Source organism: Chrysoperla carnea, chromosome X, assembly GCF_905475395.1.
Source record: "Chrysoperla carnea chromosome X, inChrCarn1.1, whole genome shotgun sequence".
NCBI lineage: Eukaryota > Metazoa > Arthropoda > Insecta > Neuroptera > Chrysopidae > Chrysoperla > Chrysoperla carnea.
This window is the reverse complement of record NC_058342.1, coordinates 38,500,128-38,561,639: the sequence shown is the minus strand read 5'-3', so window position 1 is coordinate 38,561,639 and position 61,512 is coordinate 38,500,128. Positions and strand designations below refer to the sequence as shown.

The following is a 61,512-nucleotide window of genomic DNA, read 5'->3' as shown; positions in this document are numbered from 1 at the left end:
AAATTACTCTAGAAAATGATTTTCATCCAAATCGGAGCGAATCTGTTTACTCGATTTTTTTAATTTTCTGAGGCCGACCCCCCCTTTGAAAAAATTCGAAAAATCGAAAGTAATTTTATGTCTCCAATTTCGCTCAAACTTTGTATAAAAGGTAATTTTGAGCCAAAAAATACAAAATTCGTATTCATTTGATGATTCGAATATTAGTTTCTGAGAAAATCGACCTTATGGTATAATTTTTGCCGATATTGTTGAAACTAAGCATCGAATCGTCAAATGAACACGATTTTTGTATTTTCCAGGTTGAAATTACTCTAGAAAATGATTTTCATCCAAATCGGAGCGAATCTGTTTACTCGATTTTTTTAATTTTCTGAGGCCGACCCCCCCTTTGAAAAAATTCGAAAAATCGAAAGTAATTTTATGTCTCCAATTTCGCTCAAACTTTGTATAAAAGGTAATTTTGAGCCAAAAAATACAAAATTCGTATTCATTTGATGATTCGAATATTAGTTTCTGAGAAAATCGACCTTATGGTATAATTTTTGCCGATATTGTTGAAACTAAGCATCGAATCGTCAAATGAACACGATTTTTGTATTTTCCAGGTTGAAATTACTCTAGAAAATGATTTTCATCCAAATCGGAGCGAATCTGTTTACTCGATTTTTTTAATTTTCTGAGGCCGACCCCCCCTTTGAAAAAATTCGAAAAATCGAAAGTAATTTTATGTCTCCAATTTCGCTCAAACTTTGTATAAAAGGTAATTTTGAGCCAAAAAATACAAAATTCGTATTCATTTGATGATTCGAATATTAGTTTCTGAGAAAATCGACCTTATGGTATAATTTTTGCCGATATTGTTGAAACTAAGCATCGAATCGTCAAATGAACACGATTTTTGTATTTTCCAGGTTGAAATTACTCTAGAAAATGATTTTCATCCAAATCGGAGCGAATCTGTTTACTCGATTTTTTTAATTTTCTGAGGCCGACCCCCCCTTTGAAAAAATTCGAAAAATCGAAAGTAATTTTATGTCTCCAATTTCGCTCAAACTTTGTATAAAAGGTAATTTTGAGCCAAAAAATACAAAATTCGTATTCATTTGATGATTCGAATATTAGTTTCTGAGAAAATCGACCTTATGGTATAATTTTTGCCGATATTGTTGAAACTAAGCATCGAATCGTCAAATGAACACGATTTTTGTATTTTCCAGGTTGAAATTACTCTAGAAAATGATTTTCATCCAAATCGGAGCGAATCTGTTTACTCGATTTTTTTAATTTTCTGAGGCCGACCCCCCCTTTGAAAAAATTCGAAAAATCGAAAGTAATTTTATGTCTCCAATTTCGCTCAAACTTTGTATAAAAGGTAATTTTGAGCCAAAAAATACAAAATTCGTATTCATTTGATGATTCGAATATTAGTTTCTGAGAAAATCGACCTTATGGTATAATTTTTGCCGATATTGTTGAAACTAAGCATCGAATCGTCAAATGAACACGATTTTTGTATTTTCCAGGTTGAAATTACTCTAGAAAATGATTTTCATCCAAATCGGAGCGAATCTGTTTACTCGATTTTTTTAATTTTCTGAGGCCGACCCCCCCTTTGAAAAAATTCGAAAAATCGAAAGTAATTTTATGTCTCCAATTTCGCTCAAACTTTGTATAAAAGGTAATTTTGAGCCAAAAAATACAAAATTCGTATTCATTTGATGATTCGAATATTAGTTTCTGAGAAAATCGACCTTATGGTATAATTTTTGCCGATATTGTTGAAACTAAGCATCGAATCGTCAAATGAACACGATTTTTGTATTTTCCAGGTTGAAATTACTCTAGAAAATGATTTTCATCCAAATCGGAGCGAATCTGTTTACTCGATTTTTTTAATTTTCTGAGGCCGACCCCCCCTTTGAAAAAATTCGAAAAATCGAAAGTAATTTTATGTCTCCAATTTCGCTCAAACTTTGTATAAAAGGTAATTTTGAGCCAAAAAATACAAAATTCGTATTCATTTGATGATTCGAATATTAGTTTCTGAGAAAATCGACCTTATGGTATAATTTTTGCCGATATTGTTGAAACTAAGCATCGAATCGTCAAATGAACACGATTTTTGTATTTTCCAGGTTGAAATTACTCTAGAAAATGATTTTCATCCAAATCGGAGCGAATCTGTTTACTCGATTTTTTTAATTTTCTGAGGCCGACCCCCCCTTTGAAAAAATTCGAAAAATCGAAAGTAATTTTATGTCTCCAATTTCGCTCAAACTTTGTATAAAAGGTAATTTTGAGCCAAAAAATACAAAATTCGTATTCATTTGATGATTCGAATATTAGTTTCTGAGAAAATCGACCTTATGGTATAATTTTTGCCGATATTGTTGAAACTAAGCATCGAATCGTCAAATGAACACGATTTTTGTATTTTCCAGGTTGAAATTACTCTAGAAAATGATTTTCATCCAAATGGGAGCGAATCTGTTTACTCGATTTTTTTAATTTTCTGAGGCCGACCCCCCCTTTGAAAAAATTCGAAAAATCGAAAGTAATTTTATGTCTCCAATTTCGCTCAAACTTTGTATAAAAGGTAATTTTGAGCCAAAAAATACAAAATTCGTATTCATTTGATGATTCGAATATTAGTTTCTGAGAAAATCGACCTTATGGTATAATTTTTGCCGATATTGTTGAAACTAAGCATCGAATCGTCAAATGAACACGATTTTTGTATTTTCCAGGTTGAAATTACTCTAGAAAATGATTTTCATCCAAATCGGAGCGAATCTGTTTACTCGATTTTTTTAATTTTCTGAGGCCGACCCCCCCTTTGAAAAAATTCGAAAAATCGAAAGTAATTTTATGTCTCCAATTTCGCTCAAACTTTGTATAAAAGGTAATTTTGAGCCAAAAAATACAAAATTCGTATTCATTTGATGATTCGAATATTAGTTTCTGAGAAAATCGACCTTATGGTATAATTTTTGCCGATATTGTTGAAACTAAGCATCGAATCGTCAAATGAACACGATTTTTGTATTTTCCAGGTTGAAATTACTCTAGAAAATGATTTTCATCCAAATCGGAGCGAATCTGTTTACTCGATTTTTTTAATTTTCTGAGGCCGACCCCCCCTTTGAAAAAATTCGAAAAATCGAAAGTAATTTTATGTCTCCAATTTCGCTCAAACTTTGTATAAAAGGTAATTTTGAGCCAAAAAATACAAAATTCGTATTCATTTGATGATTCGAATATTAGTTTCTGAGAAAATCGACCTTATGGTATAATTTTTGCCGATATTGTTGAAACTAAGCATCGAATCGTCAAATGAACACGATTTTTGTATTTTCCAGGTTGAAATTACTCTAGAAAATGATTTTCATCCAAATCGGAGCGAATCTGTTTACTCGATTTTTTTAATTTTCTGAGGCCGACCCCCCCTTTGAAAAAATTCGAAAAATCGAAAGTAATTTTATGTCTCCAATTTCGCTCAAACTTTGTATAAAAGGTAATTTTGAGCCAAAAAATACAAAATTCGTATTCATTTGATGATTCGAATATTAGTTTCTGAGAAAATCGACCTTATGGTATAATTTTTGCCGATATTGTTGAAACTAAGCATCGAATCGTCAAATGAACACGATTTTTGTATTTTCCAGGTTGAAATTACTCTAGAAAATGATTTTCATCCAAATCGGAGCGAATCTGTTTACTCGATTTTTTTAATTTTCTGAGGCCGACCCCCCCTTTGAAAAAATTCGAAAAATCGAAAGTAATTTTATGTCTCCAATTTCGCTCAAACTTTGTATAAAAGGTAATTTTGAGCCAAAAAATACAAAATTCGTATTCATTTGATGATTCGAATATTAGTTTCTGAGAAAATCGACCTTATGGTATAATTTTTGCCGATATTGTTGAAACTAAGCATCGAATCGTCAAATGAACACGATTTTTGTATTTTCCAGGTTGAAATTACTCTAGAAAATGATTTTCATCCAAATCGGAGCGAATCTGTTTACTCGATTTTTTTAATTTTCTGAGGCCGACCCCCCCTTTGAAAAAATTCGAAAAATCGAAAGTAATTTTATGTCTCCAATTTCGCTCAAACTTTGTATAAAAGGTAATTTTGAGCCAAAAAATACAAAATTCGTATTCATTTGATGATTCGAATATTAGTTTCTGAGAAAATCGACCTTATGGTATAATTTTTGCCGATATTGTTGAAACTAAGCATCGAATCGTCAAATGAACACGATTTTTGTATTTTCCAGGTTGAAATTACTCTAGAAAATGATTTTCATCCAAATCGGAGCGAATCTGTTTACTCGATTTTTTTAATTTTCTGAGGCCGACCCCCCCTTTGAAAAAATTCGAAAAATCGAAAGTAATTTTATGTCTCCAATTTCGCTCAAACTTTGTATAAAAGGTAATTTTGAGCCAAAAAATACAAAATTCGTATTCATTTGATGATTCGAATATTAGTTTCTGAGAAAATCGACCTTATGGTATAATTTTTGCCGATATTGTTGAAACTAAGCATCGAATCGTCAAATGAACACGATTTTTGTATTTTCCAGGTTGAAATTACTCTAGAAAATGATTTTCATCCAAATCGGAGCGAATCTGTTTACTCGATTTTTTTAATTTTCTGAGGCCGACCCCCCCTTTGAAAAAATTCGAAAAATCGAAAGTAATTTTATGTCTCCAATTTCGCTCAAACTTTGTATAAAAGGTAATTTTGAGCCAAAAAATACAAAATTCGTATTCATTTGATGATTCGAATATTAGTTTCTGAGAAAATCGACCTTATGGTATAATTTTTGCCGATATTGTTGAAACTAAGCATCGAATCGTCAAATGAACACGATTTTTGTATTTTCCAGGTTGAAATTACTCTAGAAAATGATTTTCATCCAAATCGGAGCGAATCTGTTTACTCGATTTTTTTAATTTTCTGAGGCCGACCCCCCCTTTGAAAAAATTCGAAAAATCGAAAGTAATTTTATGTCTCCAATTTCGCTCAAACTTTGTATAAAAGGTAATTTTGAGCCAAAAAATACAAAATTCGTATTCATTTGATGATTCGAATATTAGTTTCTGAGAAAATCGACCTTATGGTATAATTTTTGTCGATATTGTTGAAACTAAGCATCGAATCGTCAAATGAACACGATTTTTGTATTTTCCAGGTTGAAATTACTCAAATGATTTTCATCCAAATCGGAGCGAATCTGTTTACTCGATTTTTTTAATTTTCTGAGGCCGACCCCCCCTTTGAAAAAATTCGAAAAATCGAAAGTAATTTTATGTCTCCAATTTCGCTCAAACTTTGTATAAAAGGTAATTTTGAGCCAAAAAATACAAAATTCGTATTCATTTGATGATTCGAATATTAGTTTCTGAGAAAATCGACCTTATGGTATAATTTTTGCCGATATTGTTGAAACTAAGCATCGAATCGTCAAATGAACACGATTTTTGTATTTTCCAGGTTGAAATTACTCTAGAAAATGATTTTCATCCAAATCGGAGCGAATCTGTTTACTCGATTTTTTTAATTTTCTGAGGCCGACCCCCCCTTTGAAAAAATTCGAAAAATCGAAAGTAATTTTATGTCTCCAATTTCGCTCAAACTTTGTATAAAAGGTAATTTTGAGCCAAAAAATACAAAATTCGTATTCATTTGATGATTCGAATATTAGTTTCTGAGAAAATCGACCTTATGGTATAATTTTTGCCGATATTGTTGAAACTAAGCATCGAATCGTCAAATGAACACGATTTTTGTATTTTCCAGGTTGAAATTACTCTAGAAAATGATTTTCATCCAAATCGGAGCGAATCTGTTTACTCGATTTTTTTAATTTTCTGAGGCCGACCCCCCCTTTGAAAAAATTCGAAAAATCGAAAGTAATTTTATGTCTCCAATTTCGCTCAAACTTTGTATAAAAGGTAATTTTGAGCCAAAAAATACAAAATTCGTATTCATTTGATGATTCGAATATTAGTTTCTGAGAAAATCGACCTTATGGTATAATTTTTGCCGATATTGTTGAAACTAAGCATCGAATCGTCAAATGAACACGATTTTTGTATTTTCCAGGTTGAAATTACTCTAGAAAATGATTTTCATCCAAATCGGAGCGAATCTGTTTACTCGATTTTTTTAATTTTCTGAGGCCGACCCCCCCTTTGAAAAAATTCGAAAAATCGAAAGTAATTTTATGTCTCCAATTTCGCTCAAACTTTGTATAAAAGGTAATTTTGAGCCAAAAAATACAAAATTCGTATTCATTTGATGATTCGAATATTAGTTTCTGAGAAAATCGACCTTATGGTATAATTTTTGCCGATATTGTTGAAACTAAGCATCGAATCGTCAAATGAACACGATTTTTGTATTTTCCAGGTTGAAATTACTCTAGAAAATGATTTTCATCCAAATCGGAGCGAATCTGTTTACTCGATTTTTTTAATTTTCTGAGGCCGACCCCCCCTTTGAAAAAATTCGAAAAATCGAAAGTAATTTTATGTCTCCAATTTCGCTCAAACTTTGTATAAAAGGTAATTTTGAGCCAAAAAATACAAAATTCGTATTCATTTGATGATTCGAATATTAGTTTCTGAGAAAATCGACCTTATGGTATAATTTTTGCCGATATTGTTGAAACTAAGCATCGAATCGTCAAATGAACACGATTTTTGTATTTTCCAGGTTGAAATTACTCTAGAAAATGATTTTCATCCAAATCGGAGCGAATCTGTTTACTCGATTTTTTTAATTTTCTGAGGCCGACCCCCCCTTTGAAAAAATTCGAAAAATCGAAAGTAATTTTATGTCTCCAATTTCGCTCAAACTTTGTATAAAAGGTAATTTTGAGCCAAAAAATACAAAATTCGTATTCATTTGATGATTCGAATATTAGTTTCTGAGAAAATCGACCTTATGGTATAATTTTTGCCGATATTGTTGAAACTAAGCATCGAATCGTCAAATGAACACGATTTTTGTATTTTCCAGGTTGAAATTACTCTAGAAAATGATTTTCATCCAAATCGGAGCGAATCTGCTTACTCGATTTTTTTAATTTTCTGAGGCCGACCCCCCCTTTGAAAAAATTCGAAAAATCGAAAGTAATTTTATGTCTCCAATTTCGCTCAAACTTTGTATAAAAGGTAATTTTGAGCCAAAAAATACAAAATTCGTATTCATTTGATGATTCGAATATTAGTTTCTGAGAAAATCGACCTTATGGTATAATTTTTGCCGATATTGTTGAAACTAAGCATCGAATCGTCAAATGAACACGATTTTTGTATTTTCCAGGTTGAAATTACTCTAGAAAATGATTTTCATCCAAATCGGAGCGAATCTGTTTACTCGATTTTTTTAATTTTCTGAGGCCGACCCCCCCTTTGAAAAAATTCGAAAAATCGAAAGTAATTTTATGTCTCCAATTTCGCTCAAACTTTGTATAAAAGGTAATTTTGAGCCAAAAAATACAAAATTCGTATTCATTTGATGATTCGAATATTAGTTTCTGAGAAAATCGACCTTATGGTATAATTTTTGCCGATATTGTTGAAACTAAGCATCGAATCGTCAAATGAACACGATTTTTGTATTTTCCAGGTTGAAATTACTCTAGAAAATGATTTTCATCCAAATCGGAGCGAATCTGTTTACTCGATTTTTTTAATTTTCTGAGGCCGACCCCCCCTTTGAAAAAATTCGAAAAATCGAAAGTAATTTTATGTCTCCAATTTCGCTCAAACTTTGTATAAAAGGTAATTTTGAGCCAAAAAATACAAAATTCGTATTCATTTGATGATTCGAATATTAGTTTCTGAGAAAATCGACCTTATGGTATAATTTTTGCCGATATTGTTGAAACTAAGCATCGAATCGTCAAATGAACACGATTTTTGTATTTTCCAGGTTGAAATTACTCTAGAAAATGATTTTCATCCAAATCGGAGCGAATCTGTTTACTCGATTTTTTTAATTTTCTGAGGCCGACCCCCCCTTTGAAAAAATTCGAAAAATCGAAAGTAATTTTATGTCTCCAATTTCGCTCAAACTTTGTATAAAAGGTAATTTTGAGCCAAAAAATACAAAATTCGTATTCATTTGATGATTCGAATATTAGTTTCTGAGAAAATCGACCTTATGGTATAATTTTTGCCGATATTGTTGAAACTAAGCATCGAATCGTCAAATGAACACGATTTTTGTATTTTCCAGGTTGAAATTACTCTAGAAAATGATTTTTATCCAAATCGGAGCGAATCTGTTTACTCGATTTTTTTAATTTTCTGAGGCCGACCCCCCCTTTGAAAAAATTCGAAAAATCGAAAGTAATTTTATGTCTCCAATTTCGCTCAAACTTTGTATAAAAGGTAATTTTGAGCCAAAAAATACAAAATTCGTATTCATTTGATGATTCGAATATTAGTTTCTGAGAAAATCGACCTTATGGTATAATTTTTGCCGATATTGTTGAAACTAAGCATCGAATCGTCAAATGAACACGATTTTTGTATTTTCCAGGTTGAAATTACTCTAGAAAATGATTTTCATCCAAATCGGAGCGAATCTGTTTACTCGATTTTTTTAATTTTCTGAGGCCGACCCCCCCTTTGAAAAAATTCGAAAAATCGAAAGTAATTTTATGTCTCCAATTTCGCTCAAACTTTGTATAAAAGGTAATTTTGAGCCAAAAAATACAAAATTCGTATTCATTTGATGATTCGAATATTAGTTTCTGAGAAAATCGACCTTATGGTATAATTTTTGCCGATATTGTTGAAACTAAGCATCGAATCGTCAAATGAACACGATTTTTGTATTTTCCAGGTTGAAATTACTCTAGAAAATGATTTTCATCCAAATCGGAGCGAATCTGTTTACTCGATTTTTTTAATTTTCTGAGGCCGACCCCCCCTTTGAAAAAATTCGAAAAATCGAAAGTAATTTTATGTCTCCAATTTCACTCAAACTTTGTATAAAAGGTAATTTTGAGCCAAAAAATACAAAATTCGTATTCATTTGATGATTCGAATATTAGTTTCTGAGAAAATCGACCTTATGGTATAATTTTTGCCGATATTGTTGAAACTAAGCATCGAATCGTCAAATGAACACGATTTTTGTATTTTCCAGGTTGAAATTACTCTAGAAAATGATTTTCATCCAAATCGGAGCGAATCTGTTTACTCGATTTTTTTAATTTTCTGAGGCCACTCTTTGAAAAAATTCGAAAAATCGAAAGTAATTTTATGTCTCCAATTTCGCTCAAACTTTGTATAAAAGGTAATTTTGAGCCAAAAAATACAAAATTCGTATTCATTTGATGATTCGAATATTAGTTTCTGAGAAAATCGACCTTATGGTATAATTTTTGCCGATATTGTTGAAACTAAGCATCGAATCGTCAAATGAACACGATTTTTGTATTTTCCAGGTTGAAATTACTCTAGAAAATGATTTTCATCCAAATCGGAGCGAATCTGTTTACTCGATTTTTTTAATTTTCTGAGGCCGACCCCCCCTTTGAAAAAATTCGAAAAATCGAAAGTAATTTTATGTCTCCAATTTCGCTCAAACTTTGTATAAAAGGTAATTTTGAGCCAAAAAATACAAAATTCGTATTCATTTGATGATTCGAATATTAGTTTCTGAGAAAATCGACCTTATGGTATAATTTTTGTCGATATTGTTGAAACTAAGCATCGAATCGTCAAATGAACACGATTTTTGTATTTTCCAGGTTGAAATTACTCTAGAAAATGATTTTCATCCAAATCGGAGCGAATCTGTTTACTCGATTTTTTTAATTTTCTGAGGCCGACCCCCCCTTTGAAAAAATTCGAAAAATCGAAAGTAATTTTATGTCTCCAATTTCGCTCAAACTTTGTATAAAAGGTAATTTTGAGCCAAAAAATACAAAATTCGTATTCATTTGATGATTCGAATATTAGTTTCTGAGAAAATCGACCTTATGGTATAGGGTGATAGGGAAATGGTAAGTTAGTGTTTTCACCCTAAAAACCTTTTTCTTTTTTGGGTTGGGTTGGGTTTGGTTGGGTTGGGTTGGGTTGGGTTGGGTTGGGTTGGGTTGGGTTGGGTTGGGTTGATAAGGGAAAAAGTAGTACCTGATAGGGAAATGGTAAGTAAGTGTTTTCACCCTGAAAACCTTTTTCTTTTTTCTTTTTTCTGGTATTTTTTTATAAGTATAAATAAAACAATTTTAACTATTTATTTTGTTCGTTTCGTTTCGTTCCATTTACATAGCGAATTATTTGCACCTTATGTGCAAATAAAAAAGAAAATGAAAATCTTTTTATGAAAATCTTAGTGTACTAACCTGGCATTATATTCTCCTATTACAAATTGAAGAAAATTGAAGTAATTTTGGCCAAAAAACACAAAAAAATGAGAAAAAATCCATCAATTTTTAAACAAAATTTTCCATTTTCACGAATTTCCCGGAAATTTTTCATCGATGTTATTTGGAAAAACATTTTAAGCAAGAGGTTCAGGAGTGGCACAAAATTTTCGTCCTTTTTGCCCTAGGACCAACCGTTTTCGAGATATAGCCAATTTTCCAACCATTTCCATTTTCACGAATTTCCCGGAAATTTTTCATCGATGTTATTTGGAAAAACATTCTAAGCTAAAGGTTCCGGAGTGGCACAAAATTTTCGTCCTTTTTGCCCTAGGACCAACCGTTTTCGAGATATAGCCAATTTTCCAACCATTTCCATTTTCACGAATTTCCCGGAAATTTTTTATCGATGTTATTTAGAAAAACTTTCTAAGCAAGAGGTTCAGGAGTGGCACAAAATTTTCGTCCTTTTTGCCCTAGGACCAACCGTTTTCGAGATATAGCCAATTTTCCAACCATTTCCATTTTCACGAATTTCCCGGAAATTTTTTATCGATGTTATTTGGAAAAACATTCTAAGCAAGAGGTTCCGGAGTGGCACAAAATTTTCGTCCTTTTTGCCCTAGGACCAACCGTTTTCGAGATATAGCCAATTTTCCAACCATTTCCATTTTCACGAATTTCCCGGAAATTTTTTATCGATGTTATTTGGAAAAACTTGCTAAGCAAGAGGTTCAGGAGTGGCACAAAATTTTCGTCCTTTTTGCCCTAGGACCAACCGTTTTCGAGATATAGCCAATTTTCCATTTTCACATGTAACAATTTCAAGACAAATTTCACCAAAAATTATGAAAATTTTTAACCTTTGTATTAGGAGAATATAAGTTAGAACCCAACCCAACCCAACCCAACCCAACCCAACCCAATCCAACCCAACCCAACCCAACCCAACCCAACCCAACCCAACCCAACCCAACCCAACCCAACCCAACCATTTCCATTTTCACGAATTTCCCGGAAATTTTTTATCGATGTTATTTGGAAAAACATTCTAAGCAAGAGGTTCCGGAGTGGCACAAAATTTTCGTCCTTTTTGCCCTAGGACCAACCGTTTTCGAGATATAGCCAATTTTCCAACCATTTCCATTTTCACGAATTTCCCGGAAATTTTTTATCGATGTTATTTGGAAAAACTTTCTAAGCAAGAAGTTCAGGAGTGGCACAAAATTTTCGTCCTTTTTGCCCTAGGACCAACCGTTTTCGAGATATAGCCAATTTTCCAACCATTTCCATTTTCACGAATTTCCCGGAAATTTTTTATCGATGTTATTTGGAAAAACATTCTAAGCAAGAGGTTCCGGAGTGGCACAAAATTTTCGTCCTTTTTGCCCTAGGACCAACCGTTTTCGAGATATAGCCAATTTTCCAACCATTTCCATTTTCACGAATTTCCCGGAAATATTTTATCGATGTTATTTGGAAAAACTTTCTAAGCAAGAGGTTCAGGAGTGGCACAAAATTTTCGTCCTTTTTGCCCTAGGACCAACCGTTTTCGAGATATAGCCAATTTTCCATTTTCACATGTAACAATTTCAAGACAAATTTCACCAAAAATTATGAAAATTTTTAACCTTTGTATTAGGAGAATATAAGTTGAAAACCCAACCCAACCCAACCCAACCCAACCCAACCCAATCCAACCCAACCCAACCCAACCCAACCCAACCCAACCCAACCCAACCCAACCCAACCCAACCCAACCATTTCCATTTTCACGAATTTCCCGGAAATTTTTTATCGATGTTATTTGGAAAAACATTCTAAGCAAGAGGTTCCGGAGTGGCACAAAATTTTCGTCCTTTTTGCCCTAGGACCAACCGTTTTCGAGATATAGCCAATTTTCCAACCATTTCCATTTTCACGAATTTCCCGGAAATTTTTTATCGATGTTATTTGGAAAAACTTTCTAAGCAAGAGGTTCAGGAGTGGCACAAAATTTTCGTCCTTTTTGCCCTAGGACCAACCGTTTTCGAGATATAGCCAATTTTCCATTTTCACATGTAACAATTTCAAGACAAATTTCACCAAAAATTATGAAAATTTTTAACATTTGTATTAGGAGAATATAAGTTGAAAACCCAACCCAACCCAACCCAACCCAACCCAACCCAACCCAACCCAACCCAACCCAACCCAACCCAACCCAACCATTTCCATTTTCACGAATTTCCCGGAAATTTTTTATCGATGTTATTTGGAAAAACTTTCTAAGCAAGAGGTTCAGGAGTGGCACAAAATTTTCGTCCTTTTTGCCCTAGGACCAACCGTTTTCGAGATATAGCGATTTTACATTTTCAAAACGTAAATTTTTCAAGAGAAATTTCACCAAAAATTATGAAAATTTTTAACATTTGTATTAGGAGAATATAAGTTGAAAGGGGAAAAAGTAGTACCTGATAGGGAAATGGTAAGTTAGTGTTTTCACCCTAAAAACCTTTTTCTTTTTTGGGTTGGGTTGGGTTGGGTTGGGTTGGGTTGGGTTGGGTTGGGTTGATAAGGGAAAAAGTAGTACCTGATAGGGAAATGGTAAGTAAGTGTTTTCACCCTGAAAACCTTTTTCTTTTTTCTTTTTTCTGGTATTTTTTTATAAGTATAAATAAAACAATTTTAACTATTTATTTTGTTCGTTTCGTTTCGTTCCATTTACATAGCGAATTATTTGCACCTTATGTGCAAATAAAAAAGAAAATGAAAATCTTTTTATGAAAATCTTAGTGTACTAACCTGGCATTATATTCTCCTATTACAAATTGAAGAAAATTGAAGTAATTTTGGCCAAAAAACACAAAAAAATGAGAAAAAATCCATCAATTTTTAAACAAAATTTTCCATTTTCACGAATTTCCCGGAAATTTTTCATCGATGTTATTTGGAAAAACATTTTAAGCAAGAGGTTCAGGAGTGGCACAAAATTTTCGTCCTTTTTGCCCTAGGACCAACCGTTTTCGAGATATAGCGATTTTACATTTTCAAAACGTAAATTTTTCAAGACAAATTTCACCAAAAATTATGAAAATTTTTAACATTTGTATTAGGAGAATATTAGTTGAAAAGGGAAAAAGTAGTACCATTTTTAACCATAAATCGAGGTAAAATGTTAGTTTAGTTAGTTTATAATAAAAATTATTACATTTGTATTTAATGTAAATAATTATTAATAAAAAAATAAATAAATATATTTATTATTTTTAAATTTGTACCAGTTAACAAAAAACAATGAAGTATAAATATTAAAAATCATTTCTATTAACAAACTTAAGATTTATTTAATTTGATGCATTGAAAACAATGTAAATTATCAAATGAAACTAGTAGTTCCATCTATAGAAAACATATTGAACTAAAAATAATTACAAAAGCAGAGCCATCTATGCCAAATAGTTTGAACTATTTATTTACTGCTAGTTCAAAATATTCACCAAAGATGGCACCACCGTTGTTTACAGTTAGTTCAAAATATTACCCATAGATGTCACTATAGTCGGATCATGTTAGTTCAAACTGTTTGCTATAGATGGCATTACTATGGCAGTTAATAAATAGTTCAAACTATTTGCCATAGATGGCTCTGCTTTTGTAATTATTTTTAGTTCAATATGTTTCCTATAGATGGCACTACTAGTTTCATTTGATAATTTATATTGTTTTCATTGCATCAAATTAAATAAATCTTAAGTTTGTTAATATAATAATTTTTAAAATTCATACTTTACTCTGTTATGTTTTCTTTACTACAAATTATCAAATTGATTTTTCCAATCCTTTCTTATCATTTTAAAATAAATACTTGATTTATCAGCTTATGTCGGTAAAACCGTTTCAATTTATTATTTAGTCAAACTGACAGTTGTAGAGTTTGACATATTATTCATAAACATAACTAATTGATTAATGATTAATTAAATAATTATTTAAATAAAAGTTTAATATTTATTTTTTAAATAATATATTTTTAAAGTTTACTTTGTATTCGTTAAAATGGTTGAAGTAAGTAACGTCTTCCCGTCAATAAATGTAGTTAAATTAATTAATTTTGTATTAAATTTATTGAACAGGAATTAAAGAAGTACATGAACACGTTACTAAACAGGTACTTTTATTACTTGTTTTATTTAATAATAAATAATTAATTAATGATTTTTATTAAATTTAGAGTTCATGGATTGCATTGCATATTAATTTCGGATAGGGATGGTGTCCCAGTTGTTAAAGGTATAAATAAAGGTCGATCGATTGATTTGTATGATTGATTGATTGAATGTTGAATGTTTTTTAGTAACAAGTGATAAAGTTCCTGAACTAGCGCAACGTCCAACATTTCTCTCAACATTTGCGTTAGCTTCGGATCAAGGCAGTAAACTTGGTTTAGGTAAAAATAAAACATTGATTTGTATGTATTCCCAATATCAAGTGATTCAATTCAATAAATTACCGCTTGTGATCAATTTGATTGCAAGTAGTGAAGCTAACACAGGTCATTGTCTTGCTTTAGAAGAATATCTTGAACCGATTTTAAATGATTTAAAAACTGCTGTTATTGAACCTTAAAACTAAACTAAATTGTAATATAATTATGGATCTGGATCTGGATCTGGATCGTAGAACACACCATGATCTATGATCTATTTAAAACAAAAACACAAGTGAACTAAGAATATCAATCAAATACTTTTTAAAATAAAGTGCAGGTCTTGAAGTCACTTTGATTTACTTCTAAATAAGATAAATATTATTTAGATCGTTCGATGTTGTGTTCTAAGGATCCAGGATCCAGGATCCACATTCATCCTGTTATAATTATTAATAATTAATTGTTTTATATAATTTTATTAAAAAACATTTTACTTACATTTTATTATTTATTTGCTTCAAACCATTTCCTACAATTGTACAAATATTCGATACCTAAACTTCCTTTTCAACCTTCACCCTGCCGAAGATCAAAAATAGATAAATACAAAGTTTGTAGCTGCTGTTGGTATAACTAGACTAAATAATAAGTCTGAATTAGACAATTGAAAAACGTTGAGAAATTCAGAGTTCCAAACACTTATTCGTTTTTCAAATATTTTTTCCAACAGGATCGTTAGACATCAAATTGACTTTTGATCAGACTGAACGAAGACTTTTACATTCCTTAAAGAAAAGTTATTAATGAAATTGAAAATTGAAAGGAAAGAATGAGATTTAAAAATTTTAAAGATTAGGGATGGATAAAATTTAGGTTATTTGTTTTTGTTTTTATTATTAAAATTTATAAACATTAAATTAATATTTTTGTACAGTTTTACAGTTTTACAGTATTTGATTATTTGGTCTTTTGACCTGGACCTGATGATGATGTATCGGTATCGGTAACATCACTTGACGTGGATGCTGTGGATGGTTTTGATTCATGATTCATCATCGTACTTGATACAAACATATTTGGTATACTATTACCAAAATAAATTTTACTATTTTGTGCTAGAGTCTCATATTTTCTTAATTCTAGATATTCTGGTGTTAATAACAATTGATTCGCTTCAGCATGTCGTTGTGCTTGATAGAATTCAGCATCTGTTCGACTTTTCTGTCGCGCCAGATGCATTTCATCTTCAATAAGTGCTATGCGTTGTAATGATTCTTTTTCCATTACTTTCTGTTCGTATTGAATTTTCGCTACTTGAGCGACTTTTTCAGCTTCGATTATTGCTTTTTTCCGTTCGGTTTCTGCGTCTTTTTCGACAACCTGTAATAAATAATTGTATGTTATCTTTAAATTGTAATCCTATCAGTGCTCTATAAGGAATAATAAATAGAAGGGAAATGAACGGGAACTTGAACTTTAAAAGAGGGATGAAATCGTTAATTTTTATATTTTGATAAATAAAAAAGAAAATGAAAATCTTTTTATGAAAATCTTAGAGTACTAACCTGGCATTATATTCTCCTAATACAAATTGAAGAAAATTGAAGTAATTTTGGCCAAAAAACACAAAAAAATGAGAAAAAATCCATCAATTTTTAAACAAAATTTTCCATTTTCACGAATTTCCCGGAAATTTTTCATCGATGTTTTTTGGGAAAAACACATTCTAAGCAAGAGGTTCAGGAGTGGCACAAAATTTTCGTCCTTTTTGCCCTAGGACCAACCGTTTTCGAGATATAGCGATTTTTCATTTTCAAAAGGTAAATTTTTCAAGACAAATTTCACCAAAAATTATGAAAATTTTTAACATTTGTATTAGGAGAATATAAGTTGACAAGGGAAATAGTATTACCTGATAGGGAAGTGGTAAGTTAGTGTTTTCACCCTAAAAACCCTTTTCTTTTTTCTGGTATTAATTAGTATAAATAAAACTTTTACCTTCTTTGTTCGTTTCGTTTGTTCCATTTACATAGCGAATTATTTGCACCTTATGTGCAAATAAAAAAGAAAGGATTGGAAAAATCAATTTGATAATTTGTAGTAAAGAAAACATAACATAGTAAAGTATGAATTTTAAAAATTATTTCAGTGAAAAAACTTATTACAAAAACAAAATACATTTAAATGCCATTTATGGTAAACTTGCTGAACTAATCTTAATTTCGATGGTGGGTGCTGTCTATGGTCATGTTTACCATAATTTGTAATCTGCCCACTATCATTAAAAAAATTGACATTTTACAGAGGGTAATCCAACTGACATTTAATACAACTTATTAACCACAAATTTAAACATGAACAAATGAAAACTTTTAACTTTTAGGTCAATTTGAGTTTGTACCTCGATGTAATTATAAGTATTATAGATTTATCAAAACTGACGGAATCTAATTTGGTGTAGGTTGATTAAAAAAAAAAAAACAAAACAAAATTGGAAAATCATGATTATTTATTATGTAAAAAAGTAGCTAAATTATACTATGAAAATAAATATATAATTAATTAATATAATCAATAATTATAATATAACACTATTTGTTTATTTATATTTTCGACATGCCTATTTATTATGTAAACTTTTTATTAAATTAATGAATATAAATAAACTATATTTATAAATACACATTACACATAAATATATTTAATACCGATACATTGAATTTATTTATTAATTTTTATTAAATTTATCTATGTAATTTAAAAAAATGCAAAAAGTAGCATCACATTTAAGAACATGAAACAAATTTGACATTTCTAACATAACAAAATAAAATGATACACTGCGCGCCATCTATCTACATAATAAGAAAACTATGCTTAAATTTTAAATTACCGACTGAAAAATAAATACAAATATGGTCTGAGCTAAAATGTGTAGCTATTTGAATAAAAAAAATTACTTTGTAAAAATGTCTAATTATAAAATATAAATAATTAATTAATATAATCAATAATTATAATAAAATATAATATAAATATTTTTTCACTTACCTTTTCGTCATATTTATCATGTAAACTTTTTTTTATTAAATAAATTAGGATACATTTCACACAAGCTTTATAAATATATATTTATATAAACAAATAAATATATTTAGAACCGATAAATTAAATTTATATTTTAATTTTTATTAAAATTAAAACTAAAATTATCACTTTTCGTAAAATGTCAAAATAAAATGATACACTGCGCGCCATCTATGCACATAATAGAAAAGCTATACTTATATTATAAATTATTGTAAAATAAAATACAACCACAATAATTGAATACTAATGTTAATAAAAAATCGAATAGATTTAAATTAAAATAATTATCATATTTGTCTAATTAATATAAATCACTTACCTAGATGAAATTCATTCACGTTCGATATTCTAATTCATAGGTTATATGTATGACAGCTGATTATTTGTAATAGCAAAACATTGACAGACTATGCGTTATCAAACCTGCCATTTTGAAACACACATATTAAGTAGGCGTAGCAAAATATCAAACCCCTTTTAAACTTAAAAATTTATTTTAAAAAATAAACCATAAAACCACTTTTTTCTAGGAAGAACACTCACCATTAAATTACCTTTCAAATAAAACCAAAGAAACCATTAAAAAATAAACCATAAAACCCCTTTTTTCTAGTAAGAACACTCACCATTAAATTACCTTTCAAACAAAACCAAAGAAACAATTAAAAAATAAACCATAAAACCCCTTTTTTCTAGGAAGAACACTCACCATTAAATTACCTTTCAAACAAAACCAAAGAAACCATTAAAAAATAAACCATAAAACCCCTTTTTTCTAGTAAGAACACTCACCATTAAGTTACCTTTCAAACAAAACCAAAGAAACCATTAAAAAATAAACCATAAAACCCCTTTTTTCTAGTAAGAACACTCACCATTAAGTTACCTTTCAAACAAAACCAAAGAAACCATTAAAAAATAAACCATAAAACCCCTTTTTTTCTAGTAAGAACACTCACCATTAAATTACCTTTCAAACAAAACCAAAGAAAAAAATTAAAAAATAAACCATAAAACCCCTTTTTTCTAGTTCGAGGGTTAAAAAATATGATGACTGGCGGGGAGGGAGCCTAAATATATGTTGATGAATATTATTTTTAGTGGATTTATCAAACAATTCTTCGTCGTCTGGTTGATGAAATCGATTGTTTGAATGAAGCATTACATCGTCATAACTTTGTTGGTGTACAAATCGGTGCAGTTGGATTAGAACGTTTACGTAAAACAGCTCAAACACAATTAGCTCAACAATATGTACCAACTTTATGTTCATTAATACCATTCTTAGAAGTGAATTCGAATCAAGAGTATTTAGTAAAATGGATTCAAGAACTAGCAAAAGGTGGTTCGATGAGTAAATATCGTTGGAATTCTGGTTCAACTTTCAATGGTAAACAATGGGAGGATCATTTACCAACCGATGCTGCTGTAAGTACCTGTACCTAAACTTTATTTATTTTATTTATTATTCATCAAATTAAAATAAGAAAATTATTTAAAAAATACATTTTTCTCATTATGTCGTCTGGTGGTAGCCATCCATATTGAATTTTCTTGATTGCCATGTCTTCAGTACAAATCGATTGACGTCCAAATCATCCAAATCGATACACATACATTTACTGGATTGTTTTTATCAATTAAATGATGGTGGAGGAACAGCCTGTACTGTAATATAAAAATGTTAATTATTTTAATTTTAGATTGTAATGCATTTGATGGCTACTTATTTGGATACACAATTGGTTCCATTACCACATCAACCAGATGCAAGAAAGTTTGTTGTGGATAATGGGTATGTTGTTAACCTGCGAACAGAAAAATTAAAAACAGTCATTTTGTGGCTCTAATAATAAAAAGAGTCCTTTGGAATGAACCCATCCACATTTGTCAGCTTCCGGTAAATGTTTATTAACGTCAGCTTGTCTCTATTTTTGGATATCTCTAAATCCAAAAATGGTAAGTTTTCATCCAGCTTCTCTTCGACGAATTCCTTCAAATTCCTTCTTGAAGTTTGTTGTGGATAATGGGTATGTTGTTAACCTGTGAACAGAAAAATTAAAAACAGTCATTTTGTGGCTCTAATAATAAAAAGAGTCCTTTGGAATGAACCCATCCACATTTGTCAGCTTCCGGTAAATGTTTATTAACGTCAGCTTGTCTCTATCTTTGGATATTTTTAAATCCAAAAATGGTAAGTTTTCATCCAGCTCCTCTTCGACGGTGATTTTGATGTTGGGTTCCGCTTTGTTCAGAAATTCCAAAAAATCTTGTACGCTCGTTTTCTTAGTATTTATAATTGTAAATATGTCATCTACGTAACGATACCAATGTTGTGGGAAATACTTGTTTTACGCTGCTTGTTTTAAATTCCTTTCCAATCTTGACATGAAGACATATTGGTTTCAGGTACCTGTTAATAAAATTTTTTATTAAATTGAAAATAAATTTGTTCAATGCATAATCTCGTTAACCGGAGATATTCTCCTTTATCCACTTCAGGCACATTGTTCTCCGTCCGCCATTCCTCCAAGTGGTCCAACGCTTTATTAATTGGCACACTAGGAACAAGGGCCGTTACGTTAAAAGATTCAAACTTATCCCCATCTAATAAATTGACACCCTTAAGTTTTTCTATGAGTTCCATAGAATTCGTGACACTATTACCTGTTGGCTTGTTGAATTTATTAAATTCTGACACAAGCCATTTTGCGATCTTGTATGTTGGTGAGCTGATTCCGGATATAATATGCCGCATACCATCTCTTTCCTTGTGAATTTTTGGCAATCAGTAGCTGACATTGTTTGATTGCCTCTTTTATTTTTTTGATGTTCTTTTGGACTGAATCCTTCTCGACACGTTGATATGGTCCTTCCCTTAATAGCTTTTATTTACAAGAGAGTTAAATAAATAATAATGGGTCATAGTAAAGCCACTACTTACGTCATATCGAAAACTCGTTATTTACTTTCAAGTTTTCTAAGTTACAATCCAGTCCAGTCCAGTCCAGTCCATCAACAAAACTAGGTACTAGGTATTCAATGTTGGTTGACCATGCCATTCATACAAATTACTTATCTCTCAATCCATTATTGTGATTCTTTTAAATTCATACCAATCATAACAAATCGGAATAAATCTAAGGGGGAAACAAACTCATAAAAAAACTAAAGTTTTCCTATTCGTTGTGTGCGTAGTCATGGTGGGGATAATAAAATCGATGCCAGCGCTTTAAGTGAAAAATTTTGGAGATAAAGTGGGCTGTTATGACTAATTTGCAATTATTTACATGTTAATGATATAGAAACTGTCAAATTAAAATGATTGAAAAACACTAATTAATTAAACTTAATGCATTAAAAATTGTGAAAATAAGAAATCAAATTGTACAAATATTATTTTTCAAATGTTAATTATCGTAATTATTTATTTAAATTTGTGAAACAAGAATATTAAATTTTAAATGTAAGTTTTCAATGCAATCCACACAATTATATATGCATCCATTAATTCTATAATTAAAGTAGTGTATCGTTGTCATGGAAACGAAATTCACGCTCGGAGCGAATAATAATTACTGTCTAAACTATTCGCTTTGCAAAAAAAAGCTTTCAAATAAAAAGTTTTTTCGTATTTATAGAGAAGAACAACTCTCTAATTTAAAGTTTTCTTTGTCAGTTATAAAATTCGAGTGAGCTTTTAATTGGACCTGAAAAGTTAACAATTTTAAACAAATATTTGTTTGTTTGAAGCATATGTTCCTTAATTAAATTTATTTATTTATACTGATCTCTTCTAAAGCGTTGCGTTAAATAAACCACTGCACTAGAACTGTAGATAGCTTTGGCTTCGTATAAACATTTTAAAGGAATGACTTGAACACATTCCTTATTTGATCAACAACTTTATTTAGTCAAATTAGATGATCCAGTTGTTTGTTCCAGTTCATCACAACATCAAAATCTATTTAAAAAAAAAAAAAAAAAAAAAAAAAAAAAAAAAGTATTAAAATCTGTTGATTCTTACCTGCCCTGCGTTACAAAATACTATTTTTAATTAATAATATTTTGTGTTTTATGCAGAACCTCCACCTCCACCTCCATCCATAAATATATTTTTATTTTTAAGTTTAAAATATAAACTTGAATGATTTAATTAATTTTAATTGCAGGTTCACCACCTTTAATTAATAATAATTATTGATTGAATCATTCAAATTTATCTGCAACATTTGATATGATATCAAACATTTTAAGCTAATCTAACATTAGATCCCATAACTACACCCGCACCCACACCCACACTCATTTAATTTAATAAAACAAACAATGCAATCAATGTGTTTAAGTTGAACTCTAGAAGGCCCGGCTTACTAAAATCAATAAAATTATTTAAAAAAATCAAAAAAACCGATTAAGTTAAATATCAATTGAGAAGAAACAAAAACAAGTACAGTAGTTTACATTACAGTAGCGACTTTAACAGTCGCCACCCATTCAAATTTACAATGGCTTGAATTTTCGCAATAATGGGTCTCGACCGTTAAAGTCATAATTAAGTTTTTTGAATTTTCATTCTTGTCATATTTTCAGTAGCATTCAATTGACTTAAGAATCATTAAAATTAAGGAACGTGTTTGGCGGGTCTTCTAGTGTGCCATACAGGAACACACTTATATAGATTGATTGATTTGAACATATTATTATTTCTTTGCGTTGCTCAGTCGGGTAAAAATAATAAGTTTAAAGGTCACACTCACGTCGCGTCGATCTAATGTTAGCTAGCTCTAGTTAATTAATGTAAATCAATATAGCTTTGGACCATATCATATCTATTTGATCTGCTGATCAATTGATTGATTATAAATCAATTTAATTGAATAAAGGAATTAGGTAACACCAAATAAAGATCACTTTTATTAATATTTTCACAAATTTAGGATAAATTATAGGTTTTGGTTTGTGATCCAAAGTTATTCAATAGTTTATTTATTTATCTGTAAAAAAATAGATTTTATTTTATTTGAATAAAAATAACAATTTACATAATTAGGTACGGAACCATTCAATTAATATTCTAACAAATATTTATAAATTGAACTAGAATTTAATAATAAATCTATCGTTATCGCTATCGTTATCGTTATCGTAGAACAGATGCTGTAAAAATTTGTTTTAAAATCTGTGGCAATTCACTGCAATCTGTACAAACAAAACCACGTCCTGCACCCAAAGTTCGCACCAAGCTGAAAACAAATTAAAACATTCATTTTAAAATTATTTTATAATCCACTTGATAATTATTTAAGAACTTTTAAAACGTGTTGGAACGGAACGGAACGGAATCAACAAATTATTTTACAAAATCATTAAAAATACTCGAAAGCTTGTTTTCAAATTCATTGTAAAATAAAATACATTTTTATGCATTTTGAATCCCTCGTACGTGCTGTACTCATCCACGTACAAGGGATACCGAACAGCCAAACCCCGTTCAAGATCGAGTAAAAAATGTTATATTACAAATATTGATGAGACCACCAAAATTTTGGTATAGGTCTTCATAAAATCACTTAATAAATCTATTTACGGTTTTCCGTCTGTCTGTAAACATGATAACTCAAAAACGAAAAAAAATATCAAGCAAAAATATTTACAGCTTACTCATGACGTAAAGAGAAAGGCCGAGTTCGAAAAAGGGCAACAAAGGTTTAAGTCTTGGATCCGAAGAACTCATCTTAGAACTCAATGATTAGAGATGGAACAAAAGTTTAATGTAAAAAATGTTCTTTATAAAAAAATAAACATTTTACATTTAAACTTTTATTCTGTCTCTAACGGTTTACAAGATGGGTCCCAAGGATCCAAGACACAATTGACCTATGTTGCTCATTTACGAACTTGACCTCACTTTTTACGTCTTATTGTTATTAAAGCTGTGATATTGTTACTGTTTTTGGTAAGAGCCATTATAATATTCGCATAACCACAGATAGAGAGAGAAATAGCTTTTCTACGCTTTAGCACTAAGCATTAGCCAAGCTTGAATGGTTGCGTGCATTAAATGTAATTTTCGTCTTATTTTTTTACTAAATTTTTATTTATAAATTCAATTTCATTTCATTAATTTGTGTTTTTATTTTTTGAGTGGTGGGGGATTACAACATTGTTCTTTACATTTGTAAACGATGAACGATGTACGATACAATGCACAACATAATACATAAAACGAATAAAAACCCTCCAGAAATTTTTGGGTACAGAATCGTAAACTTACACTTGAAACATATCTAATAACACTCTCTATCAAATTATACCTATTTTCTTAAAGCCTTCTACTAACTAAACCTATATTAAGAATTATGGCCTATTTTTTAGTTGTTCCAGGTACGGAATCCTAAATTCACACAAAAAAAAAAAACATGGCTAAGAATACTCTGTTAAATGACCTTTCAAACAAAACGATGACACCGACACACACCTAGCTATCAAACTTATATCACCTATTTTTTAATTTCGGGGGTTAATAAATAGTAAACAACAAAACAGGATACTTGTTGAATGTACAATGTACAATGTACTTGTCCTGTAGGATTAGAAATTAGCACTCATTAAAACAAACTAACTTGACCCGTGCGGAATCCCACTCCCGTAGTTATCGGAACCCGTTACTAAAAATAGCAATAAATACCTAATACACTTATTATTTAAATTTGTTCAAATTTAAGATATTTTAATTCGTTCAAATTATTTGTCTAACGTGTTTCTTCTTAAGCGGTACATTTTTTAGATCATGAATATAACTTTCATCATTTCTAGACATAATTAGCTTGAAAATGAAGGGTGAATTATGGAATTTAATAAAGGGATAAGAAAAATAAGGGCAGGACCCAGAAAAAAAACTTGCTAGAGTAATAATAAATATAAGATATGACAACGGATAAGTTTAGTGTAATAAATAGGACAATAATTGTGATCAATATTTTAAAAAAGATAATTAAAAGTAAAAAACAGAAAGAGAAGAAGACACCTACCTGGTAACTAAGATGGGATACATCTCGTGCTTGAAATCTTGATCTTAACGGTGGATCCAATAAATTACCAATGTATCTGAAATCAATCAAAATAAAAAACTAACTTCTCTGAAATAACATCAAAATCAAATGAACATAATTATAGTCTTAATGTTCTGTTTATATTTTTAATTAATATGCAAATAATTTTAAAAAATAACTTACAATTTTTATTTAATTAATTATTAATTAATAACAAAACAAACGAATAATAAATGAATAAAATAAATAAAAGGCAGCCATTTTGTTTATATCAGTTTGTTTGTACATATCTTCAAAATTTTAGTAATTATGTTTATATTTAATTAAAATGATAATAAAAATAACTTACAAATTTTATTTTTTCAATTATTTATTAATAACAACTAATTATTATCGTAATAACACAACAAATGCACAATAAATAAATAAACTAAATAAAAGGCAGAAAAATTGGTAGATGTTTGTTGTTTACACTTTTGTGGCGTATTTTATATTCTCAAAATTTAGGAATTATGTTTAAATTAAATACATATGATTATAAAAATAACTTACAAGTTTAATTTCTTAAATTTTTCACTAATAACAACTAATTATTATCATAATAACACAACAAATGCACAATAAATAAATTAACTAAATAAAAGGCAATATCACGGAAATGTACGATCATAAACGATCATTAGTTTTAAAATATTTATATGGCGCTGTATGTATTTCAACTATCGAAATAAATGTTAGTTCAACAAGTTTACCATAGATGGCATTTAGATGTATTTTGTTTTTGTAATCCTTTAAGTTTTTTCACTTAAATAATTTTTAAAATTCATACTTTACTATGTTATGTTTTCTTTACTACAAATTATCAAATTGATTTTTCCAATTCTTTCTTCTTTATTATGAAAATTTTTAACATTTGTATAAGGAGAATATAAGTTAAAAAGGAAAATAGTAGTACCTGATAGGGAAATGGCAAGTAAGTGTTTTCACCCTAAAAACCCTTTTCTTTTTTCTTTTTTCTGGTATTATTTTATAAGTATAAATAAAACAATTTTAACTATTTATTTTGTTCGTTTCGTTTCGTTCCATTTACATAGCGAATTATTTGCACCTTATGTGCAAATAAAAAAGAAAATGAAAATCTTTTTATGAAAATCTTAGTGTACTAACCTGGCATTATATTCTCCTAATACAAATTGAAGAAAATTGAAGTAATTTTGGCCAAAAAACACAAAAAAATGAGAAAAAATCCATCAATTTTTAAACAAAATTTTCCATTTTCACGAATTTCCCGGAAATTTTTCATCGATGTTATTTGGAAAACTTTCTAAGCAAGAGGTTCAGGAGTGGCACAAAATTTTCGTCCTTTTTGCCCTAGGACCAACCGTTTTCGAGATATAGCCAATTTTCCATTTTCACATGTAAAAATTTCAAGACAAATTTCACCAAAAATTATGAAAATTTTTAACATTTGTATTAGGAGAATATAAGTTGAAAACCCAACCCAACCCAACCCAACCCAACCCAATCCAACCCAACCCAACCCAACCCAACCCAACCCAACCCAACCCAACCCAACCCAACCATTTCCATTTTCACGAATTTCCCGGAAATTTTTCATCGATGTTATTTGGAAAACATTCTAAGCAAGAGATTCAGGAGTGGCACAAAATTTTCGTCCTTTTTGCCCTAGGACCAACCGTTTTCGAGATATAGCGATTTTACATTTTCAAAACGTAAATTTTTCAAGAGAAATTTCACCAAAAATTATGAAAATTTTTAACATTTGTATTAGGAGAATATAAGTTGAAAACCCAACCCAACCCAACCCAACCCAATCCAACCCAACCCAACCCAACCCAACCCAACCCAACCATTTCCATTTTCACGAATTTCCCGGAAATTTTTCATCGATGTTATTTGGAAAAACATTCTAAGCAAGAGGTTCAGGAGTGGCACAAAATTTTCGTCCTTTTTGCCCTAGGACCAACCGTTTTCGAGATATAGCCAATTTTCCATTTTCACATGTAACAATTTCAAGACAAATTTCACCAAAAATTATGAAAATTTTTAACATTTGTATTAGGAGAATATAAGTTGAAAAGGGAAAAAGTAGTACCTGATAGGGAAATGGTAAGTAAGTGTTTTCACCCTGAAAACCTTTTTTTTTAGGCTTGAAAATATTAACCAAGAAAATTGAGTATATTTTCCTGAATTAAAGAAAAACTGTAAGTTTTTCGGTATCGTCGCATACGGATTCGTAATCTACGTAAAAAATGCTTGAAAATGGTTTTTTTTCCTGATGTTCTAGGATGTTTTATAAGAAAAAGTGGTAAAACTAAACTTTAACCAATTTAAGTTATATTTAATAATAAATAAAGTAAATAACGACCTCTTTTTTAATTAATTTCATACAGTTATTCATTTTTAGGCTTGAAAATATTAACCAAGAAAATTGAGTATATTTTCCTGAATTAAAGAAAAACTGTAAGTTTTTCGGTATCGTCGCATACGGATTCGTAATCTACGTAAAAAATGCTTGAAAATGGTTTTTTTCCTGATGTTCTAGGATGTTTTATAAGAAAAAGTGGTAAAACTAAACTTTAACCAATTTAAGTTATATTTAATAATAAATAAAGTAAATAACGACCTCTTTTTTAATTAATTTCATACAGTTATTCATTTTTAGGCTTGAAAATATTAACCAAGAAAATTGAGTATATTTTCCTGAATTAAAGAAAAACTGTAAGTTTTTCGGTATCGTCGCATACGGATTCGTAATCTACGTAAAAAATGCTTGAAAATGGTTTTTTTCCTGATGTTCTAGGATGTTTTATAAGAAAAAGTGGTAAAACTAAACTTTAACCAATTTAAGTTATATTTAATAATAAATAAAGTAAATAACGACCTCTTTTTTAATTAATTTCATACAGTTATTCATTTTTAGGCTTGAAAATATTAACCAAGAAAATTGAGTATATTTTCCTGAATTAAAGAAAAACTGTAAGTTTTTCGGTATCGTCGCATACGGATTCGTAATCTACGTAAAAAATGCTTGAAATTGGTTTTTTTCCTGATGTTCTAGGATGTTTTATAAGAAAAAGTGGTAAAACTAAACTTTAACCAATTTAAGTTATATTTAATAATAAATAAAGTAAATAACGACCTCTTTTTTAATTAATTTCATACAGTTATTCATTTTTAGGCTTGAAAATATTAACCAAGAAAATTGAGTATATTTTCCTGAATTAAAGAAAAACTGTAAGTTTTTCGGTATCGTCGCATACGGATTCGTAATCTACGTAAAAAATGCTTGAAAATGGTTTTTTTCCTGATGTTCTAGGATGTTTTATAAGAAAAAGTGGTAAAACTAAACTTTAACCAATTTAAGTTATATTTAATAATAAATAAAGTAAATAACGACCTCTTTTTTAATTAATTTCATACAGTTATTCATTTTTAGGCTTGAAAATATTAACCAAGAAAATTGAGTATATTTTCCTGAATTAAAGAAAAACTGTAAGTTTTTCGGTATCGTCGCATACGGATTCGTAATCTACGTAAAAAATGCTTGAAATTGGTTTTTTTCCTGATGTTCTAGGATGTTTTATAAGAAAAAGTGGTAAAACTAAACTTTAACCAATTTAAGTTATATTTAATAATAAATAAAGTAAATAACGACCTCTTTTTTAATTAATTTCATACAGTTATTCATTTTTAGGCTTGAAAATATTAACCAAGAAAATTGAGTATATTTTCCTGAATTAAAGAAAAACTGTAAGTTTTTCGGTATCGTCGCATACGGATTCGTAATCTACGTAAAAAATGCTTGAAAATGGTTTTTTTCCTGATGTTCTAGGATGTTTTATAAGAAAAAGTGGTAAAACTAAACTTTAACCAATTTAAGTTATATAATAAATTAATAATAAATAAAGTAAATAACGACCTCTTTTTTAATTAATTTCATACAGTTATTCATTACCTGACGTGACGGGTAATAGTTCAGTTTTAGCACTTTTTCTTATAAAACATCCCAGAACATCAGGAAAAAAAACCATTTTCAAGCATTTTTTACGTAGATTACGAATCCGTATGCGACGATACCGAAAAACTTACAGTTTTTCTTTAATTCAGGAAAATATACTCAATTTTCTTGGTTAATATTTTCAAGCCTAAAAATGAATAACTGTATGAAATTAATTAAAAAAGAGGTCGTTATTTACTTTATTTATTATTAAATATAACTTAAATTGGTTAAAGTTTAGTTTTACCACTTTTTCTTATAAAACATCCTAGAACATCAGGAAAAAAACCATTTTCAAGCATTTTTTACGTAGATTACGAATCCGTATGCGACGATACCGAAAAACTTACAGTTTTTCTTTAATTCAGGAAAATATACTCAATTTTCTTGGTTAATATTTTCAAGCCTAAAAATGAATAACTGTATGAAATTAATTAAAAATAGGTCGTTATTTACTTTATTTATTATTAAATATGTTAAATTTATATAAAAATTATAAAAACATATTTAATAAAATAATATTTTTAATCATTTAAGTATTAAGTTTCAAAATGAATATGGCGTCAACAAGTGACATTTATCTTGTTTGTGTAAACATGCAAAAATAGGGTTGACAAAATTAACTTAACACATATATTCCATTTTAGGCTTATAATATAACTTGTATTAACCAAGAAAATTCATATTTTCAAAAATAATATTTTCCTGAATTAAAGAATTTTTCGGTATCGTCGCATATAGATTCGTAATCTACGTAAAAAATGCTTGAAAATGGTTTTTTTCCTGATGTTCTAGGATGTTTTATAAGAAAAAGTGCTAAAACTGAACTATTACCCGTCATTCTAACTATATTGTATATATTTCATCTAAAATAAAAATTAAAAATTAATTAACATAATCAATAATTAAAATGAAATTTGTAACTAATTGCTTACTTGCCATTATGTTCATATTTATTTTTATCCAATAAATGAAAATACACTTCAAACAAATTGTATAAATATTTATTTATTTATATTTACACATATATTTAGAACCGATAAATTTATTTTATGTATTAATTTTATTAAAATTATCTATGTGTAGAATAATAAAATTCGAAACGTAGCCATTTTGCTTGAATAAATTTGACATTAGTGTAAAGGTGTAAATGTAAAAATAAAATGATGTACTGCGCACCATCTATGTATATAATATGAAAGCTATGCTTATTTTATAGATTACACATTAATACTGTAAAGGAAAATAGAAATACTAATACCATTATGTGGGACAACTTATTGAAAGAAACTATCAAGTTACTGAGATATTAGAAATAAAAATTATTTAATTCATTAATAATTTAGTAATTGGGGCAATTATGGAATCTGAAGGAACATTTAGAGAGCAATGCTTTGATATATGATTTAATAAATTTTATTAATATCCCACGTAAACTTTCTTGTAAATTTTTTACAAATTTTTATTTGAAAAATACAAACTTTCCTATCAATTCTTGAAACGGGAGTAATTTGTTTTCACCTAGTAAATCGGAATTTTTATTGGTCTGGTAACAAAAGGTCGTCTACTATATAGACCTCCATGATATAGATAAAAAGAACACACTTTATACAGATGCACACTTACACCATTTTTTAAATTTGCACGTTAGATGTACTCTACGTTAAGAAAGTGCTCGTTTTAGAATTTTACAAACAAATCAACTAACAAGCAATCCACTATTTGCTTGGACTATAAATGAGATGCGGTAAATATCGATAATCATTGCCTCAAAACCCTAAAATAGGTAACTTGTCTACAAAGTACAAAGCATAGTAATAAGTATTGATATTCGGTCAAGTCAAGTATATTTAGTCTCTCTGTTAATCTGTTTGTTTATGTTTTTGCTGGAATTCTAAAATGCTTTCAATAAATTCTCCTAAATCTTAAAATTTTATCTAAAAAGTAAATGCGAGGTAACTCTTAACTGGTAAGGTAAGGTAAGGTGAACAACAAGGTAGACAACACAACACACAACATAAATTGATAAGGCAAGAGAATGTTATTTTTGTATTTAAACTCTTTATTAGTTCTATTTACAAAGACTGTACACAATTACAATATTTCAAAAGTAAAGTTGATTTTTTATTAAATTTTAATTATTTAGGTAATTAATTAATTATTATTTTATTTATATATATTATATAAAGAGGCGCCTTATTCAAATCAGTCTGTTGGAAATTAATAAATTAATAAAAATAAATAAAAATAGTAGTAGTAAAGTAGTAGTAGTAATAATAGTAGTACAGTAAAGTACAGTAAAGTAGTAGTAGTAGTAATAGTAAAGTAGTAGATGTAGTAGAAATGATATAACACATGTCACATGTCACACACAACAATTATCAATTGTACTTGTTCTTCTTTGTTTATTACACAAAACTATCGTCCAAAAAGTTTTCATCATTTTTTATATTTTATATATAATTCATTTCGGTGGGAGTGGGACTGAACCGATTGCTCCATTTAAATTCAAAAATGTTTACTCTATTTTATGGACGATAGTATTTTTTATAAAATATTAGCTCACATATTTTTTATGGATGTGGATGTGATCGGACCAAAGACACGACAAAATTTTAAAGACATCGCACAAACAAGTTATTAGCGAAATTTCGAATATATTTTTATTAGGAAGATTTCTTAAAATGAACATCTTTTTTAAAATTAGCTAATATAAGTAAATAAAAATTGATTATTTTGAAAAGTACGACCGAGGAAATGTGATGATTTTTAAAAAAAATTAGAAATGAATGTTTTTTGGTTTGAAGACGATGATGAAGACCATATAGGAAAATGATAAAAAATTGATTGAAAGTTTTCATTTGAAAAGCAAATTAATGGAGCATGTGTTAAATTTTTTGGGACTGTACGAAGTTTGTGTGATGTGTATAAAAAATATGTGACTTAAAAAGACATTTAAAAATAATAACCGAACTACTATTCATGCATTTCAATATTCAATTTTATGTTGTACTGCGTCTGCGTCAGCGTTTATGTTTACGTCTATGTCTACGTCAACGTCAACGTCTGTGTAGTTACATTTTTAAGAGATTTTTAGGCATAATATCAAAAACGAAAAAAAGTTCTCGCACTCGTCACTTATTGCAAAAAGAATTCTAATCACTTGAAGGGTTCCCTCACTTTTTTTATACAATACAATACGGTAACTATTTTAAAAAGGATGAGATGAGAATATATTTTATCTCGCTCGATCTAAATATAAAATATAAAAAATGTTTAACAATTAATGTGATATTGAAAAAACGTAACAGAGCAGAATCTTATATCTGTATCTTGATAAGTATACAGAAAGACTAGATAAGCAGGAGAAGAGAGTTAACTCTGGACATCACTTGTGTGACCTCCGATACTTGTAACTTCGCGTATCTGTTGCACTTGGCGGCGTTGATCGTGAAGTATCTAACGATCATAGGGTATAATCATCATAATATATATCTAATAGATACAGCACTTAAATTGTTATATAAAATAAATAATTATTGCATGAAATAATTATTTATGAGAAACAAATTAATTTTATTCTTTAATATCCGATAATTATCAAATGTAAAGAACGCACTAAACAAACAATTACAATTACACAACGCATAAGTCAGATTACAGGGTTATTCATGCTATATCTACGTGTCGGACGTTATGGGTATGGGCCCATCGAATGTATTGGATCCAGAGTTAACTCTCCTGGTCTCTTTTCTAGTCTTGTTGTGAGTACAGTACATTCTAGTTTAGTCTAGTCTAGTCTACATCTCACTTTCACTTACAACCATAACCATAACCATACACATGCAAATGCACATGCATGCATAGATTATTATTTAATTTAACTTTCTCATAAACAACTTGGCTGGAGAAGCCAGAATGATGAGCAGTGGGACTAAAATGAGATATTAAAGCAAGGCTAAATATCTCCTTACCTATAATTACTACATCCTATCCTGGTCCTAAGATAGTGAGGTCCTAGAACGTATTCTGAATATTTGAATAAATCGTGACAAGTACGAGATTTAATTTTTCCTCTAATCAATAAATTTTGGTAAAAAATAAAAAATAATGAAGAGCTAGGGGAGAGCTTGAACTAAAAACAAAAACATATACAAAACAATTGAAAAACAAAATAAAACATATTGTGATGTTGAACGAACTCCCCCCATGTGTTTAAAAAAATATATATATTTGAGAATATAATGAATGAGCATTTTATGTATTAAAAGAGTACTGGAGTGAACGTATCCCAATTTTATTATTACTGCAGTGCATATCGAGAAACAAGGGTAGGATCGGATCGGATCGGATCGGATCACATATTATATATTACATATTACATATTACATATTATTTAAACCTCAAACATTTTAAGTATTTCATTAAAAAAGAATAAGTAGCTATTTGTTTTTTATTGGCTTTGACTTTGACTTTGACTATGACAGTAATATTAATATTGGTGTATGTAAACATCAGTTGAGTTGAGTTGAGTTCAGTTGCCTACGTAACTACTTTTCGATGTGATGGCAGTATTTGAGTAATGAGGAATTGAATTGTTTTAGCATAAGTGCGTCAGGCAGATTGAGCATTGAGCATATTATTTCTGTTTTTAACCACAATGGAATGTATTGTGTGTGACTATTTTTTATTTATTTTTTTTTTAAATTAGCCAATATTGTCTCTGTGGGTAACACGAATTCACTTAGAGAGACATTTTTATTCGTTTTTTTTTTTTTCACCATTCTTTCCATCAGAAATAAGTAATTTTAATATGAATGTGATTCTAAAGAGACGTCTATCTGAGTTATATAACATGAACATAGATGTCTATGTCTATGATATATCTTTGTTAGTTTATCATTTCTTAATTTTAAACAATAAGTTTCAATTTATTTACAGTAGGTAATCCTATTAAAAATATCAACGAAACGAAATTCCCTTCCCCACCACTGAAAGATCAACTGCTTGATCTAAGTTAAATATAACCATCTATGATCTATGATCTATTGTTGATTGTGCGTTAAAAAATCACATTTCAATAAATTCATGGCATTAAAATTGTAAAGTTACGAAGTATTGCGAAGGAACCGTCATATTAAGAAACTCAATAATTAATCAAACAATTGTTGCGAATTATTCGGTCCAAAAATTAATTATGTTTCTATTTGTTTACAAAGGTGTCCCGTTCCGCCCCCTCTTTAATAAAGTTCAGTTAAGTATAATTGAACTTCAACGACAATATGGCAATCTGATCTGGAAACCAGTGTTGATGCCAGATGCCAGATTTAATTTAAAAAAACATAATGAATTCGTATTATACCCTCAATAAATTTTGGAAAAAAAAATCCGTTTGTGGAAACATATGTTTTACTTGTTGTTTTACAAATAAATAAATAATGATCAGTGAGAAAGTGAGTGAGTCTGAGTGTCTGAGTTGAGTAAATTAGTTTCATTGGAATGCAAAGTCAGCTGTCAAAAATAGCAGTCATCATTTTTTTTTTTTTTTTTTTTTTTTTTTAGAAAATATTTATTTTTACAGGTAACAAAAAAAAAAGAAAAAAAAAAAGATTCATTTATTGTGAAAGAATAATAAAAAGCTGCAAGGAATTATTAAAATTGACGCACGCTCCATCTTAAAATTCGTCAATTATCCATACTAACATAACATAGTACAGTACGTTTCAAAAGTTTTAAACATTTTAAAACAAATAAAAATAAAAATTAAAAACGAAAAAAAAAAAATACTGTATAATATTTGGTAAACGTTTGGATTATAATAAAAGTCTGTTCACATCATGCATGTGTAAACGTATCATTTTGAAAATAATTAAAATTCATAACGCTCAAAATATGTCATACTATGTCTTTAAATCGACCAAATTTAAACATTAAAATAAAAACAGACTAAATGTCGACATGTCAGTTATAGCAACCGAACATGATCATTAAATCATTACAACAATCAATCAATCAACAATGAACATTGAGAGTTATTTAACATATTGTTGAGCGTCTGTATGAATCCTGATCTGTATGATCCATTGTGATTGTGATTAATTACAATAATGGTAGTGTAATAACTTAAACAAAAAAATATTTCATTCAAATTGGATGCGATGTGATACGGTACGACTACCATTCATACGATCATAAAAATGGTTGCGTGGATTACCGTTTGCGAAACTTTTGAAACGCACAACAACCACAACCGCACACAACGTCTCGTCAAAATATTTTTGTGTTGATTTTAAAAAAACAAAAATTCTTGTAAATGTTATAAAATTTAGCCGCGAAATAAAATCAAATAGGAACAAACAATATGTACTTAAAACAAACATACAGAGGCGTATTTATAAAAAAATCATGACTAATCAATCATTCATGGCAGAAAAATCAAAACACATCCAAAAATCATACATACGCCTCTACTCAAATCATAATTCAAAATTAAAAATGGTATAACTAAGAAATATTGAATATTCTTCTAAAATTTTAGCCTCGATTATTATGTAGGACAACGAGGACGAGGCTTGAGCATTTTTATTTTATGTTAAATCTTATTCTCTTTTTTTTTTTTGTTTGTTTGTTTGTTTTTGTTTTTTTTTTATTTTTACAGACAAAATTGGTTATAACGACGTACTGGAAAGATCCTGACTGAATTAGTTGTCCACAACGACAACTAGAGGCTAATTTGGTGATTTTAAAACTAAAATCGATCATCTTCGAAGGAAAAATGAAAGTTCGGTCGTCAAAAGACAAGAGAGAAGGACGAGCTTAGTTAGATAAATGTTGAATGCAAATAAACAAAATGATATCTCACAAATGACACGTTCACATTCACATTCAAATGTAGTCGCGGCACCCTAACTCGAGCTCGTTTTTTAAAAAAGCTTCCATTTTTTGTGTTTTAGTCACTAAATTAGCTGCTAGTTACGTTTCTAAATGTACATATCGCTACCGCAAGAATGTTATTCTGATGTAAGTCTTTAACCTCGCGTCGTTATAATCAATTTTGATTGTATATTTTTTTAATTATTAATTTAATACATTGTTATTTAATTAATATTCAGTAATTAATATGTACAAATTTTCTCATCTAATTAAACTTAATTATTGTAAAAATATTACTTTTTGAAATAATATAATTCACGTCAATAAAACATCGACGTGAATTTAGAAAAAAAAAAACACCGATTCATTCAGTGTTACCAACAGTTTCGAGGAAAATCAACAATAATTTGTGTAGCTTTCCTCAAAAACAAACAATAAAATATACACAAATGACTTTTGTAAGGTGCTACAAATTAATTTTAATCTTCCCCCAAAAATTTTTTTATTCGGCAGTATTTGAAAACGAATTCAAAAAATAAAAAAAAACTTCTTTTTCTTTAAGTAGAATTCATTATTGATAAAAATTTCTTTTTTTAAGTTGTCAGTATTGCAAAGAACCGAACCAAGTTATTGAGATTACACATTAAAATACATAACATAATTAAAACTATGGTGTGAAATAAGCTTTATTTCAAAATAAATAAACATCATTGAGTTTTATATCGCTATCAATCTAGATCGCTAATACTGTTCAATTTATTTAGTTAAGTCAAGGTCATATCATCATGTCATGACTTACTCATCAGAAAATTACTTCAGCCTTATACATATTCTAAATTTGATGGCCTTAATTTGTATATTCTAAGGTTGCTTAAAATTGAATTGACACGTTGCGTCAAACTTGCTTGTTTATTTGGCTGGAATCATCGATCAAACAAGTACCAAGGTGTATTTACCAACTGGTAGCGATCCAAGAAGAGTATAAACATCTATGATGTTCTTTTATTGTTGTAAAACTGACAAATTAATACTTAATATTATGAAAAATGGCGGGATATTTGATTTGTTTTATAAAAGAAAAATACTGTTTATTGTGTTTTTATGATTAAACTTCGATTTCCCGATTTTAGGAAACGAACAGATACCTGGACAAAGGAGAGACTCGTCAGATTCGTCAGTATCTTAAAGTCATTGACAGTTTGTTTGAGTTTGATCTAAAATAAAAGATAAGAATTAGACTCAGACTAGCATTAGAATTATCTATTCTGTTTTTGTCTGTCTTTACAAATAATCTATTTATTTATAACAAACAAACAAACAAACAAACAAACAGTCAATCACTTACAATGACCCAATTTAATGAGGAGTGGCAGTAGGACTGGGAGAAATAAAAAGGTTTGGGAATAGTAAATTATCGTTGAAAATTACATTTAAATTTTCATAGTCTAAAAAATGTGATTTGATTACTGATGGTCTTAAGGTTACAAGTTTACAAAATTTATAATACAATGTTTGTTTTATTTTGTTAAGGTTCGAAAACATTAAACTAGGACCCTTATTTTATACACGATTAAAACAGGAACAATATTAACAGTGTAATTTTATTTAAGGAAACTCCACAATTTCAATGCAGAACGCATTTCGATCAAATTGTCTCAAAGATCATTTTTCCAAACAGTTTGATCGAAAGGTCTTTGAATATGATTGTTGCAGGGTTCTTTGTTATTTAAAAAAAAGTGAATTTTTTGTTTTTAATTAATGCGAGGTTTTTCAATTTTCATTTATTGTTATTTATAGATTTTTTTGTAAATCAATTTCGAAAACTATTCGAAAATAATTATTTTTCACTCCGTTTTTTTTTTTTTTTTTTTAATGAAGATACCACAATTTTTTTCTTCAAAATTTTAAAATCGCACGAACTTAAAAAAAAATAAAGTTTTGTTCAAATCCAAAGTAAAAAGTTTATTCTGAATCGCCAGATCGGATTTGAATTTGTTCTCTAATTTTCAAACGGTAACTTAACCAACTTAAAATTATTATTTTCAAAAGAATTTCAAACTTTTACGGTTTTTTGGGTTTAGAAAAGACTTAAATTCGATCTGGTTTTTGTTTTGTTAATGTTTTAATCGCAAATTTCAAACTAATAAAGGAAAAATTGTGATAAAAAAAATCTAAATCATTAATTCAAAAAAAAAAAAAATATATATATATGAAAAGCGATTGGTTTAAATACAAGGGGCGGATTTATGGCAACATTTTAATTTACGAGCGCTAAATATTGGTTATTTTTGTATTGTTGAAATAAAAATGAAATTCATGGTACTTAGATCTTAAACCTAAACCTGATATAATCGCACGAATATTATACGTTGTTATAAACCGTACTGCACCCTGTATCCTTGTATCCTATATTGAAACGGAGTCAATTGAGAGAAAAAATTATTAAAGTTACTCAAAAGCTTAAAATAATGATTTGGAACGACGTACTTGTACTTCTATCTTGTATCGTGGCGTCGCTTACGCTTAGTCTTGTTTCAAGGTTTCTTGTTACATGCACACTTACACTTACACTTACACACACACACACACATACACACACACATACATATATATATATTTATATTTAAATTGTATTGATTTTAGCGTCTGTGTCGATTCACATGAATATAAAAGAAAAACAACTTTTTTAAATAGATTGAAAATCAAATATTGTTTGATATTAAAATTAAAAAACGTGATGGCGTGATGATAAACATGGCGGGATATTATTGGATGGAAATTGTTATTTACTTGATTTAGTTCTCGTACTTGTCCTATAAAAAGACTTCAAAAAGTTACACCACCTTACAATTTCAGCTCAAATATTATATTGTGAGGTGTAACAATTTGTACATATGGGCACTATTTGTGAATTTTCGTCTTCAATCACACAAGTAGTGTTCAATCGTTCCGTTTATTTCCTCCGTTCCGTTTATGTTCATGCGCATTTCATACGTACATGCAACACAAGTGCGAGAACTTTTGTTTGTGTGTTTTTTTTTTTTAATTTGTTTCTCTGTTTTAATTTTTCAAAAAAATAAAAATTAGAAAATAAATAGATAAAATAAATAAAATAAAAAATTCGAAATTTTTTTTGATAAATATAATTTTGACGCCAAAATTATATTTAGTTGCAGAATTGCAGGCACAATGAAAAATATTTTCAAATTACAACCAATTTCTATACGTAGCCCTTATATGTGATTGGGGTGGGTTCAGGGCTCAGGGTTCAGGGTTGTCATGGAGGACCAGTATGTGATTAATAATGGTGAATAGAAGGATCAGAGGAAGATCTGTTAAGAAGGGCACATGAATACTGGGGGTTCGTTCAGATGGGTGTTTTTATGTTGTAATCTTGATTAGTAACTAACATTGAGTGGTGGTGTTTAAATTAGATGTGGGTGTGGGTGTGTTGGTTGCATGAGGGGCTTGTTGCTGTTGCATAGGGGGTTCTTGTATTGATATAAAACCGTTCACCACACTGTTTGGTTCAGACTTGTCATGATACGCCGCTGTTAAAAAACTCGATCCGGGAAAACTGACACGGCCTTCATGTTCATGCATATCCACGGAACCGTCCTCAACATCTCCGTCCTCACGATCTGAACAACTGTCCAATGAGAATTCATCTTCATCGGCAGTATTTACAGGACGTAATGGAGTTGTTGCTTCAGCCTCATCTTGAATTTGTAAGGTTTGTGCGGCCAACGCTTCTTGGCCAGCCTTTGTAAAATAAAATGCTACCTATAAAATAAAATAACATACAAAACCAATAATCAATAATCAGTCATCAGTCATCAAACATTATTGATCACTAATTATTATTGATTTGTTATTAAACTAACCTCTCTAAATTCATTAGATGCATCAGCCAATAAAATACTTGCTAATTCTAAGAATGTGGGTCGTGCTGACGATTTATGTTGCCAACACAGTCTCATCAACTCGTATAATTTATCTGGACAATTTTCAGGTCTTTCCATGACACCGCCATCGATTACATATCGAAGGACCTGCAACCAAAAGCAGTAGTAATTCGTAGTAAAAAGGTCTTTGATAAATGTAATTAAAATTAAAAATCATACCTGTTCATTGGATAAGCCTTGGTATGGTTGAGATGCCAATGTGGCCATTTCCCAAAGTACAACACCATAACTCCACACGTCACTACTACTTTGAAAGACACCATCTTTAAGACTTTCTGGTGCCATCCATCGTACCGGTAGCAGACCTTTAGATCCCTTACGATAATAATCTGTTTCGTAAATATCACGGGTCATTCCAAAATCCCCAATTTTAACAGTTAAATTATCAGCAACCTAAACAGAACAAAAAAAAATTCTATCAATCAACCAATCCCAGTTTAATTCAAGTAATCCATAATCCATAATGCTTACCATGCAATTTCTGGCAGCTAAATCTCTATGAACAAATTTTTTCGCTGTTAGATACGCCATACCATCAGCGATTTCAATCGCCATTTGTAGGACACGCTTCAAAGATGGCGGATTTTCACGTCGTGGATTGCCACCATTAGCGTCCTGCTCTTCAGGTCGATGGGATCTCAAATATGACTTCAAATCACCATTCGACATGAGTTCCATAATGACTAAAGTCGGTTGTCCTTGGGAGACAACACCCAATAAGCGTACAACATGCGCAGTATCGAATGCTTTCATAACCGACGCCTCATTTAGGAATTCAATTCGTTCACGATCAGTTGCATGTTCGTTAACTGTTTTAATCGCACAACGCATCTGAGAGACCCCCTTCACTACATCATGTGCGACCCCTTCATAAACCATACCAAAACTACCTTGACCCAATTCTCTTAATAATTCTATTTTTTTACGTGGTACTTCCCAATCGTCCGGTACATATGCAGTACTCACGTATTCGGGATTCACGGATGCGATTAATTTCATATTTGGTACATTTGATAAATAATATCGTCGAAAGTATAAAAATAACGCAGCTAATGTTAATATTACCTAAAAAGTAAAATTCAATTTAAACTTAAACTGCTCTTGACTGCTTCAATTAAAATTAAAATTAAAATCATTGAACGTTTCAATATTATTGTCTCAGGTGTCCTCCAAACACCACCTCTTTGGTGTACTAGCAATCATTAAGCTACTCGTTACATTTTACAGCTTTATCATAAACATAATTATGTAAACAATAAACAATTTCTTTTATAGTTTTGGATTCAAACCAGTTACTTACAAACAGAACTTGTGGTAGGGGGGTGAACAGGACCAATAAAATTGAAGGTGTAACAATGAATGAGTTCAGTTCAGTTCAGTTCAGTTCAGTTCAGTTCAGTTGGTAATAAATAACATAACTTACAATAACGATACTGATAACAACTCCCAAAGCGACTTGAAACGTTGACGAACTGGAAGCTGGAGGTATATAAAAATATTTGTATGCACTATAACTACCCTCTCCACCCAAAGAGGTTGCACGCAATCGCAAACTATAGTTGCCAGGACTTAAATCTTTGATTGGATACGAATTCATTTGATCACGAAACTTTTTACGTGTTATGCATACCACTGTTGGTTTAGCCTAAAAAACACAACACAAGCAATTATTATCACACCACCTCCATATATATATATATATATATATACACCTCCACTCCACTCAAAATCAATTACAATGTAATTGATTTACTAAGAATGAAGGAAAAACCAGGCCATCCCATCCATATCATACATCTAATTTATATATTTACGTTTTATTTATATTTTATTCAAGTCACTCACGCACTCACTAGTTAGTTGCTAGCTGTTATACTAGCTGCGATACTAGCAGCAACAGATACGATTCTAATTGGCAGCTTATTATATCGTACATAGGTAGCTACGTGATCGGTATTAAAGGCTGGGGAGGGGGGGGGGCGGCGGTGAGGTTCAAATGATTCAATGGGACTCCTTGTTTTTATATATTTATAGAGATAGTAGAGAGTATTTTGATTTGGATGTAGTTGGATGCAGTTTAGATGTTCAGTTCAGGTCATTACAAGCGATTGGTAAGGACGCTATTGGCTTTATTTGGAATGAATTAATATTGGATTGGATTGGAATAAAATAAAAATAAAAATGTAATAAAGATAGGTACTCACATTTTCAATATCAAGTTGCTTGTATTCGATTTGATATGTTTGTATAACTCCGTTCGGGTCAGATGGTTCGTTCCATGTCAATTTCACAACACCCAAACTTTTATTTGTAGTCCGAATCTCTAATTGAATATTGGTCACATTGTCAGCACCAGGTTTAGCAAGAGTTCGTTGTGTTTTAAACGCTTCTACGCTGCATGCGCGCGACTCGTTATCATTCGCACCGTACAACTGACGACACGCTTTCACTTTCACCGTGTACTCACGATAATGCTTTAAATTCGAGATCACTAACATTGTTTTCGATGTCTCATAAAAAATCGTACCATTCTCCTCCGATTTATTGTTTTTATCACCACTGCTATGTCCCCCCTCTACTCTTGAACTATTCGCATAATTGAGAATCCCATTAGTGATTTCTCGCTTGTTACGCTCATGCAGTTTATCGGCCGCATATTCTGGTCGTTTCACAAAAACCCAATTTTGGAGGGCATCTTCAAACGATGCAGCCGCTTCCGCTTCTGGTTCCTTATCTTTTAACTCGGATTTGGTTTTCTTGTTCGTTGCGTTTTTTTCACTATCATCTTCCCCATTTTCTGATGTTCGGTCAGGTGGTTCGTCGATTCCAACGTTTGTCGTTTCTTTTGGACCATCTTCACAATAGTTTCGTTGATCGGGTGATGTCGGTTTCTCGACTTCTAATTTTATTTTGTAATGTGTGATTTCGCCGTTTGGTTTCAAAGGAGGATTCCAGGATATAAGAAGATAACTGCTATCATTTGATACCGCACTCAAATTCGTAACTGATGTAGGAACTGAAATTATATTCAAATTTTAGTTGTTTTTTTTTTATTCGATTTCTATCAAAACATTTTTTATTTGCATCAAAAAAACACAAAACGCTTGGATTAAGGACCAATGTTTCGCTACAAGGGGACACGGTATCTAAGGACGTGGTATCCAAGTGAAGCACTATTTGGGAGGGTATGTTAGCTCCAGCTACTTCGTACTGCATTTACCTCATTCCTCCCATCCCATATATTTAAAATTATCAGAAATTTTATTGACTGATACATGGCCTTTAGCTTCCAGAGTCCCAGAACGATTGTGATTTCTATTTAAAAGAAATCTATAAAAACTTTGCATGGACGATTTTGTCCATTAACCAAATATATCAAAACAAACAAAAAAAAAAAAACAAAAAAAAGAACAGAAAAGTGGACTTACCTCCAGGAAGTGTTCGAAAATAAAGAATTTTACTTTGAGCACCAAATGGTTCGGATGCAATTGTATAGGTTTCCACATAAACCGCATAATTCGTATACGATTCTAATTTGGTAAGCGGATGGTAAATAAAATCATCGCCCGTCGGTTTCAATACATCGTCCACATTCCATCCATCCCCTCCACAAGCATCACGGGACTCGTAAATAGATATGTTCTTACGATCAGTCTTCATCCAAAAGACTACGTAGCCCAACAGATGACGTTCATCGTTCATGGTCATTTTAAAGGGACGCCATTCTAAAGTGGCGCCGTACATGTTTAGGGTACAATTCACGGGTAATTCGACTAAGTTGCATGCAATTTTATCACCGTTTGTTTTGCGTTGTATTTCATCTTCACGTACATTTTTTAAGCCAATCATCGCCACCAACGCATCGATTTTGTCGATACATAACTTTGGATTGTGATGAAATTGTACGCGACCGTTTAAAATTTGTAATTTGTGATTGGTGTGGTTCGAAAAATCCCAGAGCTCTTGTAAATTTTGGTTATCTTTTACAATCAACGAATATCTATTAAAAAAAAAAAAAAAATGCCGCCATCAATTTAAAATATTTGAAGAACTTCAGTTAATAGACAGCAAAGCACGCAGCACGCAACGAATAAATAGAAATTAAATTCTAAGATGATTGTTCACAAAGAACCAGAGTGAACCAGAAAGGTCGTGTGTGGTCTTGTAAAATAATTAAAGGTTTTTCGAGTTTTCGAGGACACATCAAATAAATTTCGTGCTGAATGCAAGGAATGAAATACATACCCGTTCTGTGCATCAACATGATAACCACGAATGATCCGTAAATTTTTCAAGAATCCAAGTGACATTAACGGATACGATCGTGTGACTTTCAAATATCCAGTGATTTCCGTAATTTGGCCCAAATTCTCATTTAACTCGTGTACAATATCTGTAAAAATAAAATGAAAGAAGCCAAAATTAAAGATGAGTCGTATATGACTTTAGGAAAGACTCACTGCCATCTCGTAGCTGGATATCTAACGATCCGTTTATTATGGTGCAATCTTTTAAACTTTGTGCAGTATGAATACTGTTCACACTAGCGCCACCACAACGTTTTACGCACTTCCCTGCAAATCAAAGATCAAACGTAAACATCATAAATATCATGAAGGCGTAGCGTCACATTTTATCGTATCGTATCGTATACCTTCACATTTTTTACAAGATAACTGGCCATTGATTTCGTCTTCTTCATAACCAAGTGGACAATCTAACAGACATGAACCATTGAACGGTTTATGCGGTTTATTGCGTCGAACTAAGTCACCTTTTGGTTTAGTGATGTTACGACATTGATCAGCACTAACACATCGTCGATTTAAGTACTAAAACAAATCAAAAGTCAGCAGAACCCAAGTCAAGTCAGCTATCTAAGGCTATTTTAATTGAACACACTATACGTAACGTAACGTAATGTAACATAATTGAACGTAAGGAGCAGTACTTTACTTACATAGTATGACTGTAGCTTTAGTTTTAACCTAAAAGTATGTGTATGTAACGTTTAAGTTTACTTACCACATAATTATGAGTAACCGGACATTTTTGCATACATAAACTTTCGCCATCCTTCCAAATGCTTAAATTTTTGCATACTTTACAACGATCCAAATTTGCACCATAACAATCGCCCAAACATTGATCATTCTTACAGCACTGTCCTTTGCTATTGCATGTGTTGTTGCCGCACTCTTTCGGACATACTTTTTGACAGTTATCTCGATTCCAACACAAATGTCGGCCTGGTTGCGGACTGTATTTCCCACTGTATTCATGATGGAAAGCTACAGGACATGTTTTTACATGAGAATCTTTTTCAACATCGTAACCATTTTTTTCATCGCCTCGGCATAGTCCACATTCATTTTCGATTTTGTTAAACTAAAAATTCAAATCAATAATTCAATAGTAGATCGTAGGTCGTTAGTCCAAAAAACAATATCATTTTCGCAAACGTTTGTATGTATGAGATAACAATTCTTCCATTTTAATTTATTTTACAGTATAATGTGTAATGTGTAATAAAGAATGTAGTAACAGTGTTATTGTTGTTGTTTTAACAAAGACGAAAAACGAAAAATGTTTGGAATTTGTTTAGTAAGACAATATTTTGAAAAATTTGTAAGCATGCGAAAATGAAATTCTGGTTTTCTGATTTTGATGATGACGAACTATAAATCAGATATACTTACAGTTATAACATTATTTGCAGATCCTTGTTTAACGATTAAACCCCAATCGATCGTTGATGAAAAACATAAGTTTGGATTTTTGGAAATATAAACGGCGCCCCTTTCAATATTTGTCAGCGAATAAAGTCCAATTTCCTAGAATTTGAGAATAAAATTATATGTGGGTTTACTAAAACATTGTAACACACTGTATTGTTATTGTACCTGTATTGAACTTAATTCAAAAATAATGAAGGCATGGTTGTAAAGCAGTTCTCGGCCCCGTATTACAGTTAAGTTTGGAAACATTTTACCCAATGTTTCCAAACCTTCAACACGGTATAAGAGTAAGAAGCCAGTTATTTCAGTTAATTCTGGAAATGTAACATTTAAAAAATCCTTTGGCGTATAATGGTCCAGTAGTAAAATATGCACGTTGCCTTCAACCACTCGACATCCTTCTAATTTCTTAAAATTTGCTGTTGTACTTCGTATGTCAACACTCCTGCAAACTGCAAAAATAAAAAAAAATAAAAAAAAAACAATTTTAAAAACCACAAAAATATCGATCCAAAGATCCAATTCACTTCTTACATTTTGGATCAGATAAGCAATTTTAACTTTTGGGACCCAACGTAGTATTTATTAAATATGTTAGTTACAAAGTTAAGGAGGTCGAGAGGTCGATACATAGATAAATGTATCTATTTTTATAATTGATTCTCGAGCTTTTCATTTTTTAGCATTCCGCTAAGAAGCAGTTTAAAGTCGATGCGAGAAATCCATCGCACTCCATCTGAGTGCTTCGATGATAAAATTTACATACTTGATACTGATACTATGTACTAAATTAACTAAATTACTTCTTTTCACAAAGTTCGGATAAAATTCGGTACATGACAATTAATTTTGACAAGAATCGGTCAAAGTTGCATACAAAGAGCAAAGAGCGATTTTTCTGATCAATTTCAAATATTTTAATTAGAATATTAAAATATGAAAACAATGAACTTGATTGATTATATAAAATTTATGATTATGATAAAAAATAATTCTAATTGAATGAATACAATTATTATAATTGTTGGATAAATTTTAAAAATGTCACAAGTGACTACACACACACACACACACACACACGAGTGAGTGTAGGCAGCCAGCTACATGTGTGGTATGGTGTGCTGTGACACATATATTTTGACACACACCGTGTCACACATCGACATCGACAAAAGTGTGTAAATATGATATGATATGCATTGAATTCGATACATACAAAGTGTACAAGGTGATCCATTATCTGTGTCTTATACAACAATTCAATTTCACTTTACATTTGATAGATTTTATAGACAAAAATTATTAATTACCGGGGGCCATACTCTCATACTCTACGACTCTCATTTTACTTTGTCTTTTATTAACCACTCACTCACTCCCCTACTTCATTATCAATATCAATAGTTAGTTAGGAGTCTCATCTTAACTCAACTCAACTCAATACAATGTAATCTTTGCAAAAATAAGTGAAAACAATACAATTGGTTGGGTTAATTGTTGAAATATTATGTATAGACGGCGCGGTGTTTATTACGCAATCGTTTGTTTTCTTTACTTGTCATGTCAATAAAGAAAGATAGTCACAATCGTGTGGTGCCACACATACATACATAATTGATATTCAGATATAATACATACTATATAATGTTATTAACCTAATTTGTACGCTCATGAGTAAACAATGATGTTAGCGAAAAAATGTTTCAAACTAAAGTTGTTTATTTATAAAGAACATTTTTTGCATTTAAACTTGTGTCCTATCTCTAACGGTTTACAAGATCCAATTGACCTATTTTGCTCATTTACGAACTCAATCTCATTTTTTACGTGCCGAGTACACTATACAACTTTGAACTTGATATCTCTCCTTTTTTTTTTTTTAGTTATATATTCATATTTTATCATAGAACATTTGCATCGCTCAGTTGGAATGATGATTAATTTTTTGAAATTACTTTAGGTAAAGAATTCTCATTGCACGCAGCACGGAGCACGGACAGAAAAGTTAAGTTGGTTTTTGTAAATTTTTAGAAGTACGCAAAATATGGAGATTTGATATTCCTAATTAAGACAAAGGAGAATCACAGATGTTACGTTAAGACCGCGTCCGTCATGCAAGAAAGAGATTGATATTGATTGATAAGTTGTACTTGAAGTATGATTGAATGGTTCTCATAGTGAACATTTAAAAAAAATGTTCATGTGCTTGCAATAAATAAGTTTAAAATTGATTGAATTATGGCAAACTTTGACAAGTCTACTTTTACATTACTTATTTATAATTAAAAATTAATTGAATCATTCAAGAGAAATCAATATTGAGTTGAGTTAAGATGGATGAATTATAAATGAATCACCCTGTACATAATGCACGTACGTACGTACGTATAAATGAAATAAAAAATTTAGTTATCTTTATAATAAATGAATCTAATTGATTTCAATTAAGTTTAATTAAAGTATTGATTGGTATTTTACCTAAATCGTGTGTATTGTATTATGTATAATATGAATTCAGGGACGTAGACAACAGAACAATGTAATGGAGGTCTGGTCTCACCTCACCAGTTATACCTTACTGTTGTACTGTTGTGCTGTTGTGCTCGATTCACAACAAAAGAAAACTACCTTTTAATTACGAGCTTCTAATCAAAATTAACTAAATATTTGATTCATTTCAAATGATATTCATACTACATATTATAAATGTGAAAGTAAAGTTGTTTGTTTGTTTGTTTGTGATGCTTTTACGCAAAAACTACTGAATGGATTTCATTGAAATTTTATAATACTATAGTTTATACATCAGAATAAAGATACATATTATTATAAAGATACATTTTAAAAATAAAATTTAGTCTGACATTACACTGCACCATCTAATATAAATTAGATAAACATTAAAATATAAGAGTTCAATTAATGATCATCTGTTATGACATACTCAATGAATTATGACTATTTTACATTAAAAAAAAAAAATAAAAATTGACAGTGAACAGTACATTTGACTTGGTGAAAGAATTTCTAGTAAGTAGAGAAGTAGAAGTAGAAGTAGAAGGTACACAACTGTTTAAATTATAATTATAATTATAATTAAAACAGTGACACTTAAATATGATATTTGTAATTGTATTGGAAACTAAATAAAACTAAATTAAATAGTGGTGTGGTGTGGTGTTGTGTTGTGAATGCTTCTTCTTCTTCTTCTTCTTCTTCTATTTAGATCTGATCTGATATCAATTTTTATTAAAATTTAATTCATTTATTCTCCAATTAAATTCTTTTATTAATATATAATTCAAAATACTTTACTATCAGTATCAGTATCAGGATCAGTTACCAATAACTTTATTCATCATACCCTTCACTTCATTTACTTTACTTTCAATGTTTTCAGTTATGAACTCTTTGGCTTTTAATATTTTGGAGGAAATGAAATACTGGCCATGTTAGTGTTGATAGTACCTAATTATCTACTGATACTGATACTGATACCAATACTGTTAGTGATACTGATACTAATACTGATATTAATCATGTAACTTTCTATATATTTCAGTATAATGACATTTGTATAAAAATTAATTTTAGACATTTATTTATTTTGAACATAATTATACATACTTTAATTTTTATAAAAAGCTAATCAAGACAAATCAAGTAGAAAAATAAAAAATAAAAATACTTGACTAGCGACTACTAAGATCAATAAAAATTAGAAACTTACTTCCATTATTGTCTGAATTTGATGAGTAGTTGTCGGCTTCTATTAGAATTGATAAAATTCCAAAAACAATTAAAAAAATTCGTAACTGTTGAAAAATTTGACAACAGCACAAAATCGCATTCTTGCATGAAAAAAACATTTTCAAACATCAAACGGAACAAATTCAAAGCACTCAACGAATTTCTTTTATTTTCATTGAATCAAAAACAAAACGACTTATTTTGTTCGTTCGCTAACTTTGCTAACCCTCCCACTACCCAAATCTACTCCTACCCAAAAGAAAAAAACAAACAAAAACAAAAAAACTAAACAAAAAAAACTAAAAATTTTCAAATTGTTATTTATTTTGAGTTTAAAATATCTTTGGACCACACTCTCAAAATTCGCGTATTGTCATACCATTGTTTATAAACGAAAAAGGTTTTGTAAAAACACTCGCGTGCGTTGCGTTGCGTTGCGCGTACGTTTGTTTTTTGAACGTTTCTCACCACCAATTGTTTTTTTTCTCCCGATGTTTTGGGGGTCTATTACAAATATTTCGTAAAAAGTTCATAACAATAGTTCAACGTTCTTTTTACATTTTTAACACAAAAATTTCTATGTCCATTAGACCAACGACTATTCGAATCACCTAGAACTGTACAAATAACCGCATTTTCATTTAGAACTGCTGCGGCGAATAATTGCATAATAGGTCTGGTTCGTGGACACCACTGAAGTACCACCCATACAAACTATTCTAGTCCTGGACACTTAAACACTGGACACTGAACAGTAGTTGTTCACATTTTTTCTTTATCTTCGAAATTATTTTTCTGAAAGAAAAAAAAGCATAATTAATTCAAAACCAATTCTGTAAAAATTTATTCAAAAAAATCCATCACAAGAATTCAATTTTTGTAAGGTCAGAAGTTTTATACAAAACTTTCAAACCTTCCAAACAAAAACAATTCTTCATGCTTCGATAAAGAGTGACATGTACTAAACACAACATGTATTAAAAAATAAAATCAATTTTGATGGGGTTTTTATAGCAAAAGCAGAAAAATTCAATTTTTTTTTTTTTTTTTAAATTAAATATTTATCTGAAACGTTTCTCATACTTTTAAAAAACTTGGATGTTTTAAAGAATCTTCCTACTTTTATCAAGATTGATAATGGCAACCTATATTCAAAACAGAATCGAATATGATGAGGTTTTCATAAGGCAAGTCAAGTAACCGATTTTCCAACGAATGATACGTCTAGCAAGAAAAGTTTTAGAATCAAAAGACAAAGTTGGAAGAAAAAAGGTAAGAGTTTGGGGTTTCATTTTTTTTCGAGATTACACTCTTGTTTCTCGAAAAACAAACTGGAACACTGGATCTTGAACTTTGATTGGGTGCTCGGACACTTAGGAATCGATAGGAAGGAAGAAATTAGCCAAAATACATTTACATCGTTAAACGGCCATGAACCATTTTATGGACTACCGAAAAGCACAATTTAAACTAAAAAAGGGTAGAATGGATTTTACATGAATAACTTGCCTGAAACACCTCACAAGTTATTTTATGGAAAAGGTTTCAGAGCGTTTGTTACAAAAGCTAACTCACTGTTTGCACGTGAACGATCGCGATGTCTGCAGATTTTGAATTGATGAAGAGAATTTATTAGTGCTATATTGCTTCTAGAGCATCTAGAGTCTAGACTGTAGACCATGCAAAACATCTTTGAAACAAAAGATCGAACTGGTCGCCGTACAAAATATTTTATAAGAATTAGGTACTGTTACTCCCAACTCAATTCAAATCAAATCTAATCTAATTCAATCTAAATGGTTCTGGATTGACCGACAACGACCTAACTTTCACTTTTCACAGTAAAAACTGTATCATTCAAAATTGGCATTCTTAAAAAACGATTATTTTCGAAAATAATAGAAGAAGAAAAATTTAAGTTGTACTTGAAAAAAATTACTTACAACTTTTTCTTTTGAAAAGTGTATGCAAAATAAAAAATAAAAGTTTATTGTTATTTTCGTTTATTAAAAAAGTAATTTATGACTCAAAAATGATACCAATGATTTTTGTAGTAACATAAAAAATTACAATTTTAATTCTTTACTGACTCGACTATATTTGATAATTTTGTATTTCTTCGGGGGGCTAAATTTGGGTGAAAATTTTTACTATTGAAAAAACATTCATATTTATTTCAAAAATTGTATCAATTCCTCTCGGGAAATTTAACAAACACAAAAAGGATTTCAGATAGATATCCTGAAAAAACACTGAATTAAAAAAATACGTACATGAGATTTTATAATCACACATCCCCACAAACTGCTTACAGAGACACACGCACTAAAATGTGACAGATATGAAAAAAACAAAAAATTTTGCATTCAAAAAAAAAAAATCACAAAAATTCAAAACAACATTTATTTTCAACATTCGTAAAATTTACTTTTCGTTTTTATAAAGTCAGCCACACCAACCGAATTTCATGAATGAACCTTCTAAAACGTGTGCGAAAAATGGGGTTTTACTACTAAAAATCTACTCTCAAAAAAAAAATTATATATATATATATACATATTTATTATGAGATATATATAAATATATACTAGTGTGTCTATATATATATATATATATATATATATATATTTATTTAAGGTTAGATTTTTAAAAATATATACACATTACAAACACATACTCAAAATATCAATTGACGACTTCAAAACAAAAGCAGATTCGAGATACACAAAAATATAAAAATAAAAACACTGCACACTGCATTAAAAACAAAAAAAAAACACAATTTAGAATTTTGTAAAAAAAAATGCACATGATGAGTTTGTTAGAAATAAAAAACTATAAATAAAAGATTAGAATTAGAATAAGAATAAGAATAAGAATATAGATTTGAGTGTCTAAATCTAAATCTAAATAAAAACAAATAAATATGATATGATTTGAAGGACTGACGATTGATCTCGTTGCGTTTAGTTTTTAGATTTAGAGTTCAATTTGTAGAAAGAAAACAAATGAAGTTTGATTGATTTGTGTTTGAAATAAGTTTTAAATAATACAGTAAGTAAAGTAAAGTAAAATAACATAACGTAACATACATTTTAATATGAAAATTGTTGTTGTCGGATTGATTTTGATTGAACTTCACTAATAAATAATAATATAATAGTAAATAGATGAAGCATGCCACTAAATAAAACACCACAACACAATCACATTTACACTTAAAATGTAAACATCTAGAACTATACAAGATACTGATACAACACAACTATACGAATACGAATACGAATACGATAACGATATTACGATATACATACAGCAATGAGACTATGAGAGTGTACTGTGTACTAGAGTGAGTTGAGTTGAGTCTTGAGTAGTGAAACAGAGTACAGACATCGCATCGACATCATACACTAGCGACAAACGAGTATAGAGTTCTAATACGAAGTTATTACTATTAGTACCACTACCACTACCATACCATAGTACGTACCATTGACACTACCACTACCACTAACAGTAACAGACAACACTTAAGTCCAGAGCCAGACAGAGACACACACTACAACATCATTCTAGTGGCTATTCTACTTCTATTTTTACTTCTACTTCTACTTCTATCGCTCTGGGTCTACTCTATCTACTTACTATATTAATAACACACTAAAGCCACATTAACACTACCACTATTCAACGTTTAAACACAACTTTACGTATTCAAAGTTATATACATTTATATCGACATCGACATCGTTTATAAACCACCAATCATGAATTATAACATCATAGGATCGATCAACTGACTTGTCATTGTCAGTTATAGCGATCATCCGTCATTGAATTCTATAACAATTAATATGCCGTATATCCCAAAATCACCGGATACAAATATAAATTATGTACCTATAGTCAAAAGTATAATATTTATTCAATTGGTTCTTTTAATTGATATCAATCAATATTAAGTTTCTTATTTAATTACAAAAATATTAAAAAAACTTATTTATGAATTGCATAACAAGAATTATTGTTACCAGTTTATTATTTTGATATAAAAATCAAATAAACCAAACTTGACAAGTTTTTATCAAAATAAATATTAATTGAATGGAATGGAATATGTATGTTATTTATTTTATTTTATTTAACAAGTGAATAAAACAAATATCAGTTCAGTTCATTATTTAAATCATCGCATCGCTACAAAATTCCTTCCTTTAAAGACTGCAAACAATCAATCAAATGCCACTAATTTATTTGAAGATGTATAATCGTGCTATTCCTTACTAATCGTGAATTCCTCAAATCTGTCAACTAGCCCCCACCACTCTGATAAATTAGCAGACGACGCCCTTGTTCTATAGTCTCTTTCTCTAGCTCTCTAGAATTTATCTTTCAGAATGAAATGTCAGTGAGAGCTAAGTTGATGACTTTTTCAGTAAAAAATGAAAAATGAAAGGATGATATAAATCTGGCACTGATGTGACTGGTAAGTGTATACATACTTTTATAAAAGAGCATTACTCACTCACACATAGTAATAGTAGTGTTCTCATTCTATCTCATTCAATTCATAATAAATGCAAATAGTGAAAGACTAAGACTACAGCTACGGTAAGAGCTCGACAAAGCGACGTATCATATCATGATATCGTATCGTATCGTAACGTATCGGATCGCTTCTGTCAACATCTTCTATCTTTATTCAGTTTATGCATGATGTAGCCCAACCATTTATCCATCTTTGTTTAATTGATAGTAAATTTTTACTATAAAACGTTCATAAATATTATTCTATTCGTCTTACTCTTACTCTTACTCTTACTATAAATCATAGCTACTGCTACTGCTACTGCTACTGCTACTCTAGTACTAGTACCAGTAGTTTTCAACCAAAATTTTTATTTGCTAACCAATAAAAACTTAACTTTTGTGTGTTAACAAGCATCATATAAAATTTAAATTTTTAAAGTCCATTTTTAAATACCTACTCAAATAAAAGAACGACACACAAAATCAAAATAAACGCATGCGTATTTGTATGAAAACATTTAAGTTTGTTACACGCGGCATCATTTAACTAATAAGAATCAAAGAAGCATACCGTAAGATGGTCTCTAGCACCGCACTTAAACCAAAAAATCTTTAGTGCCTTCTTTGAGAAGAGCTTGTCACTCGGATAAGCAGATGAAATTATATAATTCTGACAAAGTTAGAGACTGTGCAAAAAGCCCACTTCTTGTTCGTCGGCATTGCTCTCAGGATTTATAGGTTTAAAGTTTTAGATCTAAACATTCTGATTATCTGCAGGTGCAAATGTTTGGAGATTTCATTGTCCTCCATGCAGGCCTTAAAAGTGAAATTAACTGTATTCTAGTGAGTTTCAACTTAACACAGTTAAATGATCTAGCTGTGTTTATGATCTGGACCTGGTGCCTAGATCCCAGATCAGTCTAAGGTTGTTACTCAACACAATCAGACGATTCAGTTACTCAATACATTCAATATTCATAAACTATTATTGACAGGACTCTTGTGGCCATGGCCTCAACGAGCAAAATTGGTTTTATTAAGTATTTTTTCCATTGTCTTCCTAATGAAATAAAATTACTGAAAAAAATACTATAATCGATTTAGTATAGAATCGAGTGTAGTCAAATATTTGTACAAATCTCAAATGCGAAGATTCTGACGACTCTAGATCCAAAGACAAATGTTCCATTTTCTCGATACCATCCAATATGCTTGTTTCGGCATAGAATACAGGCTACAACTCCCCTTGATTATTAATTATTAAATGGACGGTCAAATAACACTTATATTTATATATTTGGTTAAAATATAATGTAATTTTTTGACTGAATGCCCCGATAAATAGTAGCGCGTGTAATAGATTCTAAGCGACTCATGACAGTAGCAAAATAAAAAATACTACAGCTACTAGTTAAAAAATAAGGCGGGTAAAACAATTAAAAATAATTTTTGACAAAAATATATCTCTAAAATAAAAATATTTGTAAAAACGTTGACAATTTCTAGAAATAAAAAAAACCCGCCATATTTATTTGATTTGTTCGATATGAATGATAATAGTTAAATTTAATACGCAACATTGCAATCATACGCAATATAAAACACATATAATTTACGCATTTCAAAACTTACAATTCAAATTTAAATTTTCCATAATCTCACATAACCTACGAAATACGATTGTCTGTGGTCTGTGCTCGGATTTGCACCTAAACGTGATCGTGATCTTTCAGACACAGACACTCTAATAAAATGTATTTTCTTTTTTATATAAAATTTTCTAAAAAAATTTGATTTAGTTGAGCTAGTTAATAGTTATTTGTAATACTAGAACTAGACAGACTAACACTGCACTGCACTGCACTACACTGCACTGCACTGTACTGCATTAGTAAACACTAAATTGAACTAAAAACAAAACTTAGTAATTTTTGAAACAAAATCAAAAGAGTGACTTGTTAATTGGTCACTAATTAAACTAATTATAATTAATGAATTGATATTATTTATTTAAATTAATCGTCTATATCGTTTATTTTGTTTACAGTTTGTGTTTGTGTTTGTGTTTGTGTTTGTAGTTGTAGTTGTAGTTGTAGTTGTAGTTGTAGTTGTAGTTGTAGTAGTTGTGTTGTGTTGTACTACGAATGCGAACTACGCATCTTGAAAAAAAAAACCCCCAACAAAATGTTAAAATATGGTGTTGTAATTGTTGATCTCTCTCATATCATGTTAGTTAAACAGAAAGGGCTAAAAAACAAACGAATACCACATACACATACACATACACATACACATACACATACATAGTACATACATGTCATGTCATTGTAATTGTATGTATACACTGTATACTGTATACTGTATAATGTATTGTGTACAGTGTACACTGTACACACTGTATACTGTACTCAGACTCAGTACTGACTACTGATACTACAAAATGTCTTTGCAAAATACAACCTTTTACAATTCATTCATAATTTCAATCAATCATTTTTAGGATACCACCATTTTTAGTCATATTTTACCCGAAAATATAGACTTATGTATTGTATCAGAAGTGGTCGGGGAGGAATAGAAGTGTGTTATAAATCCGTATTCTACACCCTTGACCCTTGACCCTATGTTTTTTATGCGGATCAATGTTAATTTAAAAAGGAAGGGGGACTAATTTAAAGCGGATTTACAGGGGACAATCAGCTTTTTCGATGTTTTATGGCTTTAAACCTTAAAACTGCAGTGCAGTCTCCCTAAATGGAGCTACGGGTTTGAGAATCAGTGTGTAAATTGCCAACTTTCCGGTTCCTCTCTTTACCACTCTTTTATGAATATATTGTAAATTTTCAAAAACTGTTACTAAAATAGGAAATTTAATAACATTTTTAATAAAAAGCATCTTTTAATATGACTTGAATGTAATGAGGGAGAAATATGACTTTAATGAGGCCTAGATGTATTTTTTAGTTACATGATACAATACGTGAAACGATTAGCTTTTATTTCGAAATGAACTTTGTCTAAATTTCGATTTAAAATATAATACATATTTAGTAAATTTTGTCAATTACTTTTCTATGTAAATATCCAAACAATATATTCTTTAGGAGGTTCTATAATTGGTTTGGTACCGAAAAAGGTGATAGCCTATTTGAACAGAATACCTTAAGTAGACTCTGCTGTGTTTTGAAATCTTAACTGATAATTAAAATTTTAACAAAAACTCCTTCGGCTCACATTTTTCAAATTTCGTGCCATCGTACTCTAACTAACTTACCGTACTCTAAGGATTTTGGATTACTGGAGTCATTTTTTTTAAATTCACTGCGTCCTGATGATCAAAAATTTTTTCCCTATGGGCCATATATTTCTAGGATAGTTTTTCAAAAATGATATCTAATGTGAATTGAATAATACAAGTCTATAGTAGAGATAGTATAGTTGTAAGTGCGCATGTGCTGACTGACAACATTTGTTATAGGTTATAGTTATAGGTACAGTAGGTACTAAACTAAACTAAACTAAACTAAACAAAATATAAATTTGATAAATAATTAATGATTTATTAAACGTGTTAATTATATTGACCTAATTAAATCAATCAATCAATCAATCAATCTAAACGAAGTCGAACCATCAACTTGATTGAGATCCATATAAATATAATACCTATACTTATATAAACACTGTTATCCTATCTGAAATGATAATTGTCTCATGTCTGTCGTAGTCGTAAATATCAAAGTAGTTGTAGTAGGTAGCGCATCTGGCATCTCACATCTCACATCCATGAATCATCTCACATCTGCTAATGTCCAATAATCATTAATCAAACGCGCACGTAATTGATCAGTATTCAAGTCAGTCAGTATAGTGATCAATAATTGTGCTTCAATTCTTTTAAATGGTCCTAATTGAATTTAATTTCTTATTCAGTTACCACTCGATTTAAATACCAAATTCAGAGGCACACCTACTGTACCGAGTACTGCTGTCACTGTGAGAGCTTACTTACTTACTAAAATGTGCGGCCCCGAGTATTTACGAATTTATAAATCAAAAGTTAAGAGTAAATTGACTTAAAATTCCTTAGAGATTATATTACAGACTAACTATAACTGTTTGAACTGAACTGTTTGAATTGCGGTTATAATCGCAATAGAAACAAAATGTTTTATTAATGTCTTGAATTATTCATACGTTTTTGAAGCTATACTTCTTTAGAAATGATGAGTGAATTTGTATGATACGTGCGCAAAGGATGACATGACACGAGAACTACATATTGAAGTTAATTAGTTCATATCACTTTCGCTGTCACGGAGTCTTTGATGAAGATTTTGTATTCTATAGAGAAGACAGAAGACAAGTAAAATTTGATAAACTATTATGGTTGCGATGGTTGAAACATCGATCGATCCTGTAAATGTGGCATAAACAAATCGATGTACGATGTACGATGTGTCCACAAATAATAATAATATAATTGAATTGAATCAGTCTAGTCTGTTGTAGGTACATTGAGTCGAGCGTTGAGTTTATTTTGACGCGAGTCTTAACATAAAAAATGAATAAATGTCAATGTGTGAATGTGCTGATGTGAAGAGCAGAGTATATAATACAGAACTACAACTACAACTCCTTAATTTATGTGTACTTTATTTGTAATGCAAGTTCTTAAGCTGATTTGGCTTATGATGATATCTGAAGTTTTGTGAGGAAGGCAACGGATCAAAATAAAAAGATTTTTGAAAAGATAATTGTTTTTATTGAAAACAAATAGCAGTCTAAGTAGTATAAGAATTTAAAATAAAAATGTTACAATGTATTGTATTGAATGAATATTAATTAATTAATATGAACAGAACAGAACATAAATCAAATAAATAAAATATAGTTTTATTTAAAATCTAAAATGGTGTTGTTTTTCTATTTTTATAAATGTTGGTAAAATAGTTTGACTAATAACAAATATTTATTCTAAAATACTGTCTGTACTGTAGTACACTCTGTACTGCAGTGCACTCTGTAGTGTAAAATGATTAATACCTAGCTACGTTTTGAATGCAGCTTATGGATCATTGATCAATTAGATCCTAGATCTGAATTCAAAACCAATTAGGATTCATAAATAGAGTGATTTTAAAACAATCAAATTAATATTATTATTAATATTATTATTATTATTATTATTATTATTATTATATTCTAAATTATGGAAGGAAGATTTTATTTTAGGTGAAAGTTTTATTAAATTCTAAGTTGATTCTGACTCTGACTCTGACTCGAACTAGACATTTGATTTGACATCCAAGATATCCATCCATTCCATTCGATTCAAAATGATCTTGAACTTTAAACTTAAATTAAATAACTTAAAAAACAACAAAAGGATGTGTGTATTGTAACGCGCGCACCTTACAACTTATATTTCTTTAATATTTATCATAACAAATATAATAATTTATAAATAATATTTTAAAACACCTATTATTTATCGATTGTGTTCATAAATCACACTTCATACATCCATTATCTATCCATCCTTGTCTCTTATGAGTGACAATTCGTTTTATCAACTAACTTCATAGTTTTTGCTCGTGTGGTGTATCATAAAAATGCACTCTCATCATTTGTTCATAAGGCGCCTAAAGTAGTATAACTTCAAACATTTTAAGCCCTTAAAAGTAAGCACAAAAAATGCCATCTATGATATTAAACCGAATGTATAAACCCCTTGTTTGATCGAAGCTGTGTCTTAAATACTCCTTCAATTAAAAATTTCATTCACAAGTTGTTTAATTAAAGTTTAAAGTTCTATCATTTTAAATGAAAACTCCCTTACAATTTTCAGAATGTTCGGAAAATGTTGTCAATACTGAATAAAATTATATTTATTATATTTATTATAAGAATAGTAAAATAGAACGCGAAAATGAAAAATACTAATATTTAGACAACTTATTCTTCACTCAGAAAATAACTTTGGGGTCGGTAATTGAGAAAAATGAATCAATTTGGATGAATCTTTGAATTCGTGATGAATCACAAAAATTGTTTGTTGAAAAAAGAAAGATTGGCTCTCTAAATTGGCGAATGAATTAATGAATTTTATTTGTACATTTTAAACTTCTTTTTAGAAGCCCGAACATACAGAAAATGAAGAGTCATGTCTAGAGTCAAAAACCATGGAAAAAAAATTGAGAATTGCTGCCTGTGTTGTTGTTAAGAATAACAACTATTGTTTGTTTGAAATTAGTGACCTGATTTTTTTAATAAAATCCGATCGATTTAATTTAAATATTGAAAAATGATTTTAAAAAATTTATAAAAAATTGTTGTTATTGCTTTATACATTTTTTTAATTTGTAGTGTTTTCAGTGGCGGATTTAAGAAAAATATTCAATTCCTATAAAACGCTTCATTTTTTACGCTAAAAATTGATTTTGATCTTTTGACACTACCGGCCTTTTATTTTTCTTCGAATAACAATTATTTTGAATAGTGTTCTAGTTACCAAAGCCACCAAATAAGCCCCTAATGATTTAATTTGCACTCACAAGACAAGATCAAATTGAAATGTCACACACACAACCACACACATAGATGAAATAAGGACCATGCTAGGGGGAGCAACTGCACCTTTTTCGATTGCTTAAATTCGCCACTGAATGAGTTATCTCAATTCGAACCATAAAATTTGTTAAGTACACGATAAGCGTATATTGGAAGTTTTTCTACGAAATACGAATAAGGAACACCGATTTCGAAACGTAGATTTAATAAAAGTGATTAAAATTTGTATTTTTGTTTTGTTTTGTTTTATTTTGGAATGTATGTGTAATTCATGAGGTTTTTTTTTTGGAATCGATTTTATTCACGATTCACGATTCCAAAGAATATGAAGAAGACACTGTACACTGTACACTGTACTGCCTAATGTTAAAGAATTTTGTAAATTTTTGTTTGTCAATTAATAGCAAATCCAAAAACTATTACAAAAAAAACTTTACGTTCAAATTTAATTTGCATGAGTTACCATTAAAATTGTTACGTGACGATGTGACCAATCAGTATGAATTGAACCGATCACCTATACCCATTTGATGTCAACACGTACTTCGGATTTTATGTGTTTTCGGGTTTAACCCAGACCAATGTCAGAGTCCGATATGGTCAAACCATTCGAGCTCAAACCATCGCCAGTCAATTCTTGTTGATATTTAATTGTATCCGTATCCCCCCACTTCATTTGTTAGCTTAAGCTTTTTCTTAGGAAATGCAGAAAATATTAAATCTATTGAGCAAGCGTTAAAAATGAACAATTGTGATGTGATGTGGTGTAGGTCAAAAAACCTTGAGGTATAAGCTAAGCTAAGCTAAACTAAGCTAAGCTAAACTAAGCTAAGCTATCTATTATTGCCATTTGTGGAAGAAACAAAATATCTATTACTATTTGAGCAGCTTCTGCATTCCTAACTTTAAAACTGGTCTAGTGATCTGTGATCAGTGACCAGTAACTAGTAACAATCTTATTTAATTCGACGCTCTTATTTAACAGGACACGGGATCAATTTCAAAATTCCTGAACTGGTATTTATCGACGAAAGTCTATAAATTTGGACGTAACTATTTGTGCATCTGCCTCTCATAAATCGGTGCATAAAGGCTGCCATAAAATAGGA

At 30.0% G+C, this 61,512-nt stretch overlaps 4 protein-coding genes and 1 long non-coding RNA gene across 8 annotated transcripts in view; 1 reads left to right on the top strand and 4 right to left on the bottom strand.

Annotated features, from left to right (window-relative positions):
• The first annotated feature begins 14,435 nt into the window (after positions 1-14,435).
• LOC123303099 (ragulator complex protein LAMTOR3-A-like) lies at positions 14,436-15,005 on the top strand. Its single transcript, XM_044886198.1, has 4 exons — positions 14,436-14,444; positions 14,495-14,547; positions 14,611-14,669; positions 14,734-15,005. Exons 1-4 carry the CDS (start codon positions 14,436-14,438, stop codon positions 15,003-15,005), a joined length of 393 nt encoding a protein of 130 aa, XP_044742133.1.
• Positions 15,006-15,765: 760 nt separating this feature from the next.
• Positions 15,766-16,833, bottom strand: LOC123303097 (erlin-2-like). Its single transcript, XM_044886197.1, has 2 exons — positions 16,807-16,833; positions 15,766-16,188 (listed from the first exon to the last, which is right to left on the bottom strand). Exons 1-2 carry the CDS (start codon positions 16,831-16,833, stop codon positions 15,766-15,768), a joined length of 450 nt encoding a protein of 149 aa, XP_044742132.1.
• A 6,188-nt stretch (positions 16,834-23,021) lies between these two features.
• On the bottom strand, positions 23,022-25,628 carry LOC123302570. 2 transcript variants are annotated; one of them, XR_006535535.1, is made up of 3 exons: positions 25,506-25,628; positions 24,933-25,008; positions 23,022-23,144 (listed from the first exon to the last, which is right to left on the bottom strand). It is a non-coding gene; the product is annotated as an uncharacterized LOC123302570 (long non-coding RNA). The 2 variants fall into 2 exon arrangements; XR_006535536.1 differs by lacking the exon at positions 25,506-25,628 and adding an exon at positions 25,303-25,461.
• A 13,388-nt stretch (positions 25,629-39,016) lies between these two features.
• LOC123302077 (insulin-like receptor) lies at positions 39,017-49,532 on the bottom strand. 2 transcript variants are annotated; one of them, XM_044884857.1, is made up of 14 exons: positions 49,281-49,532; positions 45,716-46,002; positions 45,512-45,646; positions 44,838-45,200; positions 44,467-44,644; positions 44,273-44,386; positions 44,058-44,205; positions 43,241-43,812; positions 42,017-42,828; positions 41,236-41,457; positions 40,284-40,877; positions 39,972-40,205; positions 39,732-39,899; positions 39,017-39,630 (listed from the first exon to the last, which is right to left on the bottom strand). In XM_044884857.1, the coding sequence occupies exons 1-14, from the start codon at positions 49,417-49,419 to the stop codon at positions 39,253-39,255; spliced, it is 4,344 nt and encodes a 1,447-aa protein (XP_044740792.1). In that variant the 5' UTR covers positions 49,420-49,532; the 3' UTR covers positions 39,017-39,252. The 2 variants fall into 2 exon arrangements, with proteins under 2 accessions (XP_044740792.1, XP_044740793.1); XM_044884858.1 differs by having other exon boundaries at positions 44,276-44,386.
• Positions 49,533-59,029: 9,497 nt separating this feature from the next.
• LOC123302078 (patj homolog) overlaps positions 59,030-61,512 on the bottom strand; it is a 9,974-nt gene continuing 7,491 nt past the window's right edge. For both annotated transcript variants that reach the window (XM_044884860.1, XM_044884861.1), the window contains exon 7: positions 59,030-61,512. This exon is cut by the window's right edge and continues 1,531 nt beyond it. The gene's annotated coding sequence lies outside the window, so the exon portion shown is untranslated.

Coding starts and splice junctions, on each gene's coding strand:
- LOC123302077 (XM_044884857.1), bottom strand. CDS start 49,419: ATGTTTTTTTCATGCAAGAATGCGATTTTGTGCTGTTGTCAAATTTTT. Junction 45,647..45,715: donor TTGAATTAAGTTCAATACAG/GTACAATAACAA, acceptor CTCAAATTCTAG/GAAATTGGACTTTATTCGCT. Junction 40,878..41,235: donor TTGTTATCAGTATCGTTATT/GTAAGTTATGTT, acceptor TTTACTTTTTAG/GTAATATTAACATTAGCTGC.
- LOC123303099 (XM_044886198.1), top strand. Junction 14,548..14,610: donor ATGAACACGTTACTAAACAG/GTACTTTTATTA, acceptor TATTAAATTTAG/AGTTCATGGATTGCATTGCA. Junction 14,670..14,733: donor TGGTGTCCCAGTTGTTAAAG/GTATAAATAAAG, acceptor AATGTTTTTTAG/TAACAAGTGATAAAGTTCCT.
- LOC123303097 (XM_044886197.1), bottom strand. CDS start 16,833: ATGGAACAAACGAAACGAACAAAGAAG. Junction 16,189..16,806: donor AAACGAAACGAACAAAGAAG/GTAAAAGTTTTA, acceptor TATTTATTACAG/GTTGTCGAAAAAGACGCAGA.